The 69,848-nt window shown below is 47.6% G+C and overlaps 1 protein-coding gene and 2 long non-coding RNA genes across 3 annotated transcripts; 1 reads left to right on the top strand and 2 right to left on the bottom strand.

The window, feature by feature from the left end:
- Positions 1-12,614: 12,614 nt before the first annotated feature.
- LOC310881875 lies at positions 12,615-16,781 on the bottom strand. The gene is made up of 3 exons (XR_014572647.1): positions 14,723-16,781; positions 13,554-14,306; positions 12,615-13,439 (listed from the first exon to the last, which is right to left on the bottom strand). It is a non-coding gene; the product is annotated as an uncharacterized lncRNA (long non-coding RNA).
- Positions 16,782-16,799: 18 nt separating this feature from the next.
- On the bottom strand, positions 16,800-18,931 carry LOC310881876. The gene is made up of 3 exons (XR_014572648.1): positions 18,332-18,931; positions 17,532-17,594; positions 16,800-17,273 (listed from the first exon to the last, which is right to left on the bottom strand). It is a non-coding gene; the product is annotated as an uncharacterized lncRNA (long non-coding RNA).
- Positions 18,932-23,631: 4,700 nt separating this feature from the next.
- On the top strand, positions 23,632-33,944 carry LOC310881833 (ubiquitin carboxyl-terminal hydrolase 42-like). The gene is made up of 10 exons (XM_083799619.1): positions 23,632-26,135; positions 26,987-27,224; positions 27,931-28,131; positions 29,216-29,326; positions 29,487-29,589; positions 29,753-29,820; positions 29,977-30,047; positions 30,582-30,664; positions 31,897-32,008; positions 32,328-33,944. Exons 1-10 carry the CDS (start codon positions 25,395-25,397, stop codon positions 32,565-32,567), a joined length of 1,968 nt encoding a protein of 655 aa, XP_083655745.1. The 5' UTR covers positions 23,632-25,394; the 3' UTR covers positions 32,568-33,944.
- The last annotated feature ends 35,904 nt before the right edge of the window (positions 33,945-69,848 follow it).

Here is a 69,848-nt window from a genome sequence, read left to right as displayed (position 1 = left end):
ATTCTGGAATTTCACACTTCCATTTAAGTGTTCTTCCCCCCCAATATGGGGGTTCGCCCACCCAATTTTGGGGGTTCCTCCCCTAATTGGGGGGGACACAACCAATTTTGGGGGGGACACAACCAATTTTGGGGGGGACACAACCAATTTTAGAGTCCCCCACCCTCCTTTTTTGGGTTTCCCCCAATATTAAAAGTTCTTCCGCCCAATTTTGGGGGACCCCACAATTTTGACGTTCCTTCCCCTAACTTGGGGCTTCAACCCTTCAATTTTGGGGGGGGCTCCCACCCTCTTATTTTGGCCTTCCGCCCTAATATTAGGCCTAACCCCTAAGAACCTTGACCCCTAACGCTATGGCAACCACGGATCTAACCCTAACCCCTACCCCAACAAACCCTAGAAACCCTAACCCTAAAAACCCTTACAGCCCTAACCCGATAAAATTTACCACACTAAACCCCTGAAGACTGTTCTGGGGGGTCCACATTCAGTTCTGGAATTTCACACTTCCATTTAAGTGTTCTGCCCCCCCAATATGGGGGTTCGCCCACCCAATTTTGGGGGTTCCTCCCCTAATTGGGGGGGACACAACCAATTTTGGGGGGGACACAACCAATTTGGGGGGGGACACAACCAATGTGGGGGGTCCCCCCAATTTTAGAGTCCCCCACCCTCCTTTTTTGGGTTTCCCCCAATATTAAGAGCTCTTCCGCCCAATTTTGGGGGACCCCACAATTTTGACGTTTCTTCCCCTAAATTGGGGCTTCGACCCTTCAATTTTGGGGGGGGGTCCCCCCTTAGTTTGGCCTTCCACCCTAATATTGGGCCTTACCCCTAGGAACCCTGACCCCTAACACTACGGCTCCCACGGATCTAACCCTAACCCCTACCCCAAAAAACCCTAGAAACCCTAACCCTAAAAACCCTTACAGTCCTAACCCGATAAAATTTACCACACTAGACCTACGCCTAAAAGCCCTAACCCTAAAAATTAAGACCCTCTAAACCCTAACCCAAAACGTAAAGATTCTCAAAGCCCTAACGCTGGAGACCCTAACCTTAAAAAAAAAAAAATAAGACCTTAAAACCCTAACCCTAAATACCTGACCATAACTAAAACCCTAAGACCCTAACCCTAAAAACCCTATCAACACTAAAACCACAAAATACTTTAAAACCTTAACACACTAACCCCCAAACCCTAACCCTTATAACTCCAACCCTAACAACCTTAAAATCCTAACCCTAAACCCTGGAAACCCTAACCCTGAAACCCAACCCTAGTGCCTTAGCCCTGAAACCTTAAAACCCTAACACCTTATTAGAAACACTCTGTAACCAATACCATAGGCTCAGGCAAGTATCTCAGTGAGGTAGCATTTTTATTCACGATTGCAATGGCAGGCGTCCCACAAGCCACCTACTAGTTCCATAACACAGTTTATATAATTTTTTTTTTCCTCTCGGTGACCAGGACCCTCCCCAGTTTCCCCATTGACTGAGTAATCCATGTTCACGATCTATCCAGTGCTTCACAGAAAATACACAGCTGCTGGCCTGTTACTAGTCAATTTTATTTTTTTCTTGACTGTTTTCCTCTTTGAGGTGGTAATGTTTCTTACGCCGTGATTTCCACCCAATTGCTCTAAGGATTCTGGTTGTCTGCATTTTACAAGGTTGTCTGTTAAGCTTTCTTATCACTGCAAGCATATATCAATACCACCTTCCTTCCCTCTAAACGATGTAACTCTGTGCAAAAACATTTTTATTCCCACAACCTTGATCCCCTTACCCTAAAATCCTTATTCTCTTTAACCCTAACAACTCTAACCACAACCCTAACCCTTCATATCAACCCCCCGACGCTAATGACACTGACTAATGATCCAAACCCCAAACCCCAGGCAACCAACAAAGAAACAGACACAAAGCTGAAAACTACAAAAAAGGCAAAACCCTGGATACAGACCCCAAATCACAAACACGCTACCAAAATGCTACAGAAAAGCCCCAGACGCAGGCCCCAAGCACTACAGCTAGGCCCCAGAAGCTCTAGACACATCCCAAAGCCAAAATGCAATCCCCAAACACTACACAAAAGCCCCCAAACACCAGACACAGGCTGCAGAAGTCTACAAGCAGGCCCCAGCCACACCCGGATGCAGACCCCAACTGTCCACAAGCAGCTCCCAACCCACCCCCCCCATGAACTGGACCCCCCCCACCACCACCACCCAGATGCATGCCCCAGGCCCCAGGCCTCAGCCCCAGCCCCCACACCCCAGACTCAGGCCCCAAAGGTGTACAACCAGCTCCCAACTGCCCCCCTCAAAGGGAGGCCCCAAAGCCTGCCAGAGGACCCTAGAGCGTACAAGCAGCTCCCAACCCCCCCGGCACAGGCCCCAACCCCCCCCCAGACACAGGCCCCAAAGGTGTACAAGCAACTCCCCATCCTCCCCAGAGGCACGCCCCAAAGGTGTACAAACAGCCCCAACCCCCCAAGACCCAGACCCCTACAGCGTAGAAGCAGCTCCCAACCCCATGCCCCCAAGGCACATGCCCCAACCCCTCCCCCAAGGCAGGCCCTAACAGTGTACAAGCAGCTCCCACCCCCCCCCAGACGCAGGCCCCAAAGGTGTACAAGCAGGCCCCTACAGTATACAAGTAGCTCACAACCACCCCCCCAAAGGCAGGCCCCAAGCCCCTCCAGATGCAAGCCCGAAAGGTTAAAACCAGCTCCAACCCCCCAACCCCCCCCCGCCCCGCGCAGACGCAGGCCCCAAAGGTGTACAAGCAGTTCCCAACCCCTCCAAGGCAGGCCCCAAAAGTGTACAGGCAGGCCCCTACAGTGTAGAAACGCTCCAACCCCCTCCGCTTCCACCTCGAGGGAGGCCCTCCCCCCCCAGTATACACGAAGCTCCCAACCCCCTCTCAGAGGAATGCCTAAAAAAGTATACAAGCAGCTCCTAACACCCCCCCCCCCCCCCAAAAGAGGCAGTCCCCAAAGGTGTACAAGCAGGCCCTCAAATCCCTTAGGTGTACAAGCAGGCCCTTCAAATCCCTTAGCCCCTGCGCCAGCTTTATTGGCGAGCAGCGAGGCTGGGGGGGGAGGGGGGCAAGACAGCCTTAAATAAAATACAAATATAAAAAGTGTTATAAATGGCTGTTATAAATCCAAATAGGATTACAATCAAAGTTTACAATTTATTAAACGAATAGAGGCAAGCAAGCAGCGCTGGGTGCGCCGGGAGTCTCTGCTCCCCCAGGACGCACGCCTGTTACGTAAGGCGGCTGGTTTTGATGCTCCCAGGCTAATACATATTCATTACTACTTCGAGAAGAGGCAGGGTTATTAGAATTGGTTTCTGGAATCCGAAACCCCTCCCAGGGGCGCCTGCGTACCAGTCTCTGGTGGTCTCTCGGGGCTTGCTCGGGCTGAATGCTGGTTGTCTTCCTCTCAGGCTTTTGTCCTTCAATTGTCCTTCAGCTCCCCCTTCCTCCTCGTTTGGGAGCCTCTGCGCCGGATTTCAGAAACTCTAGCAACATCCCCTGCAGTAGTCAGCACTTTTCCCTAAAAACCCCTTTGTTCTCTTATCACCTAGACCCGGGCCTCGATGGTAACCCTTCAAATCCCTTAGTGACACGAATTGCTGGACCATTCCTTACAAAAGGAAGGATAAAATATGTAGAGGAGCAATGGCACACGCGAAAGCCCGGCGCCGCGGGCAGAGGCAGCGAAGGTTGACGGCAGAACAGTGCTCGGTTTGAACACGGAGAGGGAAAGCGAGGGGAAGGTGGCCGAAGCCGGCCGCAGTCTCTGAGCTCTCCTCCTCCTGATTGTTTTCTCTCAAAGCCATTTCTGTCTGTGTGCGGGCACCCGGAGCCGGCAGAAGTCCCCGTGAAGTCCTTCGGCAGGACGGAGGGCTGCGTGGGCTCCAGTGAGAGAGGGAGTTAGGAGAATCTTATCAAGTAGAGATAGAGCGCTGACAGCGTTAAACTAGGATGCTACTTAGCGTCTTTGCTAACTATGGTGCATTGTGCCAATTAACTAAAGCAAGAAGCCTTGGGCCCCTTACCAAGGTCAGTCTCCTAATAAGAGAGTGAGCCTGTCTTAAGAAACTGGGAGAAACTGGTCCTGCAGATGGACAAGAGCCAAGGAGCAACTGAGTCTGTGCAAAGACAAGAGGTCAACTAGCGGTGACGAGGAAGAGTCATCAATCTTCATGCCCACGACCTCCCGTGCTGCCCAGCGCTGAATAAACATACCTACTTTACAATCTCACTGATTGTGGAGTCCCTTTTCCGCAAGTCACTAGCAGCGGTTTCTTCCGCAGAGGTTTTCCCAGAGCCGCTTCAAAGCTTCCCTCGCGGAGCTGGGGCGTCGCAGGGGGTCGTCAAAGCACGCACACACACACACACGCACACACACACACACAGGCGTTGTTGTCCAAACAGAAAGTATTTACAACAAATTCGACAAGCGGTTTTCCTCTGCCAGCAGCAAATGCCTGAGGGCCCCTACAGCTTCACAAATCATAGCACAAAGAGCCTAAAGTTCCTCTAAAATTTAGGGAAATGATTCAAAATAGATCTGCTAGGGGAAAACGATCACTGCCGGCAGGGTACACAATACACGCGAGTCTCAGCTCTCCTCCGCAGGGTCAGTGCCCACGCCCAAGTGCGACGCTGATGGCACCCGAACATTTGCTGTAGCAGGCAGCAGAGCCAGCAGCTCAGGGGAGCAATTTTAAAAACCAGGAGGCACTTAAACCAACCCTTAATTGACCCAGTTACTGCAGGAGAGTCCCGACTACTCGCCCTGGAGTCCTACTGTCACCAGCAAAAAGCACCAACCAAAGCTTGGGGGAACTTTGGTACAGCACAAGAGAAGGGAGTGGGGGTAGCGTAGCCGTATCGCAGAGCTGCTGCTTTTCACACCATTTTATCATCCCTGATAATTGAAAGTAAGGCCGGGTGGGCTGACCCCACCACCACCACTCCTGGCAGCATGTTTGGTCCACAACGCTAGAATAATTATTTTGCTCCCTCCCGTCCCTACAGCTTCATCATCTGAAAAGATTACAGTCAAAACAATGGCATACACAAATAAAAGTCAAGAGTTGACATAGTAACTCCGGGATTTGGGTATCAACTGTCCGAGAAATCAGAACACCCAGGCTTCACAATGTGCCCAACATCGAGCTGTGCCAAGGGGGGCGGAAGGAAGAAGCTTTCCGTTTAAGCCTTCAGAGCATCGCTCCATCACTACGTCAATTCACAGCCACCACAGCGTGCCGATGGACATCTTTCTGTGCCAAAAGAAACAAGTGCTTTGTCCTCTTGATATCAAAGGTAGCCACCTATAGTTACGGAACCATGCACAAGACCTTAACTCTGACCAGCAGGAAAACTTAGGACAACTGAGTGCAGATCCTGCCAATTTCTACCAGTTCCAACTGTGCTTTAAGTCTCATTGCAAAGCCTCAGTTAGAAAAAGGATCACCTCAGGGTATCCAACAAGAAGAAGAGTTGTTTTCTTTTTTTTCTTTTTTTTTTTTTTTTTTAATATACCATAGGACTATGCAGTTCAATCATCAATCATCTTGGAAAGCTCAAGGAGGAGGTCATCCTCATCCTTCCCTGGGTCCAAGTCGAGCTCGGCTTCCAGTATGCCGTCTGAGAGTTCCCAAAGTAGCATCTCTAAATCCTCGTCTACAGATACGGGCGCGTTGCCTGTTGTACTCAGCGGGCGAGTCCTTGCTTCTTCTAGCTGGGAAGAAGCTGAAGTCGAGCTTGAGAACTCCATTGGCTCCACGGATTCTGCCTGGCTTCCAAGATGTGCTTCAGGTCTTGGCAGAGCAAGGAAGAGAACAATCAGTATATGCCATTTCTTAACGGGAAATCCCTTTTCTGCAAACCGGCTCTTAAAACCGTAGCCAACCCCTCCTGCACTTCAATCTTACCCAGGGATTGTTATTCAATTAACCCAGGGCTACATTTAGAGCCCAATATATTAGCAGGTACATTTTTCAGTTTGGGGGTTTCTCTGTGAAGCCAGAGCACCCGGAGTCTAGCAAAGATGGGAAACCAACATGGCCTCCCGGAAGCCCAGTGTCCGAGAACTACATCTCCCGGCATGCTCTGGGAAAACAATATGGACTCCCGGAAACCCGGTGGCCAAGAACTACATTTCCCAGCACTCCCCAGAAAATTGAGCCTCGCAGCTGGCCGTAGGACGCCATTTTTTGCTCTGTTACATTACCGGTTTCGTGTTTATGGAGGGTTTTCCCGCCGTTTTGGGGGTTTCCCCTCAATTTCGGGTTTTCAGCTCTCCATTTCAGAGTTCTTCCCCGCAATTTTGGGGTTCCTTCCCCTAATTTGGTGCTTCGTCCCCCCCCCACTTTTGGGGTTCCCCCTCCATTTTGGGGATTCCCCCCAATTCCAAGCCCCCCACAATTTTGGAGGCCCCCACCATCCTTTCTTGGCCTGCCACCCTAATATTAAGGTTCTTTCCCCCAATGTTGGGGTTCTCACCACATGTTTGAGATTCCTTCCCTTAATTTGGGGCTTAGCTCCCCGGGATCTGGGGCTTTAACCCCAATTTTGGGGGTCCCCCCCAAGTTTGGGGATTCCTCCCCAGGTCTGGGGGGGGTCCACATTCAATTCTGGAATTTCACACTTCCATTTAAGTCTTCTTCCCCCCAATTTGGGGGTTCACCCACCCAATTTTGGGGGTTCCTCCCCTAATTTGGGGGGACCCGACCAATTTTGGGGGTCCCCCCCAATTGTAGAGTCCCCCACCCTCCTTTTTTGGGTTCCCCCCTAATATTAAAGAGTTCTTCCGCCCAATTTTGGGGGACCCCACAATTTGGCCGTTCCTTCCCCTAACTTTGGGCTTCAACCCTTCGATTTTGGGGGGGGCTCCCCCCCTCTTATTTTGGCCTTCCGCCCTAATATTAGGCCTAACTCCTAAGAACCTTGACCCCTAAGCCTATGGCAACCACGGATCTAACCCTAACCCCTACCCCAACAAACCCTAGAAACCCTAACCCTAAAAACCCTTGCAGCCCTAACCCGATAAAATTTACCACACTAAACCCCTGAAGACTGTTCTGGGGGGTCCACATTCAATTCTGGAATTTCACACTTCCATTTAAGTGTTCTTCCCCCCCAATACGGGGGTTCGCCCACCCAATTTTGGGGGTTCCTCCCCTAATTGGGGGGGACACAACCAATTTTGGGGGGGACACAACCAATTTTGGGGGGGACACAACCAATTTTAGAGTCCCCCACCCTCCTTTTTTGGGTTTCCCCCAATATTAAGAGCTCTTCCGCTCAATTTTGGGGGACCCCACAATTTTGACGTTCCTTCCCCTAACTTTGGGCTTCAACCCTTCAATTTTGGGTGGGCTCCTCCCCTCTTATTTTGGCCTTCCGCCCTAATATTAGGCCTAACCCCTAAGAACCTTGACCCCTAAGCCTATGGCAACCACGGATCTAACCCTAACCCCTACCCCAACAAACCCTAGAAACCCTAACCCTAAAAACCCTTACAGCCCTAACCCGATAAAATTTACCACACTAAACCCCTGAAGACTGTTCTGGGGGGTCCACATCCAATTCTGGAATTTCACACTTCCATTTAAGTCTTCTTCCCCCCAATTTGGGGGTTTGCCCACCCAATTTTGGGGGTTCCTCCCCTAATTTGGGGGGGACACAACCGATTTTAGAGTCCCCCACCCTCCTTTTTTGGGTTCCCCCCTAATATTAAAAGTTCTTCCGCCCAATTTTGGGGGACCCCACAATTTTGACGTTCCTTCCCCTAACTTGGGGCTTCAACCCTTCAATTTCGGGGGGGGCTCCCACCCTCTTATTTTGGCCTTCCGCCCTAATATTAGGCCTAACCCCTAAGAACCTTGACCCCTAACGCTATGGCAACCACGGATCTAACCCTAACCCCTACCCCAACAAACCCTAGAAACCCTAACCCTAAAAGCCCTTACAGCCCTAACCCGATAAAATTTACCACACTAAACCCCTAAAGACTGTTCTGGGGGGTCCACATTCAATTCTGGAATTTCACACTTCCATTTAAGTGTTCTGCCCCCCCAATATGGGGGTTCGCCCACCCAATTTTGGGGGTTCCTCCCCTAATTGGGGGGGACACAACCAATTTTGGGGGGGACACAACTAATTTGGGGGGGGACACAACCAATTTGGGGGGGTCCCCCCAATTTTAGAGTCCCCCACCCTCCTTTTTTGGGTTTCCCCCAATATTAAGAGCTCTTCCGCCCAATTTTGGGGGACCCCACAATTTTGACGTTTCTTCCCCTAAATTGGGGCTTCGACCCTTCAATTTTGGGGGGGGCTCCCCCCTTAGTTTGGCCTTCCACCCTAATATTGGGCCTTACCCCTAAGAACCCTGACCCCTAACACTACGGCTCCCACGGATCTAACCCTAACCCCTACCCCAAAAAACCCTAGAAACCCTAACCCTAAAAACCCTTACAGTCCTAACCCGATAAAATTTACCACACTAGACCTACGCCTAAAAGCCCTAACCCTAAAAATTAAGACCCTCTAAACCCTAACCCAAAACGTAAAGATTCTCAAAGCCCTAACGCTGGAGACCCTAACCTTAAAAAAAAAAAAATAAGACCTTAAAACCCTAACCCTAAATACCTGACCATAACTAAAACCCTAAGACCCTAACCCTAAAAACCCTATCAACACTAAAACCACAAAATACTTTAAAACCTTAACACACTAACCCCCAAACCCTAACCCTTATAACTCCAACCCTAACAACCTTAAAATCCTAACCCTAAACCCTGGAAACCCTAACCCTGAAACCCAACCCTAGTGCCTTAGCCCTGAAACCTTAAAACCCTAACACCTTATTAGAAACACTCTGTAACCAATACCATAGGCTCAGGCAAGTATCTCAGTGAGGTAGCATTTTTATTCACGATTGCAATGGCAGGCGTCCCACAAGCCACCTACTAGTTCCATAACACAGTTTATATAATTTTTTTTTTCCTCTCGGTGACCAGGACCCTCCCCAGTTTCCCCATTGACTGGGTAATCCATGTTCACAATCTATCCAGTGCTTCACAGAAAATACACAGCTGCTGGCCTGTTACTAGTCAATTTTATTTTTTTCTTGACTGTTTTCCTCTTTGAGGTGGTAATGTTTCTTACACCGTGATTTCCACCCAATTGCTCTAAGGATTCTGGTTGTCTGCATTTTACAAGGTTGTCTGTTAAGCTTTCTTATCACTGCAAGCATATATCAATACCACCTTCCTTCCCTCTAAACGATGTAACTCTGTGCAAAAACATTTTTATTCCCACAACCTTGATCCCCTTACCCTAAAATCCTTATTCTCTTTAACCCTAACAACTCTAACCACAACCCTAACCCTTCATATCAACCCCCCGACGCTAATGACACTGACTAATGATCCAAACCCCAAACCCCAGGCAACCAACAAAGAAACAGACACAAAGCTGAAAACTACAAAAAAGGCAAAACCCTGGATACAGACCCCAAATCACAAACACACTACCAAAATGCTACAGAAAAGCCCCAGACACAGGCCCCAAGCACTACAGCTAGGCCCCAGAAGCTCTAGACACATCCCAAAGCCAAAATGCGATCCCCAAACACTACAGAAAAGCCCCCAAACACCAGACACAGGCTGCAGAAGTCTACAAGCAGGCCCCAGCCACACCCGGATGCAGACCCCAACTGTCCACAAGCAGCTCCCAACCCACCCCCCCCATGAACTGGACCCCCCACCACCACCACCCAGATGCATGCCCCAGGCCCCAGGCCTCAGCCCCAGCCCCCACACCCCAGACTCAGGCCCCAAAGGTGTACAACCAGCTCCCAACTGCCCCCCCTCAAAGGGAGGCCCCAAAGCCTGCCAGAGGACCCTAGAGCGTACAAGCAGCTCCCAACCCCCCCCGGCACAGGCCCCAACCCCCCCCCAGACACAGGCCCCAAAGGTGTACAAGCAACTCCCCATCCTCCCCAGAGGCACGCCCCAAAGGTGTACAAACAGCCCCAACCCCCCCAAGACCCAGACCCCTACAGCGTAGAAGCAGCTCCCAACCCCATGCCCCCAAGGCACATGCCCCAACCCCTCCCCCAAGGCAGGCCCTAACAGTGTACAAGCAGCTCCCACCCCCCCCCAGACGCAGGCCCCAAAGGTGTACAAGCAGGCCCCTACAGTATACAAGCAGCTCACAACCACCCCCCCAAAGGCAGGCCCCAACCCCCTCCAGATGCAAGCCCGAAAGGTTAAAACCAGCTCCAACCCCCCAACCCCCCCCGCCCCGCGCAGACGCAGGCCCCAAAGGTGTACAAGCAGTTCCCAACCCCTCCAAGGCAGGCCCCAAAAGTGTACAGGCAGGCCCCTACAGTGTAGAAACGCTCCAACCCCCCCCGCTTCCACCTCGAGGGAGGCCCTCCCCCCCCAGTATACACGAAGCTCCCAACCCCCTCTCAGAGGAATGCCTAAAAAAGTATACAAGCAGCTCCTAACACCCCCCCCCCCCCCCCAAAAGAGGCAGTCCCCAAAGGTGTACAAGCAGGCCCTCAAATCCCTTAGGTGTACAAGCAGGCCCTTCAAATCCCTTAGCCCCTGCGCCAGCTTTATTGGCGAGCAGCGAGGCTGGGGGGGGAGGGGGGCAAGACAGCCTTAAATAAAATACAAATATAAAAAGTGTTATAAATGGCTGTTATAAATCCAAATAGGATTACAATCAAAGTTTACAATTTATTAAACGAATAGAGGCAAGCAAGCAGCGCTGGGTGCGCCGGGAGTCTCTGCTCCCCCAGGACGCACGCCTGTTACGTAAGGCGGCTGGTTTTGATGCTCCCAGGCTAATACATATTCATTACTACTTCGAGAAGAGGCAGGGTTATTAGAATTGGTTTCCGGAATCCGAAACCCCTCCCAGGGGCGCCTGCGTACCAGTCTCTGGTGGTCTCTCGGGGCTTGCTCGGGCTGAATGCTGGTTGTCTTCCTCTCAGGCTTTTGTCCTTCAATTGTCCTTCAGCTCCCCCTTCCTCCTCGTTTGGGAGCCTCTGCGCCGGATTTCAGAAACTCTAGCAACATCCCCTGCAGTAGTCAGCACTTTTCCCTAAAAACCCCTTTGTTCTCTTATCACCTAGACCCGGGCCTCGATGTTAACCCTTCAAATCCCTTAGTGACACGAATTGCTGGACCATTCCTTACAAAAGGAAGGATAAAATATGTAGAGGAGCAATGGCACACGCGAAAGCCCAGCGCCGCGGGCAGAGGCAGCGAAGGTTGACGGCAGAACAGTGCTCGGTTTGAACACGGAGAGGGAAAGCGAGGGGAAGGTGGCCGAAGCCGGCCGCAGTCTCTGAGCTCTCCTCCTCCTGATTGTTTTCTCTCAAAGCCATTTCTGTCTGTGTGCGGGCACCCGGAGCCGGCAGAAGTCCCCGTGAAGTCCTTCGGCAGGACGGAGGGCTGCGTGGGCTCCAGTGAGAGAGGGAGTTAGGAGAATCTTATCAAGTAGAGATAGAGCGCTGACAGCGTTAAACTAGGATGCTACTTAGCGTCTTTGCTAACTATGGTGCATTGTGCCAATTAACTAAAGCAAGAAGCCTTGGGCCCCTTACCAAGGTCAATCTCCTGATAAGAGAGTGAGCCTGTCTTAAGAAACTGGGAGAAACTGGTCCTGCAGATGGACAAGAGCCAAGGAGCAACTGAGTCTGTGCAAAGACAAGAGGTCAACTAGCGGTGACGAGGAAGAGTCATCAATCTTCATGCCCACGACCTCCCGTGCTGCCCAGCGCTGAATAAACATACCTACTTTACAATCTCACTGATTGTGGAGTCCCTTTTCCGCAAGTCACTAGCAGCGGTTTCTTCCGCAGAGGTTTTCCCAGAGCCGCTTCAAAGCTTCCCTCGCGGAGCTGGGGCGTCGCAGGGGGTCGTCAAAGCACGCACGCGTGCACACACACACACACACACACACACACAGGCGTTGTTGTCCAAACAGAAAGTATTTACAACAAATTCGACAAGCGGTTTTCCTCTGCCAGCAGCAAATGCCTGAGGGCCCCTACAGCTTCACAAATCATAGCACAAAGAGCCTAAAGTTCCTCTAAAATTTAGGGAAATGATTCAAAATAGATCTGCTAGGGGAAAACGATCACTGGCGGCAGGGTACACAATACACGCGAGTCTCAGCTCTCCTCCGCAGGGTCAGTGCCCACGCCCAAGTGCGACGCTGATGGCACCCGAACATTTGCTGTAGCAGGCAGCAGAGCCAGCAGCTCAGGGGAGCAATTTTAAAAACCAGGAGGCACTTAAACCAACCCTTAATTGACCCAGTTACTGCAGGAGAGTCCCGACTACTCGCCCTGGAGTCCTACTGTCACCAGCAAAAAGCACCAACCAAAGCTTGGGGGAACTTTGGTACAGCACAAGAGAAGGGAGTGGGGGTAGCGTAGCCGTATCGCAGAGCTGCTGCTTTTCACACCATTTTATCATCCCTGATAATTGAAAGTAAGGCCGGGTGGGCTGACCCCACCACCACCACTCCTGGCAGCATGTTTGGTCCACAATGCTAGAATAATTATTTTGCTCCCTCCCGCCCCTACAGCTTCATCATCTGAAAAGATTACAGTCAAAACAATGGCATACACAAATAAAAGTCAAGAGTTGACATAGTAACTCCGGGATTTGGGTATCAACTGTCCGAGAAATCAGAACACCCAGGCTTCACAATGTGCCCAACATCGAGCTGTGCCAAGGGGGGGCGGAAGGAAGAAGCTTTCCGTTTAAGCCTTCAGAGCATCGCTCCATCACTACGTCAATTCACAGCCACCACAGCGTGCCGATGGACATCTTTCTGTGCCAAAAGAAACAAGTGCTTTGTCCTCTTCATATCAAAGGTAGCCACCTATAGTTACGGAACCATGCACAAGACCTTAACTCTGACCAGCAGGAAAACTTAGGACAACTGAGTGCAGATCCTGCCAATTTCTACCAGTTCCAACTGTGCTTTAAGTCTCATTGCAAAGCCTCAGTTAGAAAAAGGATCACCTCAGGGTATCCAACAAGAAGAAGAGTTTTTTTTTGTTGTTTTTTTTTTTTTTTTTTTTTTTTTTTAATATACCATAGGACTATGCAGTTCAATCATCAATCATCTTGGAAAGCTCAAGGAGGAGGTCATCCTCATCCTTCCCTGGGTCCAAGTCGAGCTCGGCTTCCAGTATGCCGTCTGAGAGTTCCCAAAGTAGCATCTCTAAATCCTCGTCTACAGATACGGGCGCGTTGCCTGTGGAACTCAGCCGGCGTGTCCTTGCTTCTTCTAGCTGGGAAGAAGCTGAAGTCGAGCTTGAGAACTCCATTGGCTCCACGGATTCTGCCTGGCTTCCAAGATGTGCTTCAGGTCTTGGCAGAGCAAGGAAGAGAACAATCAGTATATGCCATTTCTTAATGGGAAATCCCTTTTCTGCAAACCGGCTCTTAAAACCGTAGCCAACCCCTCCTGCACTTCAATCTTACCCAGGGATTGTTATTCAATTAACCCAGGGCTACATTTAGAGCCCAATATATTAGCAGGTACATTTTTCAGTTTGGGGGTTTCTCTGTGAAGCCAGAGCACCCGGAGTCTAGCAGAGATGGTTCAATTTTTGTAGCAAGAGGCACTTTGCCACCTTGCTTAATTTTCCTGTAAAAATGTTAAGAAGTCTCCATCTGCAAATATCTGTTTACTAAGTTAGTCATTTTTCCCACGGCACACTCAGCAGAGTTTGCTCCCCACTACAGGAAGCTGATCTGCAGCCATCACTTCCCTCTGCTCTCCCTGCACTCTTGTCACCTTGTATGTTTGTTCGGGTGGCATTCTTGAGGACCAAAAGGCAGAGGACACTACTCATCATTTATCACCTCACGAGGAAGTAGAAGAACTTCACCTCATCCTCATTTAGGTATTCAGACAGAGCAAGAAGTCACTGGAAAGCTGTACCGACTTGCAGCATTTAAAGAAAGTAAGTCTAATTAAGCATTCCTGCTAGCTGCTAGAAAGTCATTTCACGTGACTTATTTATCTTATAAGATAAATAAGTGACTTATCCTCTGATGGATTTGGGCTTTAATTATCTCAGAACCCTCCTTTTTTCCCCACCTGTGACAGAACTTATGTTTCACTGGGGATATACACCGATTGAGAAAAAGAACAAGTTGTGGTCATCACCTGTTTTGGGGATTTTCTTCAAGTCTGGTGGCTGGGACGTGCTCCAGCGTGGCTGGAACAGCCTAGAAAGCAGCAAAACAGTGTTTAGGACTCATGGGTAAAAGATTCCTTACTAGCTTTTTCCTCCATGCTGCTTCTCCTCTGGCATTGCGGAGCCTTAGCCAAAATACAAAACCAAGGTGCTCCTGAAGAAAGTTAATATTCACTTGGAGGTTACTAATGATCTTGTGTCTTTTAAGAACACAGCATTAATGGACAAAATCCTCCACACCAGAGAAATCACAGAATCACAGAGGACTAAGTAAATAGTGCCATTAATCTAATAAATATGGAAGGGTACTACAAGAATTCTGTAGGCAGCTACTGGATTTAAAAGGAAACAGAAGGCCTGTAGAACATTTGAGTTTTCCATCTTTTCTCCTAGAGGAGGGTATAAATTTTACAAGGGATCCATTTCTGCATTAGCCCCTGTCCTTACCATAGCTGCTTTTTTGGCTGGAGGTCCCATTGTGTCTGCATCGGAGGCAGTCCGTGGTTTCACAGCTGCTACAGCAGAGGGAAAACTGCCAGGTGCCTTACGTTTCAGTGCCTTCTTCTTGGGGGAAGCGACTTTCCCATCCCAAGGCTTCGCAAACATGTTAAAGTTGGCTAGAGTAAAAGGAAGAGAGAACTGATACAGTCTTGCTCTGCCTCATGAAAAATCCACGTTCTCTTCCTCATTTCCACGGCCCTTCTACACAGTTAACTGTATTTGGCCAGCAGAATTACACTGCCATTGCCTGGATTCTCAGCAATATCTTCCACATAGTAAACTCCGTCTACCAACAATCCATACAAAGGAACAAAGAAAGTGAATGGCTACAGTAAATCATAATCCAGGACGAGGGAAACTCAGACACAGAGCGATCCCAAGTGCAAGCAATACTCTAAGACGTTGTATGAAGTCTAGTAAGATTCACAAATGTTGACAGCTTTTGTATTTAAAGTCTTGCTCCCTCTAGGAAAGGAAAAGCAGCAGGTATAGTAAGACAAGAGAGTGTATGCAACTGTTGTACCAGCTTCCTCTCCCCTGCAGTGATGTCCCACAAAATTTATTAAGTTGTTCTACAAAATCCAAATTTGTAGAGTCATATTCTAGTCTCCCATTCCTGACCTAACGTCTGGCTGGCAGGAGAAGAAACGAAAGAAAGCTGGGTACTTGTTTTCTTTGTGTGTTTATTTCCTCGTGTCCCGTGAGACAGAGAGAAAGGCTACAATGTGCAGTGCATGCAGCCTTTAAGCCCTCCTTATCTCCCTCACACAATCTCATTTTACAAAGTTGATATAATCTTAACAACGAGGCCTTTGATCCTCTGTCATTTTTGACAGAAACTGGCCCCCCACATTAAGATGCTGATGCATGCTTTACAAACACATACACGTGTCAAGCTAAGCAACACATGCCAAAGAGGAAGGTGAACTTGAACTCAACACAGGGAGGACTTCATACCATAAACAGATGGCAGAAAAAAACAGAATACCAAAATTAGACTAAAAAGCCCCTCAATGTGTTAATTTTCTAGTGGGAAATACAGAATACCATCACGTAATTAACGAAAACAGACATGGTTGCACGTTCTGGCCCTTCTTTGCCTTTGAACTTTGTAGCCTTAAACTCTTTTATCCTCCGCATTGAAGGAAAAAGCAAAGCAGATCCTGAGCAAATGGAACTTGCTCAATATGGGAAGCACCTCACCGGGGCAGGTATTAAAGCATCTTATTACCTGATAGCTTTGTGTTCCATAACGATTTCTGCCCGGCTGGGGCAGGTCCAGGTTGTGCTGGGGGAGCTGGCACATTTCCTCCACTCTGCTGCATCCGCAGAGCTTTCTCGCGCTTTATTTCTTCCAGGGTTTTAACACGCACTTCTCCTTCTGGCTTGGCTTTACCTGCCGGCTCCTTCGACTGCACTTTGCTGGGCCCGGAAAGAGTGAGCACACTCTGCTTCTTGGGCTCACCCTCAATTTTTGCCCCTGCGCTGGGATCTTTGGTTTTACCATGCCATTCAGCCTGGGCTTTGGCTTGACTTTCTCGAAGAGCTCTCTCACGATGGATTTCCTCCAGTGTTTTCACATGGATCTCTCCCTTTGGCTTAGCAGCCTTCCCTGTCATCATCAAGAAATGAGAAGCACCAGCATTTAAAGAGAGTCCAACAATAGTTTAAGTCTCCAAAATTTGTCACAGTACTAAGGAAAACTAAGCCTGAGCGTTCCCAATAACCCATCTTAGGACAATAGCCTAACATTCTCCTCCTCCTCTGAGCCACTTGTTGTATTTTGAAGACCAGCCCTATCCAGAGAGAGTTGCTACACAGAAATGCTAGTTTACTTGATTACTTTTTCAGACTGCATTTCAAATTCCTGCTCCCGGCAGTGGCTCTATTCTAATTGTATATGATGGTTCACAGAAGCAGCTTAAAACCTTGACAAGGCACAAGCGGAAAATAAACACACACCTAGAGGCAGATTTCTGATAGTGGCTGTCAGAAGAGCTTCAGCACTCGAGCAAGGGGAACCAGTTCTTTGTTTTCATTTGAATTCCTTTTTAGGGCTGTATGAAAACGGTCTAAGTTCACGGAAAGGAAGAAGGAGAAAGTATATTTAATAGCCAGTTGTTACCTTTCGCAGTACTAGTCCGTTGAGAAGGTAATCCTAGTCTCTCCTTCACAGACTTGGGAACTTGAACTGCAAAACAGAAAAAGACCAAATTAGGGAGGCTGCATAAACGTCAACTTTGTGTTCACATTCGAAAACAAGGCAGGAAAGGTAACTTTGAATCCCGGTGATTAAGACCTCAGCCAACATGCAAAAAGAAACATCGCAGGAAAAGGACAAACAGAGAGCCTAAATACAAAACCCGTGAATCACATCCAGATGCCTGTTTAGTAGCTGTACCTCTCTTTGGTGCTTTGTCAGCATTTCCCGGAACCTCCACCTTCTTCCCCAGCCTTTCAGCAAGGCTGCGCTTCACGGGAAGGGCGCTTACATCAGCTTCAGACAGAGAAAACAAGGAATATTTTAAGAACATTTCTTTGCAGGAAGATTTGAGAACAGTCAACCACAAGCTTCTATTTTTCAAGCATATTTTCATAAAATTGCCTTTCAGCTGCTAAATGGTTTTTTTGCCATTTCTGCAGTCAACACAGATCTCCACTGCAACGCATTTTCCTCTCACACGTCAAAAATACTCTTCGATGCAGTCATATAGAGAAGGCGGCACCTAAATAACAGCTCATAAAAAGTTCTTACCCACGGAGGCTTTCCGTTTTCCTTGTTTCTCAGCAAGATCTAGTCGAACCACAGGTTCCTCCCCTAAAACAAAAGTAAAATTTTTCTATTTCATAGAGACCAGTAGCCAATAGAAATAGTATACTGTTAGCCCATGTCCAAAAAAACCCAGCAAGACACTGTTTTGACAGCTAAACCACACAAACTCATATTACAACTATAATTAACTTAGAAAAAGTATCCATAGTCTCAGTGTTTGCCTCAAATTCCAGCTGAATGTAGTCGAGAATGAATCTGAGTCTGCTTGACAGCTATACTTTGTGCAGAACAGAGCTGCATAAGCAAGCAGAATATTATTAGGTACCAATGCTGAGAAATATTCCTTTCTAAGGTGAATGTCTATGAGTAAAAGTACTTCTTCACTTCTTTCCCTTTCAAAGGAATTTGCACAACTCTAAACAATATAATTTATACACAGACTCCTATCGCACTACTGTCCACACGTGCCACTGTCAGCCTCTTTAAAGCTTCAGAAATTGCTTCTTACATAGCACTGTCCTCTAGAGCTCTTTCTTCTCGTTACTCTCCTGTTTTTCAGTTATCCCCCTATTTGCATACTGACACATTTTTTTCTTTCTCCTGCTACTGCACTTAATCTGAGCACCAAAGCTTTCCAGTACAACCAGGGACTTTCAGCATAAAAGCATGTTTTGAACAGAAGGCGGCAGCACCAGGAGGCTAACAGGGGTGAATTGCCTTCCTTCTTGCTTAACCTTCCAGTTGAGGAGTAATGAAATCAAAACAAAAGCATTAATTATTACCTTCCTCTGTAGACAGTGTCACAGTTCTCACCACTGTCCGGACATTTTCCTTTTCCGGAGCAGGAAAAATCATAGAATCGACGGGAGGAAGAGAAGATCTTGAAGGACCTTCTGCTCAGAGCAAGCAAAACATAAGGAAGTTTACCAAACAGAAAAAACTATCACGAAGAACAAAAAACTGTAATTATTCATTACTGTCAAACATACAGTGACCAGAGCATGCAAATAAGAGAGGTGACTAATTTGCCTCTGGTTGCCCTTGGAATTCCCATCTAGAATACCAGCTGGCTGAGAATCAGGTTGCTCGATGCCCCCAGCTAAACATGGAAGTCTATCCCTCAAGCAGCTCCCAGCCACCATCACCTGCCATTCTGAAGCCAATCAAATTTCACTTCTTTGGCAAATAGTTGGATTCACCAAAGCATAGCCAGCTACCCGGTATTACTGGAAGAATTTTTTTTTGAAAGAAAAATCATCACACAGGATGAAGGTGAAGAGGGTAAGAAAGTAGGGAATATTAACTCACCACCGTGTCTCTTAGTTTTTTCCTTCATTTTCTGCAATTTGATTTCTTCAAGTGTTTTTATTCCAAAATTCAGACCGTCCTCTGAAAACAGAAAACAGTTAATGAGACTAAGGCTTAGAGGCACTCACTGAGGACCACAGATCCTCAGGCTTCTTAGTGCTCAGGAACTTTCAGAAGTATTTAGAATAAAGCCTGTCAACACTCCTCACAAGTGAAACAACCATAGAATCAATGGCATTTTGCCCCTCCTTTCACCCTTCAGGGTAAAAACTGTAGTTTTAATTTTAATCCATTTACGTGATATTAGATCCCTCTATCGTTAGATATGGCTTTCAACAGTGGTTGCCAGGCTGCACGTGCAGCCATTTAAACTCCATGCTGTGACCCTGTTTTGTTCTCCAAAAGGAAAGAAAAGGAGTTCAACTTTCTGACCCAATGGGCACATGATGGTATCAGGGAGAAATGAGATCATGGAAATAACCGAGTCCATTCAGCACCCCTACATTCTGTTGTGTTTTTACGCCACATTGCTTTTGAGTTAATTGTCAAGTTCTCCTTCCGATTTATCCTACTACAGGTGCTGGAATACCTTGTTTAGCAGTAGTAGCACTGGCTTTCCGAGTGGAAATCATCCGTAATCCATTTTGGCCTTCCTCAGCTGGTTGCTGGACGGGAGTTTTAGTTTCTTCTCCTTCCGCAGAAAGCTGGTCTGAAGGGGAAAAATCTATTCAGTTATGCATAGGCCAGATTGTTCGTGATTATGTAGCTCATGCAATGACACTTCAGTCCATGGTTCCTATAAAAAAGCTTTTTTTTTTTTTTTTTTTTTTTTTTAATACAGCTACACTGACCTGATGAACTCGTAAGTAGACTACCCTAGGACAAAACATCTAGGACTCTAGATTCTCTCTGCAGCTTTAACTACTACACAACATATTACTCTTCAGACAAAAAAAAAGGAATTTCCTTCCTAGTTTCACATAGAGCTTTACACAACAGACCAACTAAAGCCAAGAGTGGTTCTAAGCTTTCCTCCAACATTTCAGGTTCTGTCCACTGACTGCCAGATAAAGCCACCAGTGACCTGACCAGACTGCCTGCCCTATCGCTAGTCAGACCTCAGGTCATCTGTGATTTATACATTGATTTACAGCACAAATTCCTTCCAAGAACCAAAGACTTACACAATCATTTACAGCACAAATTCCTTCCAAGAACCAAACCATGCTCACCATCATCATCTTCATTATCATCTGCAGCATTGATTACAACTGGAGGGTGTGTAGGGCTTGGGACATTTTCCGAGTTTTCCACTACTTCAGGCTACTTCAGCAGGTTATTTATTTATTTATTTATTTTTAACTGTATTGAACCTCTCAAGTAAGCTAGGAGCAGACTAGGAACAACTGAGCACTTGTTAGAGTGTGCCTTTTCACCTGGACTCATGTTACTTTGAATAAATTAACAAGGATAGCTAGTGATAATTTGTGATTTAAGGAAAATCCAGATACGTGAGAGAAAGAGCAGCGTTAAAGCAGTTAAATTCCTGCATTCCTAAGTGCTCTCTCTAGCCAGTTTCTGAATGCTTCTGTTCTGTGGCTAGGATTTGGTCCGCTTGACCACAAGATCACTAGTAAAACAAGGATGCCGTCCAGTCAAACCTTCAAATGAATGTAACTTACCTAAGGTCTACTGTTTGCTATCAAAGCAGGTAGCTTTGTCCTAATATTCTGTACAGTTGACCAATTTTAGCACGGAACTGAAATGCAGTCAGTTTAATGGGAGGGCTTTGGAAGCTGCCTTCAACAGTCAGTTCAGCCCTGTAGTCAGAGAGCAGATCAAGCCATGTGCAGGGTTGTGACTTCTCTCTTTAGAAAGAAAACCACTGAGCCAGACAGTTCCATGTTGAGTATCACAACAGGGAATGACATTTCTTCCCTTTGTCTTTCAGATGCAGAGCTTACTGATGGAAGCCTTCAATACTCAGACTAAACCTACCATCAAAACCGACGACCTTTTTACCGTCCAAACCAACCATTTTTCCATCAAACCCAACAACTTGGGTTTTGAAATGAAACTGGTAAGCCACAAGTCTTTATTGAATCTATTTTTCAGTGAAAGGGTTTTCTCTGTAACCTGATCATTTAAACTGTTGTGCTTAAAAGAAGGTCACTTGCAAGAGCGGTTATAATCCATGCTATAAAATCGAATCATCCTCTGGAAAGGGAAAAAAGGAGCAATTATCTTGCATGTACTCTTGATAAAGGAGGAGCTACACAATGGTATATAGTTTCACACTTTGTTTTTGAGAATGTCCAGGCTTAAGTAACAGCTCTTGATGATAAATGAAAAGATTAATACGCAGTGGATTTACACAGAACATTACGTTTTTAACAATGATCGATACAGAGTATTTGTCATGCATATCACCTGTGTACACCAAGAAATACTTATTTCAATATATATCTGTACAGTATTTACATTTTATATTTAAACTCTAACTCAAAACTTTTTCCAAGAAAATACAGAAATGAAACTGGTAAGCCACAAGTCTTAATCTGCAGCATTTGGTCTACAACAGACCTGGCTTTTCCAGCAAGCGTATCTACATAGATATGTAACAAATCTTAAAAATAGGCATTGTTTTTATATATGAAGCATTATAAATGCTGCTTGGTTTATAAAGCTTCGGTTTTGTACCCGTTTAAAACTCTTCAAAATGTCAAGTGATTTAGAGCTTACTTTGTCAGAATATTTTATAATGTAAGTCAGTCCAGGGGAGTTTAACTATTATATACAGTTCTCTCCCTAGATTGCACTGGCAACGGGGCAGCAATTTAATGCTAGAAATAATATACTTCCTGCTACGATCTCCTCAGTTACATGTTACTCTAAATAATTATTTCTGCAGGGTATAAGAACTTCAAATACAGCAAACGAACTCTCAAGGCATTTCCTTTGTGCTTACAGGTAGACACCGTCGCCTGGCTGGATAAACAGATTTTCTTGAAGGTGTTATTTCAGCATATAAGAATTGATTAAAAAAAAAAAAAAAAGTGCTTCATGGCTTATTGGTTTTGTAATCTCACAGTTCTCCAGGAACACTTGATTTGCTGCATTTCACCATTACGCTCGTCAGTAGCACTGATTCTGGTTTATCACTATTTGCATTACAAATCTCCTTGTCCAAAGCCTAAACTGATGTATGCACTGCTTGAAAACAAAATTTGAAGTTGCAGAGCAGAAGACTCAAGTCATTAGGTTAGCAGCTGCGTAACCATACTGCTTTCCAAATATAAGATGTAGAGCTTATTGAGTTTCTATGAAGAGTTTAAATGGCTCCCATTAAGCAAAGATGTCCCCACACTGATACTTCCTCTTAAGCAAGGATTCTACCTCCTTTGGCTGAGGCTTGCTCCCTTACATTCGAACATTCATCCAAGTAGCCTGCAATTCCACATTCGTGGGGGAAAGTCTATAGAATAGAAAAGGTTCCTCCAGTCTCTTCCTCTCAGCCTTTTTTTGAAGCATGCAATAAAGCAAAACATTCACAGGCTGACCTTCCATGCAAAACAAGGCAACTTAGTAAGACAGGAACCGCAAAACTGATTGCTCTTTAAAGTTAAAATGAGATTTGAAATAGATCAAGTTAGCAAGTGGTGTTAAGTCTGTAAGTAAGTCTGTTTTTGCCAGTGCAGCACAGTTCCCTATCATGTAGCCAGAGCTGCTTCTGTAGCTCCAAGAAGCAAAACTGCTTTGACAAAATACTGTGTCATGAAAGCATTCGTTGGTGCGGTAGGCACAGCTCAGGTTCAACAAGTTTCTGAAAAAATGAGTACTAACAGAAGCAGCAGCGTCCAAAGAAACACTTTATGTCCCCACTGCAAAATGAGGGGCTTTACCTTGAGTGTTATGCACACTGTCAATAGAAAAGCACCGTAACAGAATCTGCCACGGCAGTTTGTATGTTACTGAAAGACCATCAGAGTGGGACTGCAGAAAGATCTTTCAGAAGTTCCAAAAAGCATGTGGGGGTGGGAGTATAGTTGTGTTAGATAACACAATCTTAGATAAAGATTTTGGTCTTAACGTAAAAGTAAGGGCGTCTACCGATTTCTTCAACTCCAACAACTGAAGCACAAGTCTGAAAAATCGCCTTTAAGAATGCAATGAAAATATTTAACTCTTCTGTATGTTCATAGTTTGTTGTCAAGCAAAGGAATGAATGCTGATGCCTTAACTATCAAGAGCTGTAGCTTACAGAAGGACTACACCTTCCTGGTTTTTTCCCTTTAAAAACGTTAAATGCATGTGAAATTATTTGGGGGTGTTTTCACATGCAAAGCCTAATGCGATGCGTGCAAGCCCTGTCATCTTCTTCCTTTAGTAGTGTCGCATTAAGGGGTGTAGCCAATTGACCGTTACGGGTGCGGTCGGCTTCAGGGTACTGAACTATCACGGCCACGGATCCACCACCAACGCAGCACGCCCTCGCTCTAGTCGCGTTCAAGGAGAACTGTCACGGCCAGGAACAATGCAATTAAGTGCAGTTTATTACGGCAACAGATACACAGGTCCTTTGGATTGCCAGTGATAAATTCACTGTCTGCAAAAGCAAGCTAGCATGCATGAAATGCACAGGTACACGGCCTAGGTATTAAGACGTTAAAAAGCATAAAGACGCTAGAGATTTCTAAGTTTCCGTGGAGACGCCTGGTATAACCAAGCGTTCAGATCTTACCTCGCAGCATCCCAGTGGGCGGGGGGGGGGGGGGGGATGAGAGGCTCAGCCTGTCGACTGATGTCAGAAGGTATCCTTCGTGACAGTATCTCCCCCAACATTCCCTTTCTCTTAAGCCAATTGATATTATTTTCTATCTTTTAGGTGGAGCTTGAGTGACTCCAGTCATGCGTATCTTGGTTGTGATTGGTAGAAATTACCTCGCTTGCGTTTAAAGGTACAGGCTCCGAGAAATTCAGAGGATGTGCTCAGTGAGGGGTGGTTGCACCTTGGAGGCGGGTAGCTTTTGGGATGGAGGGGTGCTTATAATGCCTAGTCATTTAAGGCAATTACTCCACAAGGAGAAGCAAGGAAGAGAAGGGATAAAAGGGAAAAAACAAGAAGGAGAAAACCAGCTCCAGACTGACCTATAGTAACCTTTTGCTCATTAAGGGTCATTAAGGGTTAACACATTAGAAATCACACCTGTCAAAATGCTAATCCTTGCTAATGTGGGATTCGGTGTGTGTCCCCCTCCTCCTGTACCCCCTCCCCCCCGGTGTTCCTCTGTAATGCGCAAGCTCAGTAGAGATAAGTTAGGTGAGCTGTAATAACCAATCAAAAGGAGCCAAAGAGAGAGTTTTCACAAATTTCCTGTGTATGAATGACAGTGATTCGAGTCAGAGGTGTGCTTGCTTCGCGAAAGATAGCCAAGTACCTGACTCTGCAGAGTTCTGTAATTAATTATGTAATTAAAAGACCTTGGTGTGCATTCCAACTCTGGGTGAATAATTGGCGCGGTGCACTGGGCACGAACCTGCGGATAACATCTGTACTCAGTGTGATGCCTACAGACAATCCTTTACTGTTGGGACCTGCATATTTTTCTGTGCGTTCAACACAAACCCTTTGGCACAACTAGTTCCCTACGTAGCTGCCAGTTCACCACTCAGTTGCACTTCTGAAGAGGAAAAGCTATTTCCATCTAATGTAGGAGCACATACTCTAAATGCAAGCTTCACTCAGCTGGTCATTTACTGCAGGACAAGATTTGAAAACTGTTGTGGAGATTCTGTTGGGTTTTCTGCTTACAGAAAAATTAAGTGCTAGATCGCCCTCTACTCCACTTTGTAGTGCTGCGTTTAATGGAGATTCAAAGAATTTCATTTGCTCCTCCGTTTATGGACAATGAGCTGAAGGAACAGGTACAGCACGTTAGCCTGGAATGCCTTCCCTCCCAACCAAAGTAAACTGGAGCTGTAACTAACACAAGCAGAAACAAGGCTTCCACGTTTTCAGCTGAATAAAGTTCCAACAAAATCATCCTCTGGGATTTGAAGCTTACTTCAAATTACATGCCAACAACTCTTTTCCCTGAAAGGTCTTGCCCAGTTCTTACGTCATAGTAAAGTGTGTACCTATAAAATTTACAGTTAACGTCTTCACTTAGTTTGTCCAATTTTTGCATTATCGCTCAGCTGTGTGCTCATTTATAAGTTGATGCATGTATACAAGCTGCTGCTCAAGTCCTACGTCTTGTTTGCAATTCTTTGTTTCCTTGTTGCCAGCCTATTGTAAAGCGGATCCCTGCTGCTACTTGCTCTAGAAGAAAAGGAATCATCGGTTTGGTTACCAAATACCCGCTTCTGGAAACCAGAAGTGTTTTGGTCTCTCTTCCCTTCGAATGACTCCACACCTCTCATCAGATAATGGATTGCTGACCTAGAATCAGAGAACATCCCAAGGTGGAAAGGGCTCACAATAATGAGCGAGTCCAACTCCTGGCTCCACACAGGACCACCCCAAAAGCAGAGCCTATGTCTGAGAGCATTGTTCAAACACTTCTGGACCCCCGTCAGGCTCGGTGCCATGACCATTGCCCTGGGCAGCTGTCCCAGTGCCTGAGCACCCTCTCAGGGCAGCACCTGAGGCGCACGGGTCTCGGCGGGGCGGCCCGGGAGGGGAGGAGGACGGCGGGGCGAAGCGGCCGCTCCCTCAGAGCTGTCTCCCCGCCGCCTCGCCCGCACGTCGGGGCTTTTTCGTGTCGGGGCTTTTTCGTGTCGCGCCCTCTGGCTCTCGCCGCGGGCGACATGCCGCTCCCCAGCGCGGACAGCTTGCGCGCGGGGCCTGCCCGCGGCGGCGGCGGGAGGGAAACCCCAACCGCAAAGCCCTCCCAGCAGGGAGAGCTCGGGGTGAGGGCCGGTCCGGCACCGACAGTAAAGACACGCCGGAGGAAACGCTCTGCTTTTAGCCGTGAGCACCGCGGCCAGGTTGAAAAGGCGTCACGCTGGAGCTCCGAGTTGGGCGGCGTTCCGAGGCCGTTGTGGCAGTTGTGGAGACGGCCTCGGCTGAGGTGGCGGCTGCTGTCGCTGCTGTCCCCTCTGTCCCCGCTGTTGCCGCTGTTCCCGGCGCCTGGAGACCCCCGGCAGCCCCCTGTGACAGGACCTGTGGCCCCGGGGAGCAGGACCTGTGGCCCCCTGTGCCCGCCGCCTCGTCGGCCATCCCGGCAGCAATCCTGCCAGCACAGAATAGCTCACTGGCTTTACGTGCGTTTCAGGGTAAAGTGACGATTAACTTCTATTTCCTGGCTTGGGTGCTGCTTTATTCTTTAACGGAGCTTCAGGTTTAAAGGTTAAACTCAGTTCTGTCAAGGTTAAACTCAGTTTCGTGAATGGCATCTTGGACAAAATCTTAAGCTGTGATTGACTCTCTGCTTAACAGAGGCCAAACGTGTACCTACTGAGAAGCAGGTCATAGGTGATAAGCCCTCACAAATTAACTTGCTATCACAAAGTGACGCCCAGAAAAAGTGTATTCAAAAGCTAGGCTCATTATAGAATCACAACAAAGCCATCATGACTGGTGCAGTAGACAGTGAGGTAGAGGGTGAGCCCTGGAAAGACAGAAGTAAAGTAGCAGCGAAATGCAGGTACCTTTGTGCACACGAAGCAGAAAAGCGCAGGCAGTAAAGTAATAGTGCTCCATTACTAGCGTGAGCAACAATTATATATAAATCGCAACCATTATCTATTAGATAATAGATAATAATTAATAGATAATTGCAAAGCTCCAAAAATGCAATAAATAACTGATTCCCCTCAGAGAATGTCATTTGCATTTTTATATTAAAAAGACTCCAGAGTTGTAATGTATTAAAATCCTACGAAAGTGAAAGAAATGGCATCAGCCACTAGTTCTGCAGAAGCTAAAAGTAATACTGATAGAGTTTTGATGGAAATTTTTCCTTTGTGTGTTTAGTTTGGGGATTCCTTTTAAATCATTCATACCAGCAATTTAGTTCTTAAAGGCCGTTTCTTTGAGATTAAGTGACAGGACTTCTACTACTCTTTTCTTCTTGGAATGCTTCTTGGTATTCTTACGTCAGCCAGAACATTTGTCTCTGCCGCAGATGAGAACAATGACCATAGTTAACAAGCCCAAATCTTCAAAGTCTAAAAAGCCATCTTCAAGGCGGTCTGGCAAATCCAAGAAACCGAGTACTAAAAAACCGATGTCACGCACCGCAAACTGGGGCCGGATACCACCTGCAGAAGATTCAAGCCAAGTCTCTGTGGCCCAAGGATGTGGAGGTGCTATTTATTGTAGATCCTCTGAAAAATCTAAGCCTTTTGCCCAAAGAGATCTAAGTAAGTGTGCGCTTTATCCTGCCTCTGTTTTCTTCAAAACAAAAGTAGAAAGTGCAGTTCTTACTTGTTGCACTGATAGAGAACGGGACTACTGTGAATAAAGACTTCCAAAGCGATTCTCCTAAGGCAACTGAAGTGACTGACGTTACAGAAATTAATTTTGATATATTTACAGTCGACAGAGAAATATGGGGAGCATTTTGTAATGCACAGATTCATCCATATCTTTTCTGTTTTGCAAAGAAAAGTGTTTGATTGTTGCTATTCACAGGTTCCATTATTCACAGGTTTTTGAATGCTAAGATTGCTCAGGAAAAGATCTGATATTTGTAGGGGTACCATCATTCCTAGTTATTTGTTTTTACATTGTCCTTGCATTTATTACCATATAATTTCAAGTCTAAGTTTGTGGTTGAAGTTATAATAAGGAAAAAAGCATATAATAAGGAAAAAATTAAAATGGTTGACTAAACTTTTTTTTCCCAAAACGTTGTGTTGACCAGCCAATTTGAATATGGCGGTATTAAAGGTGTCTGCAATAAGTTTTTCTGTTTTGGATTGTAGCTAGTTCCTCTAGGTGCTCCTGCAGAATAGTATTTTTACTATGCCTATATATACTTTATATATTTACTATACCTATATATACTTAATACCTTTCTTAGAAACAAACAAACAAAATCTCTTTTTAAATATAACTTTCTTGCAGTTGTTAATGATGGAATTGCTCCGCCACAAAGGATTCTTTTTCCACCTGAGAAGATACGTATGGATTGGCAAGAAACACAAAGTGTTGGAGTTGGCCTGTACAATCTTGGCAACACGTGTTTTCTTAATGCTACTCTACAGTGTTTGACCTACACCCCCCCACTTGCCAATTACATGCTTTCTCTTGAGCACAGCCAGTCATGTGAGTACTTTCTAACAGTATTTTAAATCTGTTGGATAGCTGTGAAGGTGAAAGAACAGCAGTGATTCTGTGAGACAAACTTACTTGCCTGATTTTACCTGTAGAAGCTGGCTTTGAGCATTGTATTAGCAGCGGGCTCGGAATAGCATATGGAGTGCGTTTAATGCACCATGTGTTTTTTTTGTTTGTTTGTTTGTTTGTTTTTTTAAAAGGATCTTTTCTTGCTTCATGGGAATAATGAAGTGCATTGGACAGTAATGCATTTAATGAACATTTGGCATTTGGGCTATTTGGGCTTCCTGCTGCTAGAAAGGCAATAAAATTTAGGATGTTGGCATCATAGGTCTTTAGTCTGCACAGCCGAGGTTCCATAATGCACTACAATAAAGGGTCTGTTTGTTGTTGAACCAATTAAAAAAAAAAAAAAAAAAAAAACCTAGAAAGCAATATGAGCTGTTATGAACACGACTAGATTTTTTTGTGGGACTGAATTAAAATCTAGACTGATTTTGTCCTAAATAAAATGTTGTACTATAAAGTAAATGTTGTACTAAACCTGTATGCTTTTTAGGCTGGTATCTTTGTATCGATACCTAGAAATTTAACTGTTTTCTTCCTGTATATAGAAATCGTTTCAGTTAAGAATCCTGTTGAAAAAAGGAGGGCAGAAGTACTATTACATACATTACTGTAATTTTTCCTTTCTCCCAAAGGACTCGTAGCTCTGTATCATGAAGCTCACCTGACAGCACTGTGCTGAAAATAACCCACATTCTCTTAATGCTGTATCATCAACGTCAAATATTCTTTCCTCATACATTTTGCAACCTGTGGAGTTCACATTCCTGTCAGCCTTTACAAACGTGACTTTGCAGTAGTCTTTTAGATTTCTCATCACAAAATGCACTTGAATACAGGCTTAATGGATATTTTTATTCTATAAAGTTGTGTGAAATGAAATGTTAGGAGGCTGTTGGGACAAGGAGAGTGGATATTGTATCTATAGTTTAAATGTTACTTATATGTTTGTTTGTAGTTATGTCTGTTTCGCTAGACTGGGATGCTTTCTTCTTTCACTCTTCAGGTCGTGAACAAGATTTTTGCATGATGTGCACGATGGAGACTCACATTAACCAGGCCCTGCGTTGCACTGTTGATGCCATCGAGCCTACGCGTGTTATCAATAATCTCAGTCGTAAGTGGCTTCAGATGTGTTTCTTTTTCAGCATCTTGTAATCTTCAAATAATTATTTGATGTGTATAAATGGTTTTAACACTATAAAGAAGAGAGATTTTAGAAACAGGAGAATTACTTCATTTTTAAATGAGGTAAATACTATCATCTTCTTATTTAGGAATAGGACAACATTTCCGTTTTGGCAGTCAAGAAGACGCACACGAGTTCTTGCGCTATACTGTTGATGCTATGCAGGAAGTGTGCTTGAATGGAAGCACCAAGTAAGCATAAACAAATTCACTTTTATACGTTCTCTAGCACCTTTTAGGCCTTTATTTACTATCAAAACTGAAAGTCTAGGTCATCCTTGGTTTTCATAAAACTCTTTGAAGAGTTAACTGTGTGCCTTAAATCTTCTGAGGTCTGATTATAATTTATTTCCAGATTGGACAGATCTTCTCAAGCTACCACCACCATTCATCAAATATTTGGAGGATTTCTAAGATCAAGAGGTACTTTTAAAAATATTCCTGTCCTTAGAACTGATCTGTGTCTTTTGTCGGTAGTAAAGCAGTCTGTAGTTTGTCTGAAGTAGTATCTATCGACAACTTGAATGTGGACAGTTAGTCTCCTTCACGTGTTGTTAAGCATTTATATTTTGCTTCCAGTGAAGTGCTTGAATTGCAAAGCAGTTTCGGATACGTATGAGGCATTTCTTGATATCACTTTGGATGTAAAGGTAGGAGGTTTTGTAAATATAATTCATGATGTTTAAGTACATGTATAACTTTCTAAATTAAACTTGTTTAACTTAAAAAACCAAACCACGTACAATGTTAAAATATAAGAGCTTGGTGGTGGTTAGAAAGTGGATTGGACTTTGTCCTTCTGTGGAACCCCTGTAAATAGTCTCCACGTCTGCATTGGGTTTAAGGGGAAAGAATTTTATTGCTGCACAAAGTATAATACTGTCACACTTCTTTGTTGTTCTACCTCAATATACATCTAATTGTTAGACTGCTGGATTTGTTGCCAGTATTGATGACAAAGCACACTATAGATGCTGTCTGCGTTACTGGAAAATGATTTGTTTCAAAGTAGAATGACTTCCAGGTGAGGTAAACGCTGAGCATGCTCTTTCTGCCTCCTTCTTGACAGTGCTCATAGTAGATCGCTTAAGTATGTATTAGTCAGGTTCTCTTATAAACTCCTAGTGCGTCTCTGGAATTTTGAATTTACAGTGACTTTACGCTCTTCTCTCTCGCTCCTCTAGGCGGTTTCATCTGTTACCAGAGCTCTAGAACTATTTGTGAAACCTGAAGAGCTGGATGGAGAGAATTGCTATAAATGTAGCGAGTAAGATCATTACTAATTATGTCTTAATACTAGATATTAGTTTTATATATTACATGACTTAGAGCGTAAGTTATCCTTTAACTTCATTTAGAAATAAGGAGACGCAGCTTTGTTGTTGTTGTTGTTGTTGCTTCATTTCGTAGTAGTGGTGAGCTGAAGCAAGGAGCTATGGAGAATGATTTGGAGTGGAAGGCAGCAGCAGGTTCCTGCAGGTCCCAGCGTTCACTGTGAAACAAAGTTAGATTGAGTGTCAGGGAATGTGAGCTGGCTCCGTGGTAATGAATGTTAGCAGCCTGTGCTGGCTCACTAAACAGCGTCTTGCACAGCTCTTGAACTGTGAAACCTGTCGATGTGGACTAATGCCTGAAATGAGCTCCCTTAAGCCTAACCCGTGCACAGGGAAAGCCTATTGAGTTCAGGCGCTCTCTGTGCTGATCAATATGTAAGATGTTTCTACGTATGTGAGAAACAATTGAACATTTGCATAAGATGGTTTGGCAAAACAAGCTGTTAGTCAAACATCCCCTCAGAAAAGCACAGAGTGCCCGGCTCAGTTCTGTAGGATTCATGCCTGACCCCTCTAAATGAAAAATGCAGTATCCACTTCTTGTTGTCGGATACTAAGGAAATTAGGGTGTCGAATCAAGAGCGTCCAATAGGTTATTAAAGCAATTTAATCCCAGGTTCGTCTTGGCCTGCGGATCCTAGAAAGCAACATGCAGCGTATTCAGGATTCTCATAACTGATGTCTGAGGAAGAGAAAGAACTGTAATAGCACCTCACATCTGAATTGCATGGTCTTTCCTTAATGTGCTCTTTGAGGTGTGATCGGTTCAGTCACACTTAAAGCCAGAATTTTCTGTCTTTTTGTGAGCTTAAAAGGAAAGGCCTTGCACATGTACAGTACTTTTTCCATTGCTGATAACTGTTATTAGTCTTATATATAACTCATTTTTAATATTTTTTGTTTATATTTTATAACTCCCTGGTAATACGCTTTCATGAGAGATTCCTGTTCCCGCTGTGCTCTGAGTTGTTGGTAAAACTTACCTTCTTCTCTGTATTAACAAACGTGACATGCAGTGCATGGGTTTATGAAAAGAAAAAACCAAACATATGATGCAAGTAAATATCATTCAAATAGCATAAGCATGCGTGAGACATTAAAAGGAGTTTGTTTTGGGGGCGAAAAAGAAGATGCTTTCAAACACTTGTCTCTGCTTGTTTTTAAGGTGTAAAAAGATGGTTCCTGCATCCAAGAGATTTACCGTACACCGTTCTTCCAACGTTCTCACAATATCACTGAAAAGATTTGCAGATTTCACAGGTGGAAAGATCAACAAGGTATATTAAGAATATACCTTAAGAATATAGAGAAATGGTCTGCTTTTATTTTCATTTTCTCTTTTTTTCACTTTTCTCTTAATATCAGTAAAGTTCCTGCTTGACAAGAAGCATAAACTTTCCTCTGAGAAGGCTAATTCATCAGGAAACAGTTGTCTGCAACTTCTAGTATTAAACGTTGCTTATGGGAAGACTTATTTTTAGTGAATCAAGAGATATATTCATATAATTCCAGTCTCTGTTTTTTGGAAGTGTTTTTCTCTGGCTAGTCTGCGAAGTACTCTGATATAATTTTTCTATCTTCTTGGTCTCTCTTTAGGAGGTAAAATATCCTGAATATTTGGACCTCCGAGCCTACATGTCTCAATCAAGTGGAGAACCACTCCTCTATGCCTTATATGCGGTGCTGGTGCATCATGGAATCAACTGTCGCACAGGACACTATGTATGCTACATGAAGGTAGAAGTCAACATCATTTCTAACAGGGTAAAAGGTTGTGCTGGCAAACCAGTTAAAGTGTTACTAGTAGTACTGTTTCTAGGCAAAAAGATTTTCTGAAATAATCCCAAACTTGAAAATGGGATCTTGTATAAAATCTTAAGCTGTGATTGACTCTCTGCTTAAGAGAGGCCAAACGTGTACCTACTGAGAAGCTAGGTGATAAGTGTTTTTGTACACTTATAAGTGGTCATTTTGTAAAGAGACTGCTGAAAAATCTGAACACTGCTGCTGCAGAACTCTGAATGGGGGGCTAGCAACTGTTTTAACTGATCTGGAATCTTGAGTTTACTTTTCAGTGGACAGGAGGAGAGTCTCTCAAGGCAAACAGAAATAACACCCGATACTCATGTCAACATAAATTTATGCTCAGAGTGTAGGTGTAGGAACAGCGTCGGTATGTATATGGAACATCGGGAGAGGAAACTATATCGGTATTTACAGCTTTTCTACTTCCTTGTCAGAGAGACGTTATCTCCAAATTAGAAATTGATGTATTTTGAATAAGGGCTGGTGGATCGGATTTATTCTTACTAGTGTTAATATTTGCTCTTGAATAGTACTTAATATCTGGTAACGCATCAATCAATCGTCAAAAATAAACTTAAAAATGTGTAAGGCTTATCTCGTTGGTCGATACAAAGACCAAGGTCTTTTCTCTTTTCTCTTTTTTTTTTTTTTCCCAGTATTGTTTTTCTGTTTTCCTTCTCACTGCAGTCTTGATTTTGTTTCTTGTCCCTTAAGTATGTTTTCAATGTGTTGTTGAAACATTTTCCCTTTCAATCCGAAAAAAGGAGCTGTCACTGGTGTCTGCAAGTTGAAGACTGGAGCTTATCCGAAAATCACTGAGCCCAAGAGCTGTCACCTTAGTCTTCCAATAGGACGGGGATGTCTTCATTTCTCAGTTAAATGCATTTTTCAGGTTTGTGTATTATTTTCTCAGGAATGGAAAGTGTGCGCACAATTTGCCAGTTGTGGGACTAGGAGTTCTCTTATTTCCTGTGCTTTGTTTAACCTGTCTTAAGTTTAATGGATAGCAATCAAGGTGTACTAGAAATCTGAAAACACTTTATGCTTTGTTCTCTCAGTCATTTTGGTATAACAAACTAGCTTATGGTTTAAACCCTCCATTAGGTTAGCATTTTCCCTAAACGTAACAAGTCCCTGTGTGCTACAGGAAGACAGTAACAAAAAATTAAGTATAGATATTCATCCTGTCATTATTCAGCTTCTGCCTATGGACACACAATTACGCTTATTTAAAGCGGTATCCTCTTGAAACCTAATCAGCATGTTAGAAAGGACTTAGTTATCGGCTTTTGTCCTGGAGGGCTGAGGTTTGGTCTGTTTTGTTTTACATTCAGCATTTCCTTTTCTAGCTTCCATTCCCCTGTTGTTTTGCATGAGGAAAACATGCAGCTTTACAAAGTAGAACGGAAAGAGATGCTTTTCAGTCTAACTTTTCAGTTTTTTGTAGGAGTTTTAAATGGGTGCAAAACAGCATAAGTACTGCTGCCAAAGTTATATTCAAACAAGTATTTCTTGGAGAAGCAGAAGAAGCCCAGGGAGAAATAAATTTACAAACATGCTCTTCATGCTCTCCTTTCCCAAGATTTCTCTGAGATATACCCCATAGTCTGTGGGTTTTGAGGTATGTGGTTCCCAGGAGTGAAAAGGAGGGCCAAACAGCTCTCCTCTTGGATCTCAACGTGCCAGGGCTTTAGTGTACTGCCACTTATGGCTCCGCTTTTCACCTGGAAAAAGCGACCTCATGCTGTAAACTGAGGAGCCCTGCAATTGTTCTACTTGTTGTTCACTTGTGGTCACTTTGAAAAATACCAGCTAAATTACTGGCAAGACTGCACCCGTTCTTAAAAACAAACAACCCCCCCAAATCATCTGTTTTCCTCTTACAGGCAATTGAAGTAATCCCCAAAGAAGACAGTTCACTATCCATAGGCAAGTTTTATTTTTAGACATTTTCTACATTTTATACCTAGCCACAACTTAACAACCAGTTAACAGTTGGTGACAATCCTGTTCAGTGTTGAAAATGTCATTCTGGCATAGGAAACAAAGGACTTCATCTTCTTGCTTTACAGCTGAATGTCTTCTACATAATGTTTGGAGAAGTGAAATCTTGCAAGAGGTTTTCAAAAATTCTGCCCGGTTTGGATGATGAAGTAAATTGCCATAGTCAGTAGATTCTGGCACTGACAAGTTCCTTCAAGCTAAAGAGGGAGTGCGATTGTTGCAAAGCATGTCTGTATTTTGAGACAGGGACGACCACAAGTTTTAATCTTAAAATACGACATGGAGGGGAGGCTGGTTGTTCACACATTCTTGCAAACATTAATACAATCTGTCCCATTATCAAGAACAAAATTAGGGACTGAACGGAGGTCTTTCAAATACCAGTGTTGCAAAAATAGACTTTTTATGCTACTAATGTCAAAAGAATCCTGATTGTACTAAACTGTAAGTGTCTCTTCTAGCTGATAAATCAGGAACAGCACAGAAGAAAATGCGTCTGCTCTAATGCTCTTTGGGCTTCGGTGAATTCTCTGGCCAGCAGATGGCGAACTCGCTTTTTCTAAACCAGTCAAAAGTATAGGGAGAAAGTAAATGTCTTGCACACATTACACAAGTCCAGGGCATTGGGATCACTGGGCTACATGAGTGAAAGAGATGCACCCCAACAGTACCCCACTTAGATACGCTGCTTGAAACATAAGCAGGATAGGAGGGCTGTGCAAAGCAATTTTGGTAAATTGAGAAATTCATGTATTTCATCAAGCCTGAAGATACTAATTAGTTTCATGTGGGGGAAGGTCAGTCTTTCAAAGAAAAGAAAAAACGTCTCTTAAGCAGGATTTTCTGAATGGTGGAATCTAATCTGAAAAAAGGCTACTTCAGCAGGTTATTTATTTATTTATTTATTTTTAACTGTATTGAACCTCTCAAGTAAGCTAGGAGCAGACTAGGAACAACTGAGCACTTGTTAGAGTGTGCCTTTTCACCTGGACTCATGTTACTTTGAATAAATTAACAAGGATAGCTAGTGATAATTTGTGATTTAAGGAAAATCCAGATACGTGAGAGAAAGAGCAGCGTTAAAGCAGTTAAATTCCTGCTCTCTCTAATAAGTGCTCTCTCTAGCCAGTTTCTGAACGCTTCTGTTCTGTGGCTAGGATTTGGTCAGCTTGACCACAAGATCACTAGTAAAACAAGGATGCCGTCCAGTCAAACCTTCAAATGAATGTAACTTACCTAAGGTCTACCATTTGCTATCAAAGCAGGTAGCTTTGTCCTAATATTCTGTACAGTTGACCAATTTTAGCACGGAACTGAAATGCAGTCAGTTTAATGGGAGGGCTTTGGAAGCTGCCTTCAACAGTCAGTTCAGCCCTGTAGTCAGAGAGCAGATCAAGCCATGTGCAGGGTTGTGACTTCTCTCTTTAGAAAGAAAACCACTGAGCCAGACAGTTCCATGTTGAGTATCACAACAGGGAATGACATTTCTTCCCTTTGTCTTTCAGATGCAGACCTTACTGATGGAAGCCTTCAATACTCAGACTAAACCTACCATCAAAACGGACGACCTTTTTACCGTCCAAACCAACCATTTTTCCATCAAACCCAACAACTTGGGTTTTGAAACGAAACTGGTAAGCCACAAGTCCTTATTGAATCTATTTTTCAGTGAAAGGGTTTTCTCTGTAACCTGATCATTTAAACTGTTGTGCTTAAAAGAAGGTCACTTGCAAGAGCGGTTATAATCCATGCTAATCCATGCTCCGTGCTGTTCCTTACAGTCAGCACACCAGGTTCCCCCAGTGCGGTAACATGTAAGGGTGGAAGCCTAGGGAACACTCAGGTAATGCTGCTATAGCATACCCTGAAAGCCTCCTCAATGCTCTACAGTTTCTTTAAAATGTGAATGTTAGTTTAATTTTCCTAGTCACTTTAAGCAATTACTCCACAAGACCTTATTGTTCTCCACAACTCCCTCTTAGAGGTTGTAGCAGCGTGGGGGTTGGTCTTTCTCCCAAGCAGCAAGCAACAGGAGAAGAGGAATTGGCCTCAAGTTTCACCCAGGAAGGCATGGGGTGGATATGAGGAAAAAATTCTTCCCTGAAAGGATTGTGAGTCCTTGGAAGAGGCTGCCCAGGGAAGGAGTTGAATCACCGTCCCTGCAGCTCTGCAAAAGACGTGTAGATGTGGTGCTTGGGGACGTGGTTTAGTGGTAGACTTGGCAGGGCTGGGTTAGCGCTTGGACTTGACCTCAGAGCTCTTTTCCAGCCTAAAGGATTTGACAATTCTATGGTAATAAGCACAAGTGCTGAGACACAGAGCTGACCAAGCAAACATAGAGACAAGGACAAGACATGAACCATGAGGATTCTTAACAGAAGAGTAGAGAAAGCAGCTAGAAATAGAAGATCTTTTTAGAAGAGAACTTTCCAAGCTAGAGAAAGAGGAAAGCATATGTGTGTAACTTCAAACTTGAACAAGAAAGGAAAAGCATGCTAAACACTGACAAGAAAAACACAAAGAAATATAAACACCAACACTTCAGACTAAAACTTCAAGAATGATTTGGCATTTGTTATCTTGTTGAGGTTTACGGAAGTTGCCAGAAATATTTTTTTTCTGGGGGTGAATCTGATAAATTATCTTAAATTTAACTGTCACTGACAAACCTGTGAGTCCGAGGAAATAGATACTGAGTGGTGTCCCAGTAGGCAGGAGGGCAGCGGTGGCTGTGTCACCCAGGTGTCACAATGGGCAGCGGTGGCTGTGTCATCCAGGCGTCACAGTGGGGCCGTGACATGGCAGCCCAGTCAGGATAAAAGGCCCCTGGTTGCAGGCAGGCCCCAGTCGGGATGGAAGCCCCTGGCAGCAGGCAGCAGAGGGCAGAGCAGGGCAGGACAGGGAGGTGAGTGCGCGATGGAGCAGGGGCTGAAGTGCAGTGCGAGCCTGAATGGTCCAGGAACCAATGTGGGGAGGAGATGCTTGTGTGCTCATCCCAGTGCAGAGATGATGCCTGGGTGCCTGAGAAGGTGCCCGCGGGACTCAGGAGCTGCTTTCTTGCTTGATGGAAGTTCTTGGCTATGGCAAGAAGAATCTGGGTGCTCCCCAGGCTTCTTAGCTGCTGTGTCCAGATACTCCCTGGGTGTGCAGGGAGATGCTTGGTTTCTCCAAGAAGACAGCTGGGTGATGCAGAGATTTTTTTGGATGTCTCAGGAAGATGGATTGGTGATCCTGGCTGTTTCTTGGTGGCTCCAGAGAAATGCTTGAGTGCTATTTGGGGATGCTTGTGTACCCTAGGAGATGTGGTTGTGTGCCCAAGGGAGAGGCTAGTTTGATCCAGGGTAAAGCTGTGTTTCTCCAGGGAGGATTTTGGGTGCTCCAGGGAGATGGTTGGGTGCTTTTTGTGTGATGCTTGGCTCCAGGGAGATACTGGAGTGCTGTGGGGAGATGCTTAGTTCCTGCTCTTTGGTATCTGTGTCCCCTGGGGGGGTGCGTGCATGAGCACGGGGACATACTTGAATGACCCTGGTAGGTACTTGTGCAGCCCTCAGAAGCTCTTGGGTGCCAAGGGAGGTGCTTCCCATGTCCAGTGGGATGTTTGTGTGCCCCAGGTGGTGTTTTGGTGCCCTGGGGAGATGCTTGGGTTCTCCAGTCAGATGTAGGACTGTGGTGGGAAGGTTCCTGTGTGAGGTGCAATGAGGTGCTTGGGTATTGCAGGGAGGTGCTTCTGTGCTGCAGGGAGATGCTTGGGTGCCTGGGGCAGAGCTTTGTGTGATTAGGGGATAGATTTTTGTGCTCTAAGGTGCAGCCAAACATTCCCCAGACCATTCCCCATCTTGGGAGCACCCAAGCATCTCCCCAGAGCACCCAACCATATTGTACTAGGAGTACCCAAGCAGCTCCCCAGAGTACACGAGCATGTCCAAGGAGCATTCAGGCACCTCCCTAGAGAAGACATGAACCTCCCTAGGGAAAGAACCAGTCTCCCTTGGGAATACAAGCATCTTCCTGGAGCACTCTCCACGACACCCAAGCCTCTCGCCAAGGAACATAAGCACCTCTTGAAATCACCGAGATTTTCCCCAGGGCACACAAGCCTTGTGTTGGAGTAGACAAGCATCTCCCCAGGACACCTAAGCACTACATTCTACCTGTGAGGCATCATCCAAGAGCATTCCAGCACCTTCCAGGAGATCCCAACATCACCCTGAGCTCACAAGGTTCTGCCGGGCTCAGCCAGGCATCTCTCTGGAGCACCCAAGCATCATTGTAGGGCATCCAAACATGACCCTTTTAAGGACCCAAGCATTTTGGGTAGACCTGTGCGGTGCCAGGGGTTGGACTTGATCATCCTTATGGGTCCCTTCCAACTCGGGCTATTCTATGATTCTACGATTCCCCAGCAGCAGCAAAGCATTTCCCCAGGAACACGGCTATTTCCCTGAGGCACACAAGCATAACCCCCCGAGAACGCAAGCATCTTCCTGGAGAACCCACGCATCTCCCCACAGCACTCAGGCACCCCACTGCAGCATTATTGAAACATCTCCCCAGGGAACCCAAGCACATCCCAAGGTACTTTGACATCCGTCCAGAGCTCCCAAGCAAGTTCTTTCAGCATCTCGGTCGTTCAAAAAGCACCTCTGTGAAGCATGCAGAGACCTCTGTGGAGTACCCTAACTTGTCCCTGGGGTAGGAGAGGTAGATACCCAGGATCCCCAAGCATCACTCTGGTACACCCATCACATCCTTGGTACGCAAAAGCACCTCCCCGTGCTGCACAAGCAATTTGCTGAGGCAGCCAAAGATCTCCCCAGAGCACCCAGTCACCTGCGTGGGATATTCAAAAAGCAAAGCGCGGACAGAAAAGCAAAGCAAAAAAGGTCCAAAAATAAAACAAAGCAATGCAATGAATATGTACCTATAAAAAAAAAAAAAAAAAAAGGACAAAAAAACCCAAGGAAAGCAGGGCCAGGAAAAGCAAAGTAAAGCATGTCCAGGAAAGGCAAAGCAGTGCAAGGCAGAGCAAAGAAAAGCAGAGCAGAGAAAGTAAAGCAAAGCCATGGCAGGAATACAAAGCAAAGCAAACCAAAGGAAAGCACGGCCTGAAAAAGCATGGTCAGGAAAGGCAACGCAGAGCAAGGCAAAGCGAAGCAGTGCAAAGCGAAGCAGTGTAAACTTGTACAAGGAAAGTCCCAGAAGTGCCAGGAAACGTATAGCAAAGTAAAGAAAGCACTTTGAGGCAAGGCAAAGCAGAGCAGAGACAGTAAAACCAAGAGGTGCCAGGAATAGGAAGCGAAGCAAAGCACGACAAAAGAAAGTGTGGCCTGAAAAAGCAAAAGAAAACATGGCCAGTGGAGGCAAAGCAGAGCAAGGCAAAGCAAAGCAAAGCAAAGTAGCACGAGGAAAAGCAAAGCATTGCCAGGAAAGACAAAGCAAACAAAGCAAAGCAAAGCAATCTGAGGCAAAGCAAAGCAAAGCAGGGGCAGGAACAGCAGAGGAAAGCAGAGAAGGAAAACCAAAAGTGTGCCCGGAAGAGCAGAGCAGAGCAAAGCAAAGCAGAGCAAGGAAAAAGAAAGAGAAGCGAAGCAAATGTAAGGAGCTGGCGGCCAGCCCTCCTGCCGGTTCCCAGTGTCTGCGGGGCAAAGACCGCAAGGCCCTCATGCCGGGTAGAGCTGGCGGCCAGACTCGGACGGTGGCTATACCCTGCTCGCCCGCTCCCCGGCCTCCTTGACACCTCATAGTCCGCCGTGGCAGTGGGCAAGAACCATGTCTTGCTTTACCTGGGTTTATATTTACTTATTTATTGATTGATTGATTGATTTATTGTTGCCTTTCTTCCACTGTACTTATCGTCGTTGAAAACCTCACCCAACACCGTCCCCGGAAGGGTAACTGTGGGGACCGCCTAGCGGCAGGCCACACGGCTGGGGCCACAGAACTGATAATGTCGGGTGGCCAGGCCTGCTGCCCCCACCCTCGAGTTGCGAGGGGACAGTGTCCGGGCTGCGGGGAGGCCCAGCTGTGTGTCTGAGGGTTTATGCGTTCCGAAATATACCGATAGCCTCATCGGCAAAATCGTCGGGACAGTCTGCAAAGGAAGCCTAGCGCAGCACAGGAGAGCAGAGAAATGAAGAGGAAAGCAGAGCAAGGCAAAGCAAAGCAGTGCAAACTGGTACAAGGAAAGTCCCAGCAGTGCCAGGAAACGTAGAGCAGAGTAAAGAAAGCAGTTTGAGGCGAGGCAAAGCACAGCAGGAGTAGGAAAAGCAAAGCAGAGCAGAGAAGGTAAAGCAAAGCTGTGGCAGGAAAACAAAGCGAAGCAAGACAAAGGAAAGCGTGGCCTGAAAAAGCAAAAGAAAACATGGCCAGTGGAGGCAAAGCAGTACAAGGCAAAGCAAAGCAGTGCAAACTTGTACAAGGAAAGTCCCAGCAGGGCCAGGAAACGTAGAGCAAAGTAACGAAAGCAGTTTGAGGCAAGGCAAAGCACAGCAGGGGTAGGACAAGCAGAGCAGAGAAAGTAAAACCAAGAGGTGCCAGGAATACAAAGCGAAGCAAGACAAAGGAAAGCGTGGCCTGAAAAAGCATGGCCAGGAAAGGCAACGCAGAGCAAGGCAAAGCGAAGCAGTGCAAACTTGTACAAGGAAAGTCCCAGCAGTGCCAGGAAACATAGAGCAAAGTAAAGAAAGCAGTTTGAGGAGGCAAGACAAAGCACAGCAGGGGTAGGAAAAGCAAAGCAGAGCAGAGAAGGTAAAGCAAAGCCGTGGCAAGTATACGAAGCAAAGGAAAACAAAGGAAAGCGTGGCCTGAAAAAGCATGGCCAGGAAAAGCAAAGCGCGGCGAGGAAAACCAAAGCCAAAAGGTCCAAAAATAAAACAAAGCAATGCAATGAATATGTATCTAAAGTAAAAAAAATAAAATAAAATAAAAGGCAAAAAAAACCAACAAGCAAAGCAGGGCCAGGAAAAGCAAAGTAAAGCGTGTCCAGGAAAGGCAAAGCAGTGCAAGGCAGAGCAAAGCAAAGGAAAGTAGCACAAGGAAAAGCAAAGCAGTGCCAGGAAATGTAGAGCAAAAGAAAGAAAGCAGTTTGAGGAGGCAAGGCAAAGCACAGCAGGGGTAGGAAAAGAAAGCAACGTAGAGAAGGAAAAGCAAAGCAGTGCCAGGAATACAAAGCAAAGCAAAACAAAGGAAAGCATGGCCTGAAAAAGCATGGCCCGGAAAGGCAACGCAGAGCAAGGCAAAGCGAAGCAGTGCAAACTCGTACAAGGAAAGTCCCAGCAGGGCCAGGAAACGTAGAGCAAAGTAAAGAAAGCAGTTTGAGGTGAGACAAAGCACAGCAGGGGTAGGAAAAGCAAAGCAGAGCAGAGAAGGTAAAGCAAAGCCGTGGCAGGAATACGAAGCAAAGGAAAACAAAGGAAAGCATGGCCTGAAAAAGCATGGCCAGGAAAGGCAAAGCAGAGCAAGGCAAAGCAAAGCAGTGCAAACTCGTACAAGGAAAGTCCCAGCAGGGCCAGGAAACGTAGAGCAAAGTAACGAAAGCAGTTTGAGGCGAGGCAAAGCAGAGCAGAGAAAGTAGAACCAAGAGGTGCCAGGAATACAAAGCGAAGCGAAGCAAGACAAAGGAAAGCATGGCCTGAAAAAGCATGGCCAGGAAAAGCAAAGCGCGGCCAGGAAGACCAAAGCAAAAAGGTCCAAAAATAAAACAAAGCAATGCAATGAAAATGTATCTATATTAAAATAAAACAAACAAACAAACAAACAAACAAAACAAAAAAACGCAAAAAAAAAGACCAAGCAAAGCAGGGCCAGGAAAAGCAAAGAAAAGCGTGTCCAGGAAAGGCAAAGCGGTGCAAGGCAGAGCAAAGCAAAGGAAAGTAGCACAAGGAAAAGCAAAGCAGGGCCAGGAAATGTAGAGCAAAAGAAAGAAAGCAGTTTGAGGAGGCAAAGCAAAGCACAGCAGGGGTAGGAAAAACAGAGCAGAGCAGAGAAAGTAAAACCAAGAGGTGCCTGGAATAAAAAGCAAAGCAAAACAAAGGAAAGCGTGGCCGGAAAAAGCACGGCCAGGAAAGGCAAAGCAGAGCAAGGCAAAGCAAAGCAGTGCAAACTCGTACAAGGAAAGTCCCAGCAGGGCCAGGAAAGGTAGAGCAAAGTAACGAAAGCAGTTGGAGGCAAGGCAAAGCAGAGCAGAGAAAGTAAAACCTAGAGGTGCCAGGAATACAAAGCGAAGCGAAGCAAGACAAAGGAAAGCGTGGCCTGAAAAAGCAAAAGAAAACATGGCCAGTGGAGGCAAAGCAGAGCAAGGCAAAGCAAAGCAGTGCAAACTCGTACAAGGAAAGTCCCAGCAGTGCCAGGAAACGTAGAGCAAAGTAAAGAAAGCAGTTTGAGGCAAGGCAAAGCACAGCAGGGGTAGGAAAAGCAAAGCAGAGCAGAGAAGGTAAAACCAAGAGGTGCCAAGAATACGAAGCAAAGGAAAACAAAGGAAAGCATGGCCTGAAAAAAGCATGGCCAGGAAAGGCAACGCAGAGCAAGGCAAAGCAAAGCAGTGCAAACTCGAACAAGGAAAGTCCCAGCAGTGCCAGGAAACGTAGAGCAAAGTAACGAAAGCAGTTTGAGGCAAGGCAAAGCACAGCAGGGGTAGGAAAAGCAAAGCAGAGCAGAGAAGGTAAAGCAAAGCCGTGGCAGGAATACAAAGCAAAGCAAAACAAAGGAAAGCATGGCCTGAAAAAGCAAAAGAAAACATGGCCAGTGGAGGCAAAGCAGAGCAAGGCAAAGCAAAGCAAAGCAAAGTGAAGTAGCACGAGGAAAAGCAAAGCATTGCCAGGAAAGACAAAGCAAACAAAGCAAAGCAAAGCAATCTGAGGCAAAGCACAGCAGGGGCAGGAACAGCAGAGGAAAGTAGAGAAGGAAAACCAAAAGTGTGCCCGGAAGAGCAGAGCAGAGCAAAGCAAAGCAGAGCAAGGAAAAACAAAGAGAAGCGAAGCAAATGTAAGGAGCTGGCGGCCAGCCCTCCTGCCGGTTCCCAGTGTCTGCGGGGCAAAGACCGCAAGGCCCTCATGGTGGGTAGAGCTGGCGGCCAGACTCGGACGGTGGCTGTACCCTGCTCGCCCGCTCCCCGGCCTCCCTGACACCTCATAGTCCACCGTGACAGCGGGCAAGAACCATGTCTTGCTTTACCTGGTTTTATCTTTATTTATTTATTTATTTATTTATTTATTGTTGGCTTCCATCCAATGTAGTTGTGGGAATCATGTAGTTACTTACCGTCGTTGAAAACCTCACCCAACGCCGTCCCCAGACAAATAGCAGTGGGGCCCGCCTAGCGGCAGGCCACACGGCTGGGGCCACAGAACTGACCATGTCGGGTGGCCGGGCCTGCTGCCCCCACCCTCGAGTTGCGAGGGGACAGTGTCCGGGCTGCGGGGAGGCCCAGCTGTGTGTCTGAGGGTTTATGCGTTCCGAAATATACCGATAGCCTCATCGGCAAAATCGTCGGGACAGTCTGCAAAGGAAGCCTAGCGCAGCACAGGAGAGCAGAGAAATGAAGAGGAAAGCAGAGCAAGGCAAAGCAAAGCAATGCAAACTGGTACAAGGAAAGTCCCAGCAGTGCCAGGAAACGTAGAGCAGAGTAAAGAAAGCAGTTTGAGGCGAGGCAAAGCACAGCAGGAGTAGGAAAAGCAAAGCAGAGCAGAGAAGGTAAAGCAAAGCTGTGGCAGGAAAACAAAGCGAAGCAAGACAAAGGAAAGCGTGGCCTGAAAAAGCAAAAGAAAACATGGCCAGTGGAGGCAAAGCAGTGCAAGGCAAAGCAAAGCAGTGCAAACTTGTACAAGGAAAGTCCCAGCAGGGCCAGGAAACGTAGAGCAAAGTAACGAAAGCAGTTTGAGGCAAGGCAAAGCACAGCAGGGGTAGGACAAGCAGAGCAGAGAAAGTAAAACCAAGAGGTGCCAGGAATACAAAGCGAAGCAAGACAAAGGAAAGCGTGGCCTGAAAAAGCATGGCCAGGAAAGGCAACGCAGAGCAAGGCAAAGCGAAGCAGTGCAAACTTGTACAAGGAAAGTCCCAGCAGTGCCAGGAAACATAGAGCAAAGTAAAGAAAGCAGTTTGAGGAGGCAAGACAAAGCACAGCAGGGGTAGGAAAAGCAAAGCAGAGCAGAGAAGGTAAAGCAAAGCCGTGGCAAGTATACGAAGCAAAGGAAAACAAAGGAAAGCGTGGCCTGAAAAAGCATGGCCAGGAAAAGCAAAGCGCGGCGAGGAAAACCAAAGCCAAAAGGTCCAAAAATAAAACAAAGCAATGCAATGAATATGTATCTAAAGTAAAAAAAATAAAATAAAATAAAAGGCAAAAAAAACCAACAAGCAAAGCAGGGCCAGGAAAAGCAAAGTAAAGCGTGTCCAGGAAAGGCAAAGCAGTGCAAGGCAGAGCAAAGCAAAGGAAAGTAGCACAAGGAAAAGCAAAGCAGTGCCAGGAAATGTAGAGCAAAAGAAAGAAAGCAGTTTGAGGAGGCAAGGCAAAGCACAGCAGGGGTAGGAAAAGAAAGCAACGTAGAGAAGGAAAAGCAAAGCAGTGCCAGGAATACAAAGCAAAGCAAAACAAAGGAAAGCATGGCCTGAAAAAGCATGGCCCGGAAAGGCAACGCAGAGCAAGGCAAAGCGAAGCAGTGCAAACTCGTACAAGGAAAGTCCCAGCAGGGCCAGGAAACGTAGAGCAAAGTAAAGAAAGCAGTTTGAGGTGAGACAAAGCACAGCAGGGGTAGGAAAAGCAAAGCAGAGCAGAGAAGGTAAAGCAAAGCCGTGGCAGGAATACGAAGCAAAGGAAAACAAAGGAAAGCATGGCCTGAAAAAGCATGGCCAGGAAAGGCAAAGCAGAGCAAGGCAAAGCAAAGCAGTGCAAACTCGTACAAGGAAAGTCCCAGCAGGGCCAGGAAACGTAGAGCAAAGTAACGAAAGCAGTTTGAGGCGAGGCAAAGCAGAGCAGAGAAAGTAGAACCAAGAGGTGCCAGGAATACAAAGCGAAGCGAAGCAAGACAAAGGAAAGCATGGCCTGAAAAAGCATGGCCAGGAAAAGCAAAGCGCGGCCAGGAAGACCAAAGCAAAAAGGTCCAAAAATAAAACAAAGCAATGCAATGAAAATGTATCTATATTAAAATAAAACAAACAAACAAACAAACAAAACAAAAAAACGCAAAAAAAAAGACCAAGCAAAGCAGGGCCAGGAAAAGGAAAGAAAAGCGTGTCCAGGAAAGGCAAAGCAGTGCAAGGCAGAGCAAAGCAAAGGAAAGTAGCACAAGGAAAAGCAAAGCAGGGCCAGGAAATGTAGAGCAAAAGAAAGAAAGCAGTTTGAGGAGGCAAAGCAAAGCACGGCAGGGGTAGGAAAACCGGAGCAGAGCAGAGAAAGTAAAACCAAGAGGTGCCTGGAATAAAAAGCAAAGCAAAACAAAGGAAAGCGTGGCCGGAAAAAGCACGGCCAGGAAAGGCAAAGCGGAGCAAGGCAAAGCAAAGCAGTGCAAACTCGTACAAGGAAAGTCCCAGCAGGGCCAGGAAACGTAGAGCAAAGTAACGAAAGCAGTTTGAGGCGAGGCAAAGCAGAGCAGAGAAAGTAAAACCAAGAGGTGCCAGGAATACAAAGCGAAGCGAAGCAAGACAAAGGAAAGCATGGCCTGAAAAAGCATGGCCAGGAAAAGCAAAGCGCGGCCAGGAAGACCAAAGCAAAAAGGTCCAAAAATAAAACAAAGCAATGCAATGAAAATGTATCTATATTAAAATAAAACAAACAAACAAACAAACAAACAAAACAAAAAAACGCAAAAAAAAGACCAAGCAAAGCAGGGCCAGGAAAAGCAAAGAAAAGCATGTCCAGGAAAGGCAAAGCGGTGCAAGGCAGAGCAAAGCAAAGGAAAGTAGCACAAGGAAAAGCAAAGCAGGGCCAGGAAATGTAGAGCAAAAGAAAGAAAGCAGTTAGAGGAGGCAAGGCAAAGCACAGCAGGGGTAGGAAAAACAGAGCAGAGCAGAGAAAGTAAAACCAAGAGGTGCCTGGAATAAAAAGCAAAGCAAAACAAAGGAAAGCATGGCCGGAAAAAGCACGGCCAGGAAAGGCAAAGCAGAGCAAGGCAAAGCAAAGCAGTGCAAACTCGTACAAGGAAAGTCCCAGCAGGGCCAGGAAAGGTAGAGCAAAGTAACGAAAGCAGTTGGAGGCAAGGCAAAGCAGAGCAGAGAAAGTAAAACCTAGAGGTGCCAGGAATACAAAGCGAAGCGAAGCAAGACAAAGGAAAGCGTGGCCTGAAAAAGCAAAAGAAAACATGGCCAGTGGAGGCAAAGCAGAGCAAGGCAAAGCAAAGCAGTGCAAACTCGTACAAGGAAAGTCCCAGCAGTGCCAGGAAACGTAGAGCAAAGTAAAGAAAGCAGTTTGAGGCAAGGCAAAGCACAGCAGGTGTAGGAAAAGCAAAGCAGAGCAGAGAAGGTAAAACCTAGAGGTGCCAGGAATACAAAGCAAAGGAAAACAAAGGAAATCGTGGCCTGAAAAAGCATGGCCAGGAAAGGCAACGCAGAGCAAGGCAAAGCAAAGCAGTGCAAACTCGAACAAGGAAAGTCCCAGCAGTGCCAGGAAACGTAGAGCAAAGTAACGAAAGCAGTTTGAGGCAAGGCAAAGCACAGCAGGGGTAGGAAAAGCAAAGCAGAGCAGAGAAGGTAAAGCAAAGCCGTGGCAGGAATACAAAGCAAAGCAAAACAAATGAAAGCATGGCCTGAAAAAGCAAAAGAAAACATGGCCAGTGGAGGCAAAGCAGAGCAAGGCAAAGCAAAGCAAAGCAAAGCGAAGTAGCACGAGGAAAAGCAAAGCATTGCCAGGAAAGACAAAGCAAACAAAGCAAAGCAAAGCAATCTGAGGCAAAGCACAGCAGGGGCAGGAACAGCAGAGGAAAGTAGAGAAGGAAAACCAAAAGTGTGCCCGGAAGAGCAGAGCAGAGCAAAGCAAAGCAGAGCAAGGAAAAACAAAGAGAAGCGAAGCAAATGTAAGGAGCTGGCGGCCAGCCCTCCTGCCGGTTCCCAGTGTCTGCGGGGCAAAGACCGCAAGGCCCTCATGCCGGGTAGAGCTGGCGGCCAGACTCGGACGGTGGCTGTACCCTGCTCGCCCGCTCCCCGGCCTCCCTGACACCTCATAGTCCGCCGTGACAGCGGGCAAGAACCATGTCTTGCTTTACCTGGTTTTATCTTTATTTATTTATTTATTTATTTATTTATTTATTTATTTATTGTTGGCTTCCATCCAATGTAGTTGTGGGAATCATGTAGTTACTTACCGTCGTTGAAAACCTCACCCAACGCCGTCCCCAGACAAATAGCAGTGGGGCCCGCCTAGCGGCAGGCCACACGGCTGGGGCCACAGAACTGACCATGTCGGGTGGCCGGGCCTGCTGCCCCCACCCTCGAGTTGCGAGGGGACAGTGTCCGGGCTGCGGGGAGGCCCAGCTGTGTGTCTGAGGGTTTATGCGTTCCGAAATATACCGATAGCCTCATCGGCAAAATCGTCGGGACAGTCTGCAAAGGAAGCCTAGCGCAGCACAGGAGAGCAGAGAAATGAAGAGGAAAGCAGAGCAAGGCAAAGCAAAGCAGTGCAAACTGGTACAAGGAAAGTCCCAGCAGTGCCAGGAAACGTAGAGCAGAGTAAAGAAAGCAGTTTGAGGCGAGGCAAAGCACAGCAGGAGTAGGAAAAGCAAAGCAGAGCAGAGAAGGTAAAGCAAAGCTGTGGCAGGAAAACAAAGCGAAGCAAGACAAAGGAAAGCGTGGCCTGAAAAAGCAAAAGAAAACATGGCCAGTGGAGGCAAAGCAGTGCAAGGCAAAGCAAAGCAGTGCAAACTTGTACAAGGAAAGTCCCAGCAGGGCCAGGAAACGTAGAGCAAAGTAACGAAAGCAGTTTGAGGCAAGGCAAAGCACAGCAGGGGTAGGACAAGCAGAGCAGAGAAAGTAAAACCAAGAGGTGCCAGGAATACAAAGCGAAGCAAGACAAAGGAAAGCGTGGCCTGAAAAAGCATGGCCAGGAAAGGCAACGCAGAGCAAGGCAAAGCGAAGCAGTGCAAACTCGAACAAGGAAAGTCCCAGCAGTGCCAGGAAACATAGAGCAAAGTAAAGAAAGCAGTTTGAGGAGGCAAGACAAAGCACAGCAGGGGTAGGAAAAGCAAAGCAGAGCAGAGAAGGTAAAGCAAAGCCGTGGCAAGTATACGAAGCAAAGGAAAACAAAGGAAAGCGTGGCCTGAAAAAGCATGGCCAGGAAAAGCAAAGCGCGGCGAGGAAAACCAAAGCCAAAAGGTCCAAAAATAAAACAAAGCAATGCAATGAATATGTATCTAAAGTAAAAAAAATAAAAGAAAATAAAAGGCAAAAAAAACCAACAAGCAAAGCAGGGCCAGGAAAAGCAAAGTAAAGCGTGTCCAGGAAAGGCAAAGCAGTGCAAGGCAGAGCAAAGCAAAGGAAAGTAGCACAAGGAAAAGCAAAGCAGTGCCAGGAAATGTAGAGCAAAAGAAAGAAAGCAGTTTGAGGAGGCAAGGCAAAGCACAGCAGGGGTAGGAAAAGAAAGCAACGTAGAGAAGGAAAAGCAAAGCAGTGCCAGGAATACAAAGCAAAGCAAAACAAAGGAAAGCATGGCCTGAAAAAGCATGGCCCGGAAAGGCAACGCAGAGCAAGGCAAAGCGAAGCAGTGCAAACTCGTACAAGGAAAGTCCCAGCAGGGCCAGGAAACGTAGAGCAAAGTAAAGAAAGCAGTTTGAGGTGAGACAAAGCACAGCAGGGGTAGGAAAAGCAAAGCAGAGCAGAGAAGGTAAAGCAAAGCCGTGGCAGGAATACGAAGCAAAGGAAAACAAAGGAAAGCATGGCCTGAAAAAGCATGGCCAGGAAAGGCAAAGCAGAGCAAGGCAAAGCAAAGCAGTGCAAACTCGTACAAGGAAAGTCCCAGCAGGGCCAGGAAACGTAGAGCAAAGTAACGAAAGAAGTTTGAGGCGAGGCAAAGCAGAGCAGAGAAAGTAGAACCAAGAGGTGCCAGGAATACAAAGCGAAGCGAAGCAAGACAAAGGAAAGCATGGCCTGAAAAAGCATGGCCAGGAAAAGCAAAGCGCGGCCAGGAAGACCAAAGCAAAAAGGTCCAAAAATAAACAAAGCAATGCAATGAAAATGTATCTATATTAAAATAAAACAAACAAACAAACAAACAAACAAAACAAAAAAACGCAAAAAAAAAGACCAAGCAAAGCAGGGCCAGGAAAAGCAAAGAAAAGCGTGTCCAGGAAAGGCAAAGCGGTGCAAGGCAGAGCAAAGCAAAGGAAAGTAGCACAAGGAAAAGCAAAGCAGGGCCAGGAAATGTAGAGCAAAAGAAAGAAAGCAGTTTGAGGAGGCAAAGCAAAGCACAGCAGGGGTAGGAAAAACAGAGCAGAGAAAGTAAAACCAAGAGGCGCCAGGAATACAAAGCGAAGCAAGACAAAGGAAAGCATGGCCTGAAAAAGCACGGCCAGGAAAGGCAAAGCAGAGCAAGGCAAAGCGAAGCAGTGCAAACTCGTACAAGGAAAGTCCCAGCAGGGCCAGGAAAGGTAGAGCAAAGTAACGAAAGCAGTTGGAGGCAAGGCAAAGCAGAGCAGAGAAAGTAAAACCTAGAGGTGCCAGGAATACAAAGCGAAGCGAAGCAAGACAAAGGAAAGCATGGCCTGAAAAAGCAAAAGAAAACATGGCCAGTGGAGGCAAAGCAGAGCAAGGCAAAGCAAAGCAGTGCAAACTCGTACAAGGAAAGTCCCAGCAGTGCCAGGAAACGTAGAGCAAAGTAAAGAAAGCAGTTTGAGGCGAGGCAAAGCACAGCAGGCGTAGGAAAAGCAAAGCAGAGCAGAGAAGGTAAAACCAAGAGGTGCCAAGAATACGAAGCAAAAAAAAGACCAAGCAAAGCATGGCCAGGAAAAGCAAAGTAAAGCGTGTCCAGGAAAGGCAAAGCAGTGCAAGGCAGAGCAAAGCAAAGGAAAGTAGCACAAGGAAAAGCAAAGCAGTACCAGGAAATGTAGAGCAAAAGAAAGAAAGCAGTTAGAGGAGGCAAGGCAAAGCACAGCAGGCGTAGGAAAAGCAAAGCAGAGCAGAGAAGGTAAAGCAAAGCCGTGGCAGGAATACAAAGCGAAGCAAAACAAAGGAAAGCGTGGCCTGAAAAAGCATGGCCCGGAAAGGCAACCCAGAGCAAGGCAAAGCAAAGCAGTGCAAACTGGTACAAGGAAAGTCTCAGCAGTGCCAGGAAACGTAGAGCAAAGTAAAGAAAGCAGTTTGAGGCGAGGCAAAGCACAGCAGGGGTAGGAAAAGCAAAGCAGAGCAGAGAAGGTAAAGCAAAGCCGTGACAGGAATACAAAGCAAAGCAAAACAAAGGAAAGCGTGGCCTGAAAAACAAAAGAAAACATGGCCAGTGGAGGCAAAGCAGAGCAAGACAAAGCAAAGCAAAGCAAAGTGAAGTAGCACGAGGAAAAGCAAAGCATTGCCAGGAAAGACAAAGCAAACAAAGCAAAGCAAAGCAATCTGAGGCAAAGCAAAGCAGGGGCAGGAACAGCAGAGGAAAGCAGAGAAGGAAAACCAAAAGTGTGCCCGGAAGAGCAGAGCAGAGCAAAGCAAAGCAGAGCAAGGAAAAACAAAGAGAAGCGAAGCAAATGTAAGGAGCTGGCGGCCAGCCCTCCTGCCGGTTCCCAGTGTCTGCGGGGCAAAGACCGCAAGGCCCTCATGCCGGGTAGAGCTGGCGGCCAGACTCGGACGGTGGCTGTACCCTGCTCGCCCGCTCCCCGGCCTCCCTGACACCTCATAGTCCGCCGTGACAGCGGGCAAGAACCATGTCTTGCTTTACCTGGTTTTATCTTTATTTATTTATTTATTTATTTATTTATTTATTTATTGTTGGCTTCCATCCAATGTAGTTGTGGGAATCATGTAGTTACTTACCGTCGTTGAAAACCTCACCCAACGCCGTCCCCAGACGAATAGCAGTGGGGCCCGCCTAGCGGCGGGCCACACGGCTGGGGCCACAGAACTGACCATGTCGGGTGGCCGGGCCTGCTGCCCCCACCCTCGAGTTGCGAGGGGACAGTGTCCGGGCTGCGGGGAGGCCCAGCTGTGTGTCTGAGGGTTTATGCGTTCCGAAATATACCGATAGCCTCATCGGCAAAATCGTCGGGACGGTCTGCAAAGGAAGCCTAGCGCAGCACAGGAGAGCAGAGAAATGAAGAGGAAAGCAGAGCAAGGCAAAGCAAAGCAGTGCAAACTGGTACAAGGAAAGTCCCAGCAGTGCCAGGAAACGTAGAGCAAAGTAAAGAAAGCAGTTGGAGGCAAGGCAAAGCAGAGCAGAGAAAGTAAAGCCTAGAGGTGCCAGGAATACAAAGCGAAGCGAAGCAAGACAAAGGAAAGCGTGGCCTGAAAAAGCAAAAGAAAACATGGCCAGTGGAGGCAAAGCAGTGCAAGGCAAAGCAAAGCAGTGCAAACTTGTACAAGCAAAGTCCCAGCAGGGCCAGGAAACGTAGAGCAAAGTAAAGAAAGCAGTTTGAGGCAAGGCAAAGCACAGCAGGGGTAGGAAAAGCAGAGCAGAGAAAGTAAAACCAAGAGGCGCCAGGAATACAAAGCGAAGCAAGACAAAGGAAAGCATGGCCTGAAAAAGCATGGCCAGGAAAGGCAACGCAGAGCAAGGCAAAGCAAAGCAGTGCAAACTCGTGCAAGGAAAGTCCCAGCAGGGCCAGGAAACGTAGAGCAACGTAAAGAAAACAGTTTGAGGCAAGACAAAGCAGAACAGAGAAAGTAAAACCTAGAGGTGCCAGGAATACAAAGCGAAGTGAAGCAAGACAAAGGAAAGCGTGGCCTGAAAAAGCAAAAGAAAACATAGCCAGTGGAGGCAAAGCAGTGCAAGGCAAAGCAAAGCAGTGCAAACTCGTACAAGGAAAGTCCCAGCAGGGCCAGGAAACGTATAGCAAAGTAACGAAAGCAGTTTGAGGCAAGGCAAAGCAGAGCAGGGGTAGGAAAAGCAGAGCAGAGCAGGGAAAGTAAAACCAAGAGGTGCCAGGAATACGAAGCGAAGCAAGACAAAGGAAAGCGTGGCCCGAAAAAGCATGGCCAGGAAAGGCAACGCAGAGCAAGGCAAAGCAAAGCAGTGCAAACTTGTACAAGGAAAGTCCCAGCAGTGCCAGGAAACGTAGAGCAAAGTAACGAAAGCAGTTTGAGGCGAGGCAAAGCACATCAGCGGTAGGACAAGCAGAGCAGAGCAGAGAAGGTAAAACCAAGAGGTGCCAGGAATACGAAGCGAAGCAAGACAAAGGAAAGCGTGGCCGGAAAAAGCATGGCCAGGAAAGGCAACGCAGAGCAAGGCAAAGCGAAGCAGTGCAAACTTGTACAAGGAAAGTCCCAGCAGTGCCAGGAAACGTAGAGCAAAGTAAAGAAAGCAGTTGGAGGCAAGGCAAAGCAGAGCAGGGGTAGGAAAAGCAAAGCGGAGCAGAGAAGGTAAAGCAAAGCCGTGGCAGGAATACAAAGCAAAGCAAGACAAAGGAAAGCGTGGCCTGAAAAGCAAAAGAAAACATGGCCAGTGGAGGCAAAGCCGAGCAAGGCAAAGCAAAGCCCTGCTAGGGAAAAGAATGCGGCATAAGGAAAAGAAATGACAAGCAGGGCCAGGGAAAGCAAAGCGCGGCCAAGAAAACCAAAGCAAAGAGGTCCAAAAATAAAACAAAGCAATGCAATGAATGTGTAACTATATTAAAAAAACAAACAAACAAACAAAAAAAACGCAAAAAAAAGACCAAGCAAAGCAGAGCCAGGAAAAGCAAAGTAAAGCGTGTCCAGGAAAGGCAAAGCAGTGCAAGGCAGAGCAAAGCAAAGGAAAGTAGCACAAGGAAAATCAAAGCAGTACCAGGAAATGTAGAGCAAAAGAAAGAAAGCAGTTAGAGGAGGCAAGGCAAAGCACAGCAGGCGTAGGAAAAGCAAAGCAGAGCAGAGAAGGTAAAGCAAAGCCGTGGCAGGAATACAAAGCGAAGCAAAACAAAGGAAAGCGTGGCCTGAAAAAGCATGGCCCGGAAAGGCAACCCAGAGCAAGGCAAAGCAAAGCAGTGCAAACTGGTACAAGGAAAGTCTCAGCAGTGCCAGGAAACGTAGAGCAAAGTAAAGAAAGCAGTTTGAGGCGAGGCAAAGCACAGCAGGGGTAGGAAAAGCAAAGCAGAGCAGAGAAGGTAAAGCAAAGCCGTGGCAGGAATACAAAGCAAAGCAAAACAAAGGAAAGCGTGGCCTGAAAAAGCAAAAGAAAACATGGCCAGTGGAGGCAAAGCAGAGCAAGACAAAGCAAAGCAAAGCAAAGTGAAGTAGCACGAGGAAAAGCAAAGCATTGCCAGGAAAGACAAAGCAAACAAAGCAAAGCAAAGCAATCTGAGGCAAAGCAAAGCAAAGCAGGGGCAGGAACAGCAGAGGAAAGCAGAGAAGGAAAACCAAAAGTGTGCCCGGAAGAGCAGAGCAGAGCAAAGCAAAGCAGAGCAAGGAAAAAGAAAGAGAAGCGAAGCAAATGTAAGGAGCTGGCGGCCAGCCCTCCTGCCGGTTCCCAGTGTCTGCGGGGCAAAGACCGCAGGGCCCTCATGCCGGGTAGAGCTGGCGGCCAGACTCGGACGGTGGCTGTACCCTGCTCGCCCGCTCCCCGGCCTCCCTGACACCTCATAGTCCGCCGTGACAGCGGGCAAGAACCATGTCTTGCTTTACCTGGTTTTATATTTATTTATTTATTTATTTATTTATATATTTATTTATTCTTGCCTTCCATCAACTGTAGTTGTGGGAATCATGTAGTTACTTACCGTCGTTGAAAACCTCACCCAACGCCGTCCCCAGACGAATAGCAGTGGGGCCCGCCTAGCGGCAGGCCACACGGCTGGGGCCACAGAACTGACCATGTCGGGTGGCCGGGCCTGCTGCCCCCACCCTCGAGTTGCGAGGGGACTGTGTCCGGGCTGCGGGGAGGCCCAGCTGTGTGTCTGAGGGTTTATGCGTTCCTAAATATACCGATCGCCTCATCGGCAAAATCGTCGGGACGGTCTGCAAAGGAAGCCTAGCGCAGCACAGGAGAGCAGAGCAATGAAGAGGAAAGCCGAGCAAGGAAAAGCAAAGCCCTGCTAGGGAAAAGAATGCGGCATAATGAAAAGAAATGACAGGCAGGGCCAGGCAAAGCAAACGCGGCCAGGAAAACCAAAGCAAAAAGGTCCAAAAGTAAAACAAAGCAATAAAATGAATATGTATCTATATTAACAAAAAAAAAAAAAAAGAAAAAAAAAAGAAACAACAACAACAAAAAAAATAAAAGTAATCTGAGGCAAACCAATCTGAGGCAAAGGAAAGCAAAGCAGAGGCAAAAACAGCAGAGGAAAGCAGAGAAGGAAAAGCAAAACTGTGCCCGGTAGAGCAGAGCAAAACAAAGCAGAGCAAGGAAAAACAAAGAGAAGCGAAGCAAATGTAAGGAGCTGGCGGCCAGCACTCCTGCCGGTTCCCAGTGTCTGCGGGGCAAAGACCGCAGGGCCCTCATGCTGGGTAGAGCTGGTGGCCAGACTCGGACGGTGGCTGTACCCTGCTCGCCCGCTCCCCGGCCTCCCTGAACCCTCATAGTCCGCCGTGACAGTGGGCAAGAACCATGTCTTGCTTTACCTTTTTTTTTTTTTTCTTTTTTCTTTTTTCCCTGCATTTATTTATTTATTTATTGTTGCCTTCCATCCAATGTAGTTGTGGGAATCACATATTTACTGATCGTCGTTCAAAACCTCACCCAACGCCGTCCCCAGACGGGGAGCAGTGGGGCCCGCCTAGCAGCAGGACACACGGCTGGGGCCACAGAACTGACCATGTCGGGTGGCCGGGCCTGCTGCCCCCACCCTCGAGTTGCGAGGGGACAGTGTCCGGGCTGCGGGGAGGCCCAGCAGTGTGTCTGAGGGTTTATGCGTTCCGAAATATACCGATAGCCTCATCGGCAAAATCGTCGGGACGGTCTGCAAAGGAAGCCTAGCGCAGCACAGGAGAGCAGAGCAATGAAGAGGAAAGCCGAGCAAGGCAAAGCAAAGCAGTGCAAACTTGTACAAGGAAAGTCCCAGCAGTGCCAGGAAAGGTAGAGCAAAGTAACGAAAGCGGTTTGAGGAGGCAAGGCAAAGCACAGCAGGGGTAGGAAAAGCAAAGCAGAGCATAGAAGGTAAAACCAAGAGGCGCCAGGAATACGAAGCAAAGGAAAACAAAGGAAAGCATGGCCTGAAAAAGCATGGCCAGGAAAGGCAAAGCAGAGCAAGGCAAAGCAAAGCAGTGTAAACTGGTACAAGGAAAGTCCCAGCAGTGCCAGGAAAGGTAGAGCAAAGTAACGAAAGCAGTTTGAGGCAAGGCAAAGCACAGCAGGGGTAGGAAAAGCAAAGCAGAGCAGAGAAGGTAAAGCAAAGCCGTGGCAGGAATACAAAGCAAAGGAAAACAAAGGAAAGCATGGCCTGAAAAAGCATGGCCAGGAAAGGCAACGCAGAGCAAGGCAAAGGAAAGCAGTGCAAACTGGCACAAGGAAAGCCCCAGCAGTGCCAGGAAACGTAGAGCAAAGTAACGCAAGCAGTTTGAGGCGAGGCAAAGCACAGCAGGGGTAGGAAAAGCAAAGCAGAGCAGAGAAAGTAAAACCAAGAGCTGCCAGGCATACGAAGCAAAGGAAAACAAAGGAAAGCATGGCCTGAAAAAGCATGGCCAGGAAAGGCAACGCAGAGCAAGGCAAAGCAAAGCAGTGCAAACTCGTACAAGGAAAGTCCCAGCAGTGCCAGGAAAGGTAGAGCAAAGTAACGAAAGCAGTTTGAGGCAAGGCAAAGCACATCAGGGGTAGGAAAAGCAAAGCAGAGCAGAGAAGGTAAAGCAAAGCCGTGGCAGGAATACAAAGCGAAGCAAAACAAAGGAAAGCATGGCCTGAAAAAGCATGGCCAGGAAAGGCAACGCAGAGCAAGGCAAAGCAAAGCAGTGCAAACTCGAACAAGGAAAGTCCCAGCAGTGCCAGGAAACGTAGAGCAAAGTAACGAAAGCAGTTGGAGGCAAGGCAAAGCAGAGCAGAGAAAGTAAAACCAAGAGGTGCCAGGAATACAAAGCGAAGCGAAGCAAGACAAAGGAAAGCATGGCCTGAAAAAGCATGGCCAGGAAAAGCAAAGCGCGGCCAGGAAGACCAAAGCAAAAAGGTCCAAAAATAAAACAAAGCAATGCAATGAATATGTATCTATATTAAAATAAAACAAACAAACAAACAAACAAAAAAAACAAACGCAAAAAAAAGACCAAGCAAAGCAGGGCCAGGAAAAGCAAAGTAAAGCGTGTCCAGGAAAGGCAAAGCAGTGCAAGGCAGAGCAAAGCAAAGGAAAGTAGCACAAGGAAAAACAAAGCAGGGCCAGGAAAGGTAGAGCAAAGGAAAGAAAGAAATTGAGGCGAGGCAAAGCACAGCAGGGGTAGGAAAAGCAAAGCAGAGCAGAGAAGGTAAAGCAAAGCCGTGGCAGGAATACAAAGCGAAGCAAAACAAAGGAAAGCATGGCCTGAAAAAGCATGGCCAGGAAAGTCAACGCAGAGCAAGGCAAAGCAAAGCAGTGCAAACTCGTACAAGGAAAGTCCCAGCAGTGCCAGGAAACGTAGAGCAAAGTAAAGAAAGCAGTTGGAGGCAAGGCAAAGCAGAGCAGAGAAAGTAAAGCCTAGAGGTGCCAGGAATACAAAGCGAAGCGAAGCAAGACAAAGGAAAGCGTGGCCTGAAAAAGCAAAAGAAAACATGGCCAGTGGAGGCAAAGCAGTGCAAGGCAAAGCAAAGCAGTGCAAACTTGTACAAGCAAAGTCCCAGCAGGGCCAGGAAACGTAGAGCAAAGTAACGAAAGCAGTTTGAGGCAAGGCAAAGCACAGCAGGGGTAGGACAAGCAGAGCAGAGAAAGTAAAACCAAGAGGTGCCAGGAATACAAAGCGAAGCAAGACAAAGGAAAGCGTGGCCTGAAAAAGCATGGCCAGGAAAGGCAACGCAGAGCAAGGCAAAGCGAAGCAGTGCAGACTTGTACAAGGAAAGTCCCAGCAGGGCCAGGAAACATAGAGCAAAGTAAAGAAAGCAGTTTGAGGAGGCAAGACAAAGCACAGCAGGGGTAGGAAAAGCAAAGCAGAGCAGAGAAGGTAAAGCAAAGCCGTGGCAAGTATACGAAGCAAAGGAAAACAAAGGAAAGCGTGGCCTGAAAAAGCATGGCCAGGAAAAGCAAAGCGCGGCGAGGAAAACCAAAGCCAAAAGGTCCAAAAATAAAACAAAGCAATGCAATGAATATGTATCTAAAGTAAAAAAAATAAAAGAAAATAAAAGGCAAAAAAAACCAACAAGCAAAGCAGGGCCAGGAAAAGCAAAGTAAAGCGTGTCCAGGAAAGGCAAAGCAGTGCAAGGCAGAGCAAAGCAAAGGAAAGTAGCACAAGGAAAAGCAAAGCAGTGCCAGGAAATGTAGAGCAAAAGAAAGAAAGCAGTTTGAGGAGGCAAGGCAAAGCACAGCAGGGGTAGGAAAAGAAAGCAACGTAGAGAAGGAAAAGCAAAGCAGTGCCAGGAATACAAAGCAAAGCAAAACAAAGGAAAGCATGGCCTGAAAAAGCATGGCCCGGAAAGGCAACGCAGAGCAAGGCAAAGCGAAGCAGTGCAAACTCGTACAAGGAAAGTCCCAGCAGGGCCAGGAAACGTAGAGCAAAGTAAAGAAAGCAGTTTGAGGCAAGGCAAAGCACAGCAGGGGTAGGAAAAGCAAAGCAGAGCAGAGAAGGTAAAGCAAAGCCGTGGCAGGAATACGAAGCAAAGGAAAACAAAGGAAAGCATGGCCTGAAAAAGCATGGCCAGGAAAGGCAAAGCAGAGCAAGGCAAAGCAAAGCAGTGCAAACTCGTACAAGGAAAGTCCCAGCAGGGCCAGGAAACGTAGAGCAAAGTAACGAAAGCAGTTTGAGGCGAGGCAAAGCAGAGCAGAGAAAGTAAAACCAAGAGGTGCCAGGAATACAAACCGAAGCGAAGCAAGACAAAGGAAAGCATGGCCTGAAAAAGCATGGCCAGGAAAAGCAAAGCGTGGCCAGGAAGACCAAAGCAAAAAGGTCCAAAAATAAAACAAAGCAATGCAATGAAAATGTATCTATATTAAAATAAAACAAACAAACAAACAAACAAACAAAACAAAAAAACGCAAAAAAAAGACCAAGCAAAGCAGGGCCAGGAAAAGCAAAGAAAAGCGTGTCCAGGAAAGGCAAAGCGGTGCAAGGCAGAGCAAAGCAAAGGAAAGTAGAACAAGGAAAAGCAAAGCAGGGCCAGGAAATGTAGAGCAAAAGAAAGAAAGCAGTTTGAGGAGGCAAGGCAAAGCACAGCAGGGGTAGGAAAAACAGAGCAGAGCAGAGAAAGTAAAACCAAGAGGTGCCTGGAATAAAAAGCAAAGCAAAACAAAGGAAAGCGTGGCCGGAAAAAGCACGGCCAGGAAAGGCAAAGCAGAGCAAGGCAAAGCAAAGCAGTGCAAACTCGTACAAGGAAAGTCCCAGCAGGGCCAGGAAAGGTAGAGCAAAGTAACGAAAGCAGTTGGAGGCAAGGCAAAGCAGAGCAGAGAAAGTAAAACCTAGAGGTGCCAGGAATACAAAGCGAAGCGAAGCAAGACAAAGGAAAGCATGGCCTGAAAAAGCAAAAGAAAACATGGCCAGTGGAGGCAAAGCAGAGCAAGGAAAAAGGAAAGCAGTGCAAACTCGTACAAGGAAAGTCCCAGCAGTGCCAGGAAACGTAGAGCAAAGTAAAGAAAGCAGTTTGAGGCAAGGCAAAGCACAGCAGGGGTAGGACAAGCAAAGCAGAGCAGAGAAGGTAAAACCAAGAGGTGCCAAGAATACGAAGCAAAGGAAAACAAAGGAAAGCATGGCCTGAAAAAGCATGGCCAGGAAAGGCAACGCAGAGCAAGGCAAAGCAAAGCAGTGCAAACTCGAACAAGGAAAGTCCCAGCAGTGCCAGGAAACGTAGAGCAAAGTAACGAAAGCAGTTTGAGGCAAGGCAAAGCACAGCAGGGGTAGGAAAAGCAAAGCAGAGCAGAGAAGGTAAAGCAAAGCCGTGGCAGGAATACAAAGCAAAGCAAAACAAAGGAAAGCGTGGCCTGAAAAAGCAAAAGAAAACATGGCCAGTGGAGGCAAAGCAGAGCAAGGCAAAGCAAAGCAAAGCAAAGCGAAGTAGCATGAGGAAAAGCAAAGCATTGCCAGGAAAGACAAAGCAAACAAAGCAAAGCAAAGCAATCTGAGGCAAAGCACAGCAGGGGCAGGAACAGCAGAGGAAAGTAGAGAAGGAAAACCAAAAGTGTGCCCGGAAGAGCAGAGCAGAGCAAAGCAAAGCAGAGCAAGGAAAAACAAAGAGAAGCGAAGCAAATGTAAGGAGCTGGCGGCCAGCCCTCCTGCCGGTTCCCAGTGTCTGCGGGGCAAAGACCGCAAGGCCCTCATGCCGGGTAGAGCTGGCGGCCAGACTCGGACGGTGGCTGTACCCTGCTCGCCCGCTCCCCGGCCTCCCTGACACCTCATAGTCCGCCGTGACAGCGGGCAAGAACCATGTCTTGCTTTACCTGGTTTTATCTTTATTTATTTATTTATTTATTTATTTATTTATTTATTGTTGGCTTCCATCCAATGTAGTTGTGGGAATCATGTAGTTACTTACCGTCGTTGAAAACCTCACCCAACGCCGTCCCCAGACAAATAGCAGTGGGGCCCGCCTAGCGGCAGGCCACACGGCTGGGGCCACAGAACTGACCATGTCGGGTGGCCGGGCCTGCTGCCCCCACCCTCGAGTTGCGAGGGGACAGTGTCCGGGCTGCGGGGAGGCCCAGCTGTGTGTCTGAGGGTTTATGCGTTCCGAAATATACCGATAGCCTCATCGGCAAAATCGTCGGGACAGTCTGCAAAGGAAGCCTAGCGCAGCACAGGAGAGCAGAGAAATGAAGAGGAAAGCAGAGCAAGGCAAAGCAAAGCAGTGCAAACTGGTACAAGGAAAGTCCCAGCAGGGCCAGGAAACGTAGAGCAGAGTAAAGAAAGCAGTTTGAGGCAAGGCAAAGCACAGCAGGAGTAGGAAAAGCAAAGCACAGCAGAGAAGGTAAAGCAAAGCTGTGGCAGGAAAACAAAGCGAAGCAAGACAAGGGAAAGCATGGCCTGAAAAAGCATGGTCAGGAAAGGCAACGCAGAGCAAGGCAAAGCGAAGCAGTGCAAGCTTGTACAAGGAAAGTCCCAGCAGTGCCAGGAAACGTAGAGCAAAGTAAAGAAAGAAGTTTGAGGCGAGGCAAAGCAGAGCAGGGGTAGGAAAAGCAAAGCAGAGCAGAGAAGGTAAAACCAAGAGGTGCCAGGAATACGAAGCGAAGCAAGACAAAGGAAAGCGTGGCCTGAAAAAGCAGGGTCAGGAAAAGCAAAGCGCGGCCAGGAAAAAAAAGTAAAAAGGTCCAAAAATAATACAAAGCAATGCAATGAATATATACCTAAAGTAAAAAAAAAAAAAAAAAAAAAAAAGTCAAAAAAACCCCAAGCAAAGCAGGGCCAGGAAAAGCAAAGTAAAGCGTGTCCAGGAAAGGCAAAGCAGTGCAAGGCAGAGCAAAGCAAAGTGAAGTAGCACAAGGAAAAGCAAAGCAGTGCCAGGAAATGTAGAGCAAAAGGAAGAAAGCAGTTTGAGGAAGCAAGGCAAAGCACAGCAGGGGTAGGAAAAGCAAAGCAGAGCAGAGAAGGTAAAGCAAAGCCGTGGCAGGAATACAAAGCAAAGCAAGACAAAGGAAAGCGTGGCCTGAAAAAGCAAAAGAAAACATGGCCAGTGGAGGCAAAGCAGAGCAAGGCAAAGCAAAGCAAAGCAAAGTGAAGTAGCACGAGGAAAAGCAAAGCATTGCCAGGAAAGACAGAGCAAACAAAGCAAAGCAAAGCAATCTGAGGCAAAGCAAAGCAAAGCAGGGGCAAGAAAAGCAGAGCAAAGTAGAGAAGGAAAAGCAAAAGTGTGCCCGGAAGAGCAGAGCAAAGCAAAGCAGAGCAAGGAAAAAGAAAGAGAAGCGAAGCAAATGTAAGGAGCTGGCGGCCAGCCCTCCTGCCGGTTCCCAGTGTCTGCGGGGCAAAGACCGCAGGGCCCTCATGCCGGGTAGAGCTGGCGGCCAGACTCGGACGGTGGCTGTACCCTGCTCGCCCGCTCCCCGGCCTCCCTGACACCTCATAGTCCGCCGTGACAGCGGGCAAGAACCATGTCTTGCTTTACCTGGTTTTATCTTTATTTATTTATTTATTGATTGATTGATTGTTGCCTTCCATCCAATGTAGTTGTGGGAATCATGTATTTACTGATCGTCGTTCAAAACCTCACCCAACACCGTCCCCAGACGGGGAGCAGTGGGGCCCGCCTAGCGGCAGGCCACACGGCTGGGGCCACAGAACTGACCATGTCAGGTGGCTGGGCCTGCTGCCCCCACCCTCGAGTTGCGAGGGGACAGTGTCCGGGCTGCGGGGAGGCCCAGCTGTGTGTCTGAGGGTTTATGCGTTCCTAAATATACCGATAGCCTCATCGGCAAAATCGTCGGGACAGTCTGCGAAGGAAGCCTAGCGCAACACAGGAGAGCAGAGCAATGAAGAGGAAAGCCGAGCAAGGCAAAGCAAAGCAGTACAAACTTGCACAAGGAAAGTCCCAGCAGTGCCAGGAAACGTAGAGGAAATGAAAGAAAGCAGTTTGAGGCAAGGCAAAGCACAGCAGGGGTAGGAAAAGCAAAGCAGAGCAAAGAAAGTAAAACCAAGAGGTGCCAGGAATAAAAGCAGAGCAAGACAAAGGAAAGCGTGGCCTGAAAAAGCATGGCCAGGAAAAGCAAAGCGCGGCCAGGAAAAGCAAAGCCAAAAGGTCCAAAAATAAAACAAAGCAATGCAATGAATATGTATATATATTAAAAAAATAAAATAAAATAAAATAAATAAAATAAAAGGCAAAAAAAAACAACAAGCAAAGCAGGGCCAGGAAAAGCAAAGTAAAGCGTGTCCAGGAAAGGCAAAGCAGTGCAAGGCAGAGCAAAGCAAAGGAAAGTAGCACAAGGAAAAGCAAAGCAGTGCCAGGAAATGTAGAGCAAAAGAAAGAAAGCAGTTTGAGGAGGCAAGGCAAAGCACAGCAGGGGTAGGAAAAGAAAGCAACATAGAGAAGGAAAAGCAAAGCAGTGCCAGGAATACAAAGCAAAGCAAAACAAAGGAAAGCATGGCCTGAAAAAGCATGGCCCGGAAAGGCAACGCAGAGCAAGGCAAAGCGAAGCAGTGCAAACTCGTACAAGGAAAGTCCCAGCAGTGCCAGGAAACGTAGAGCAAAGTAAAGAAAGCAGTTTGAGGCGAGACAAAGCACAGCAGGGGTAGGAAAAGCAAAGCAGAGCAGAGAAGGTAAAGCAAAGCCGTGGCAGGAATACGAAGCAAAGGAAAACAAAGGAAAGCATGGCCTGAAAAAGCATGGCCAGGAAAAGCAAAGCGCAGCCAGGAAAACCAAAGCAAAAAGGTCCAAAAATAAAACAAAGCAATGCAATGAAAATGTATCTATATTAAAATAAAACAAACAAACAAACAAACAAACAAAACAAAAAAACGCAAAAAAAAAGACCAAGCAAAGCAGGGCCAGGAAAAGCAAAGTAAAGCGTGTCCAGGAAAGGCAAAGCAGTGCAAGGCAGAGCAAAGCAAAGGAAAGTAGCACAAGGAAAAGCAAAGCAGTGCCAGGAAATGTAGAGCAAAAGAAAGAAAGCAGTTTGAGGAGGCAAGGCAAAGCACAGCAGGCGTAGGAAAAGCAAAGAAGAGCAGAGAAGGTAAAGCAAAGCCATGGCTGGAATACAAAGCGAAGCAAAACAAAGGAAAGCGTGGCCTGAAAAAGCATGGCCCGGGAAGGCAACGCAGAGCAAGGCAAAGCAAAGCAGTGCAAACTGGTACAAGGAAAGTCCCAGCAGTGCCAGGAAACGTAGAGCAAAGTAAAGAAAGCAGTTTGAGGCAAGGCAAAGCAAAGCAGAGAAAGTAAAACCTAGAGGTGCCAGGAATACAAAGCGAAGCGAAGCACGAAAAAGGAAAGCGTGGCCGAAAAAAGCATGGCCCGGAAAGGCAACGCAGAGCAAGGCAAAGCAAAGCAGTGCAAACTGGTACAAGGAAAGTCCGAGCAGTGCCAGGAAACGTAGAGCAAAGTAAAGAAAGCAGTTTCCAGTGGAGAACCCCGGTGACTCCAGAGAGTGCACTGGCACCACCGGGGATGCACCCCAGTGAGTCCAGAGAGTGCACTGGCACCACTGGGGATGCAGTGCAGTGAGTCCAGAGAGTGCACTGGCACCACTGGGGATGCAGTGCAGTGACTCCAGAGAGTGCACTGGCACCACTGGGGATGCACCCCGGTGAGTCTAGAGAGTGCACTGGCACCACTGGGGATGTACTGCAGTGAGTCCAGAGAGTGCACTGGCACCACTGGGTATGCAGTGCAGTGAGTCCAGAGAGTGCACTGGCACCACTGGGGATGCGGTGCAGTGAGTCCGGAGAGTGCACTAGCACCACTGGGGTTGCGGTGCAGTGAGTCCAGAGAGTGCACTGGCACCACTGGGGATGCAGCCCGGTGAGTCCAGAGAGTGCACTGGCACCACTGGGGATGCACTGCAGTGAGTCCAGAGAGTGCACTGGCACCACTGGGGATGCAGTGCAGTAAGTGCAGAGAGTGCACTGGCACCACTGGGGATGCACTGCAGTGAGTCCAGAGAGTGCACTTGCACCACTGGGGATGCAGTGCAGTGAGTCCAGAGAGTGCACTGGCAACACTGGGGATGCACTGCAGTGAGTCCAGAGAGTGCACTGGCACCCCTGGGGATGCACTGCAGTGACTCCATAGAGTGCACTGGCAGCACTGGGGATGCACTGCAGTGATCCAGAGAGTGCACTGGCACCACTGGGGATGCAGTGCAGTGAGTCCAGAGAGTGCACTGGCACCCCTGGGGATGCAGTGCAGTGACTCCATAGAGTGCACTGGCACCAATGGGGATGCAGTGCAGTGATCCATAGAGTGCACTGGCACCACTGGGGATGCACCCCGGTGAGTCCAGAGAGTGCACTGGCACCACTGGGTATGCAGTGCAGTGAGTCCAGAGAGTGCACTGGCACCACTGGGGATGGTCATTAGTGAGTCCTGAGAGTAAACTGACACCAATGGGGATGCAGTGCAGTGAGTCCAGAGAGTGCACTGGCACCACTGGGGATGCAGTGCAGTGAGTCCACAGAGTACCCTGGCACCAGTGGGGATGCAGTGCAGTGAGTCCAGAGAGTGCACTGGCACCACTGGGGATGCAGTGCCGTGTGTCCAGAGTGTGCACTGGCACAACTGGGGATGCAGTGCAGTGAGTCCAGAGAGTATCCTGGCACCACTGGGGATGCAGTGCAGTGAGTCCAGAGAGTGAATTGGCACCACTGGGGATGCAGTGCAATGAGTCCAGAGAGTTCACTGGCACCCCTGGGGATGCAGTGCCGTCAGTCCAGAGAGTGCACTGGCACCACCGGGAATTCAGTGCAGTGATCCAGAGAGTGCACTGGCACCACTGGGGATGCACCCCGGTGAGTCCAGAGAGTGCACTGGCACCACTGGGGATGCGGTGCAGTGAGTCCAGAGAGTGCACTGGCACCACTGGGGTTGCAGTGCAGTGAGTCCAGAGAGTGCACTGGCACCACTGGGGATGCACCCCGGTGAGTCCAGAGAGTGCACTGGCACCACTGGGGATGCAGTGCAGTGAGTCCAGAGAGTGCACTGGCACCACTGGGGATGCAGTGCAGTAAGTGCAGAGAGTGCACTGGCACCACTGGGGATGCAGTGCAGTGAGTCCAGAGAGTGCACTTGCACCACTGGGGATGCAGTGCAGTGAGTCCAGAGAGTGCACTGGCACCACTGGGGATGCACTGCAGTGAGTCCAGAGAGTGCACTGGCACCCCTGGGGATGCACTGCAGTGATCCAGAGAGTGCACTGGCACCACTGGGGATGCAGTGCAGTGAGTCCAGAGAGTGCACTGGCACCACTGGGGATGGTCATTAGTGAGTCCAGAGAGTGCACTGGCACCAATGGGGATGCAGTGCAGTGAGTCCAGAGAGTGCACTGGCACCCCTGGGGATGCAGTGCAGTGACTCCATAGAGTGCACTGGCACCAATGGGGATGCAGTGCAGTGATCCATAGAGTGCACTGGCACCACTGGGGATGCACCCCGGTGAGTCCAGAGAGTGCACTGGCACCACTGGGGATGCAGTGCAGTGAGTCCAGAGAGTGCACTGGCACCACTGGGGATGGTCATTAGTGAGTCCTGAGAGTAAACTGACACCAATGGGGATGCAGTGCAGTGAGTCCAGAGAGTGCACTGGCACCACTGGGGATGCAGTGCAGTGAGTCCAGAGAGTACCCTGGCACCAGTGGGGATGCAGTGCAGTGAGTCCAGAGAGTGCACTGGCACCACTGGGGATGCAGTGCCGTGAGTCCAGAGAGTGCACTAGCACCACTGGGGATGCAGTGCCGTGTGTCCAGAGTGTGCACTGGCACCACTGGGGATGTACTGCAGTGAGTCCAGAGAGTGCACTGGCACCACTGGGGATGCAGTGCAGTGAGTCCAGAGAGTGCATTGGCACCACTGGGGATGCAGTGCAGTGAGTCCAGAGAGTTCACTGGCACCACTGGGGATGCAGTGCAGTGAGTCCAGAGAGTGCACTGGCACCACCGGGAATTCAGTGCAGTGATCCAGAGAGTGCACTGGCACCACTGGGGATGCAGTGCAGTAAGTGCAGAGAGTGCACTGGCACCACTGGGGATGCAGTGCAGTGAGTCCAGAGAGTGCACTTGCACCACTGGGAATGCAGTGCAGTGAGTCCAGAGAGTGCACTGGCACCACTGGGGATGCACTGCAGTGACTCCAGAGAGTGCACTGGCACCACTGGGGATGCACTGCAGTGACTCCATAGAGTGCACTGGCACCACTGGGGATGCACTGCAGTGATCCAGAGAGTGCACTGGCACCACTGGGGATGGAGTGCAGTGAGTCCAGAGAGTGCACTGGCACCACTGGGGATGGTCATTAGTGAGTCCAGAGAGTGCACTGGCACCACTGGGGATGCAGTGCAGTGAGTCCAGAGAGTGCACTGGCACCCCTGGGGATGCAGTGCAGTGACTCCATAGAGTGCACTGGCACCACTGGGGATGCAGTGCAGTGATCCATAGAGTGCACTGGCACCACTGGGGATGCAGTGCAGTGAGTCCAGAGAGTGCCCTGGCACCACTGGGTATGCAGTGCAGTGAGTCCAGAGAGTGCACTGGCACCACTGGGGATGGTCATTAGTGAGTCCTGAGAGTAAACTGACACCAATGGGGATGCAGTGCAGTGAGTCCAGAGAGTGCACTGGCACCACTGGGGATGCAGTGCAGTGAGTCCAGAGAGTACCCTGGCACCAGTGGGGATGCAGTGCAGTGAGTCCAGAGAGTGCACTGGCACCACTGGGGATGCAGTGCCGTGAGTCCAGAGAGTGCACTAGCACCACTGGGGATGCAGTGCCGTGTGTCCAGAGTGTGCACTGGCACCACTGGGGATGCACTGTAGTGAGTCCAGAGAGTGCACTGGCACCACTGGGGATGCAGTGCAGTGAGTCCAGAGAGTGCATTGGCACCACTGGGGATACAGTGCAGTGAGTCCAGAGAGTTCACTGGCACCACTGGGGATGCAGTGCTGTGAGTCCAGAGAGTGCACTGGCACCACCGGGAATTCAGTGCAGTGATCCAGAGAGTGCACTGGCACCACTGGGGATGCACCCCGGTGAGTCCAGAGAGTGCACTGGCACCACTGGTTATGCAGTGCAGTGAGTCCAGAGAGTGCCCTGGCACCACTGGGGATGCAGTTCAGTGAGTTCAGAGAATACACTGGCACCACTGGGGATGCAGTGCCGTGAGTCCAGAGAGTGCACTGGCACCACTGGGGATGCAGTGCAGTGAGTCCAGAGAGTGCACTGGCACCACTGGGGATGTACTGCCGTGAGTCCAGAGAGTGCACTGGCACCACTGGGGATGCAGTGCAGTGAGTCCAGAGAGTGCACTGGCACCACTTGGGGATGTACTGCCGTGAGTCCAGAGAGTGCACTGGAACCACTGGGGATGCAGTGCAGTGAGTCCAGAGAGTGCACTGGCACCACTGGGGATGCAGTGTAGTGAGTCCAGAGAGTGCCCTGGCACCACTGGGGATGCACTGCAGTGAGTCCAGAAAGTGCACTGGCACCACTGGGGATGCAGTGCAGTGAGTGCAGAGAGTGCACTGGCACCACTGGGGATGCAGTGCAGTGAGTCCAGAGAGTGCACTGGCACCACTGGGGATGCAGTGCAGTGATCCAGAGAGTGCACTGGCACCACTGGGGATGCACCCCGGTGAGACCAGAGAGTGCACTGGCACCACTGGGGATGCAGTGCAGTGAGTCCAGAGAGTGCACTGGCACCCCTGGGGATGCAGTGCAGTGACTCCATAGCGTGCACTGGCACCAATGGGGATGCAGTGCAGTGATCCAGAGAGTGCACTGGCACCACTGGGGATGCACCCCGGTGAGTCCAGAGAGTGCACTGGCACCACTGGGGATGCAGTGCAGTGAGTCCAGAGAGTGCACTGGCACCACTGGGGATGGTCATTAGTGAGTCCAGAGAGTGCACTGGCACCAATGGGGATGCAGTGCAGTGAGTCCAGAGAGTGCACTGGCACCACTGGGGATGCAGTGCAGTGAGTCCAGAGAGTGCACTGGCACCACTGGGGATGCAGTGCCGTGAGTCCAGAGTGTGCACTGGCACCACTGGGGATTCACTGCCGTGAGTCCAGAGAGTGCACTGGCACCACTGGGGATGCAGTGCAGTGAGTCCAGAGAGTGCACTGGAACCACTGGGGATGCAGTGCCGTGAGTCCAGAGAGTGCCCTGGCACCACTGGGGTTGCAGTTCAGTGAGTTCAGAGAATACACTGGCACCACTGGGGATGCAGTGCAGTGAGTTCAGAGAGTGCACTGGCACCACTGGGGTTGCAGTTCAGTGAGTTCAGAGAATACACTGGCACCACTGGGGATGCAGTGCAGTGAGTTCAGAGAGTGCACTGGCACCACTGGGGATGCAGTGCAGTGAGTCCAGAGAGTGCACTGGCACCACCGGGGATGCAGTGCAGTGAGTCCAGAGAGTGCACTGGCACCACCGGGGATACACTGCAGAGAGTCCAGGGAGTGCACTGGCACCACTGGGGATGCAGTGCAGTGAGTCCAGAGAGTGCACTGGCACCACTGGGGATGCACTGCAGTGAGTGCAGAGAGTGCCCTGGCACCACTGGGAATGCAGTGCAGTGAGTCCACAGAGTACCCTGGCACCAGTGGGGATGCATTGCAGTGAGTCCAGAGAGTGCACTGGCACCACTGGGGATGCAGTGCAGTGAGTCCAGAGAGTACCCTGGCACCAGTGGGGATGCAGTGCAGTGAGTCCAGAGAGTTCACTGGCACCACTGGGTATGCAGTGCCGTGAGTCCAGAGAGTGCACTAGCACCACTGGGGATGCAGTGCCGTGAGTCCAGAGAGTGCACTGGCACCACTGGGGATGCACTGCCGTGAGTCCAGAGAGTGCACTGGCACCACCGGGGATGCACTGAAGTGAGTCCAGAGAGTGCACTGGCACCACTGGGGATGCAGTGCCGTGAGTCCAGAGAGTGCACTGGCACCACTGGGAATGCAGTGCTGTGAGTCCAGAGAGTGCACTGGCACCACCGGGAATGCAGTGCAGTGATCCAGAGAGTGCACTGGCACCACTGGGGATGCACCCCGGTGAGTCCAGAGAGTGCACTGGCACCACTGGGGATGCAGTGCAGTGAGTCCAGAGAGTGCACTGGCACCACTGGGGATGCACCCCGGTGAGTCCAGAGAGTGCACTGGCACCACTGGAGATGCAGTGCAGTGAGTCCAGAGAGTGCACTGGCACCACTGGGGATGGTCATTAGTGAGTCCAGAGAGTGCACTGGCACCACTGGGGATGCAGTGCAGTGAGTCCATAGAGTGCACTGGCACCACTGGCGATGCAGTGCAGTGATTCCAGAGAGTACCCTGGCACCACTGGGGATGCAGTGCCGTGAGTCCAGAGAGTGCACTGGCACCACTGGGGATGCAGTGCAGTGAGTCCAGAGAGTGCACTAGCACCACTGGGGATGCAGTGCCGTGAGTCCAGAGTGTGCACTGGCACCACTGGGGATGCAGTGCAGTGAGTCCAGAGAGTGCACTGGCACCACTGGGGATGCAGTGCAGTGAGTGCAGAGAGTGCCCTGGCA

Source organism: Anser anser (genome assembly GCF_964211835.1).
Source record: "Anser anser genome assembly, chromosome: 15".
Lineage (NCBI taxonomy): Eukaryota > Metazoa > Chordata > Aves > Anseriformes > Anatidae > Anser > Anser anser.
This window is presented reverse-complemented; position numbering and strand designations above follow the sequence as displayed.

Coding starts and splice junctions, on each gene's coding strand:
- LOC310881833 (XM_083799619.1), top strand. CDS start 25,395: ATGTCTGAGAGCATTGTTCAAACACTTCTGGACCCCCGTCAGGCTCGG. Junction 29,590..29,752: donor TGCTTGAATGGAAGCACCAA/GTAAGCATAAAC, acceptor ATTTATTTCCAG/ATTGGACAGATCTTCTCAAG. Junction 32,009..32,327: donor CAGGTGGAAAGATCAACAAG/GTATATTAAGAA, acceptor GTCTCTCTTTAG/GAGGTAAAATATCCTGAATA.